General features: G+C 40.7%; 4 protein-coding genes across 7 annotated transcripts; 3 read left to right on the top strand and 1 right to left on the bottom strand.

Moving 5' to 3' along the window:
• The first annotated feature begins 377 nt into the window (after positions 1-377).
• On the top strand, positions 378-11737 carry fosl2 (FOS like 2, AP-1 transcription factor subunit). Of its 2 annotated transcripts, none has more exons than XM_062522811.1 (5): positions 378-540; positions 968-1081; positions 3912-4166; positions 7761-7868; positions 9185-11737. In XM_062522811.1, the coding sequence occupies exons 1-5, from the start codon at positions 514-516 to the stop codon at positions 9752-9754; spliced, it is 1074 nt and encodes a 357-aa protein (XP_062378795.1). In that variant the 5' UTR covers positions 378-513; the 3' UTR covers positions 9755-11737. The 2 variants fall into 2 exon arrangements, with proteins under 2 accessions (XP_062378795.1, XP_062378794.1); XM_062522810.1 differs by having other exon boundaries at positions 3912-4181.
• Positions 11738-13412: 1675 nt separating this feature from the next.
• Positions 13413-28498, bottom strand: mocs1 (molybdenum cofactor synthesis 1). 2 transcript variants are annotated; one of them, XM_062522736.1, is made up of 11 exons: positions 28193-28498; positions 25430-25556; positions 24562-24729; positions 23084-23248; positions 22463-22524; positions 22222-22333; positions 21619-21731; positions 20267-20377; positions 19146-19266; positions 15811-15858; positions 13413-15169 (listed from the first exon to the last, which is right to left on the bottom strand). In XM_062522736.1, exons 1-11 carry the CDS (start codon positions 28403-28405, stop codon positions 14094-14096), a joined length of 2316 nt encoding a protein of 771 aa, XP_062378720.1. In that variant the 5' UTR covers positions 28406-28498; the 3' UTR covers positions 13413-14093. The 2 variants fall into 2 exon arrangements, with proteins under 2 accessions (XP_062378720.1, XP_062378721.1); XM_062522737.1 differs by having other exon boundaries at positions 15033-15169; positions 15792-15858.
• Positions 28499-30124: 1626 nt separating this feature from the next.
• On the top strand, positions 30125-44739 carry kif6 (kinesin family member 6). Of its 2 annotated transcripts, XM_062522756.1 has the most exons (21): positions 30125-30500; positions 31189-31289; positions 31778-31852; positions 32225-32372; positions 32673-32782; positions 33590-33719; positions 34082-34288; positions 34697-34840; positions 36039-36125; positions 36400-36503; positions 37633-37738; positions 38288-38438; positions 38927-39097; positions 39574-39676; positions 39796-39851; positions 40536-40586; positions 40807-40891; positions 41370-41526; positions 41900-41970; positions 42330-42471; positions 44318-44739. In XM_062522756.1, exons 1-20 carry the CDS (start codon positions 30441-30443, stop codon positions 42457-42459), a joined length of 2247 nt encoding a protein of 748 aa, XP_062378740.1. In that variant the 5' UTR covers positions 30125-30440; the 3' UTR covers positions 42460-42471; positions 44318-44739. The 2 variants fall into 2 exon arrangements, with proteins under 2 accessions (XP_062378740.1, XP_062378741.1); XM_062522757.1 differs by lacking the exons at positions 41900-41970; positions 42330-42471; positions 44318-44739 and having other exon boundaries at positions 40791-40891; positions 41370-41483.
• Positions 44740-46773: 2034 nt separating this feature from the next.
• kcnk17 (potassium channel, subfamily K, member 17) lies at positions 46774-52040 on the top strand. The gene is made up of 5 exons (XM_062522707.1): positions 46774-47051; positions 49528-49642; positions 49933-50099; positions 50235-50403; positions 50885-52040. Exons 1-5 carry the CDS (start codon positions 46851-46853, stop codon positions 51097-51099), a joined length of 867 nt encoding a protein of 288 aa, XP_062378691.1. The 5' UTR covers positions 46774-46850; the 3' UTR covers positions 51100-52040.
• Positions 52041-60948: the final 8908 nt, after the last annotated feature.

Below are 60948 nucleotides of genomic sequence, written 5' to 3'. Positions count from 1 at the left end.
GGAGGGAATCCCTCCCTTCGATGACGTGCTTTTTCAACTTGCCTTTACCAAGGAAACCCACACGCGTGTTCTCTGACGCAACTGACCATTTTTGGAAACATGCGTCAATGGACGAAACCAACTATGAAATGTGTTATCACATGAGTTATTTAGTGCCAAATACTGTCTCAAAAAATAGTATGACATGCATATACGATGTTTCCATTAATACATATGTATTTATAAAATAATAAAATGTTTATTAAATATGTTCATCGTATAGCCTTAAGTGTGTAACATCTTAATGCTCTAGTGTACGCCCTCGACGATGACGTACCAAGTGAAGTTGGCGTTGATAAGCAGAGTTGCAGAATATAGTGTCAGTGTGTGAGTCATAGGCTATCTGAGTGCGGCAGTCGAGAAAGAACAGGACAATAATTGCTCCACAGAAGAAAAAAAGAAATAAAGTTTTCACAGCTCAAGAACGACGTTGATTTCGTCGCTGTGATTCATCCGCACAGTAGCCTACATTCCATGCGAACCCTGGACTGGCTGCGGAAAGTAGGTGCCTCGATGACTTTCCTCAAGTTTGGTAGAACACCTGAGACAACAGTATATACAAATAGACAACACTACACCGAAAGAAACAATTAGGCTAGTTTCATCGCAAAGGATATATTTTGAGTTTTTTTCGAGCGAGCACCTGCGTGAAGCAGATGTAAACGGATAGGCCTGTTCTGTATCGTATTAGTAGTAAAGTAATTAACATTTCTAAATTTTAGCTTGGCTGTTCTGAATGTGGGTTGACCTATCTACACTCAGGCTATATTTTAGTTTAGCCTTTAATATTTCTCGAGAGTAAGGGATTTCGGTGTCGGTGTAACCTACTTGGAAAGGCTGTTCCCACCGCGAAGACGCTTTGAGTAGACTATAGCCTACACCGGAGTAATCATCTGAAATCTCCCCTCTCTCCTGGAACATGTACCAGGACTACCCCGGGAATTACGACACATCCTCCCGCAGCAGCGCGTCTCCGGCTCAGCCAGAATCCTTCACAAGCGGCAGCAGTATCGGCAGTCCAATTTCTACCTCAAGCTATCAGGTAGGCCAACTTAAGCAACAGATTGATTGATCATGTGTGGAATTGAAATATGAAAGGTGACCTAGGATAAATGAAAGTTGAATTGGCCTGATAAAAGACTACAACATGAGTGATTGGTTATTTAGGAATTCGGTTCCACTGATTCAGAGCGTGCAGTATGTGATTTCTCTGTTGGCATAATGTACCAAGGTTGTGCTTATCGCGATTTTGTCCACCATTTACGCGAGTGCAAATAGGCGGAGACGTGGCAATTGTGTATCCCTGGGAAATTTCTATAGGTGCCAAATCCAAATTCTATTTTAATATGTGTGATTTATCCGAAGTTCCATTGGAGTCTGTTGTGTTGTTTTCGATGATGCGCTCAAAATCAGTCAACATGGATTCCTGTCACTGTCACTAGTTGAGAGATGTCGCTCAGATTGTGGCATGGATCGGTGAGCGCATCACCTGGTAATATGATGGTAATAAAGGTCGATATTGCCTGACATCTGAACTTGGTGTGATGTATCCTATTGCGCCTCATGAGCCATAGAGTAGACTGCAAAATGTACGGTAGACAGAAACAGTAGTCTAGATTTTTTAACTTTCGTTTGGGTGAGATTCTTGGTAGAATGCTATACATTACACGTTAACGTGGTGCGTTTCCATGTGTTTGTCAGGCTTGTATTGACACATATTTTCCAAAAGGAACTGAAACATAGTCTTGCATTCATTCGAGGTGGAAAGTCTGCTTACAGAAATGTGAAGAGGCTATATTGCCATATAAAACTCATGCAGCATGTTTCTCAAGCCAAGAACAATTTTGAGCTTTTGCGCGTAAGGTTAAACGATGGATTGTTGTTGCAGAATGTATCAAGCATGAAGTCTTTGCCTTCACGGTTATCATAAGTACATCTGTCTGAAATGTTTGTATTTTTCTCCGAATCAACTAGGAATGGTGCGTAACCTTGGCCATATAAAGATGACTGTTTTCATAGTCTAGGCTACTGCAACGACAATGTGGGCAACATTTCTACCTATATCCTAGTAGCCTAGTAGTAGGACCCCGGCCCTGAAAAGAAACGACACCTTAGTCTAGACCAGCCCACACAACTGCGTGAATTCCAGCTTCCCAAATAGGCTTTGTCCACCTAATATGGTAGTTAGCCGAAGGATGGCGGAAGCTATCCTACGTCTAGCTGTGTGCAGCCGTAAGAAAAATATCTGAAATTATAGCACTGATTTAGCCTGTGGATACAGCATACGCATATATAATCTCTATCCCCACACATAAGGGAAACTGCTTAAACAATTAACCCTCTGAGCAACCAAGCATTCAGTTCTTGAACTGGTCTGACGCACCATGAAAAGTTAAACTAGAAGTTATATTCAGTCTCGCAACGGGAAAGAAAGTAATGGCATTATTTTCAGGGTATACCTATCATTGTCAGGGTAGCCGATAATGTGGAAACACTCTGTTTTCTTGAGATAGATCTAGGACAGACACTAGAGCGTTTCAGACGCACGACTATAATACATCTCTTTAACCGTCACTAGGGCATTGAGTTTTACTTAAATCTGGGTCTTTTTAAGGCTTTAATCACAACATGCCCTAATAAAATCCTGACATCTAGGCAATTAGCCTACACGTATAACCATAGGCTATTCGTTTATGAGGTTGCTCTTTTTTAGCAAGGCTGCCAAAGGCATTTAACCACGTCAGTGCTTTGTAGCTTTTCGAGAAATGACTCTCATCCCCATCCTTAGTTTACGGGAATCAGTTCCCGTCAAGTTCAGACAACCTCTTGTTACGGGATTCGTGAACGTCGTGGAATGTTCCTCTTTGTGTGGCACACGGAATGTTTTGCCAAGACTCTGTTTTCCCTGCCTGCACCTTAAATATCGTGCTGTTTCCCGTCTTACTGGAATCGACGGTCTTTGGCATACCTTCGGGATTAGTCATCTCGCGCGCGGCCAAATGCAAGGAAGGCATATTCCCCAGTAGCCTAGATGAGTTTACACGTGGAACCCACTGTTGGCATATATGACACTAATGTAACCTAATCAATCATTTCCAGGGTAGGCTAACTTGTTGTTTCACTTTCAATCACTAATGATGATGAGGCCACACGTCGTTTCGGCACTGGTTAGTGTACTAGGTTATTTGGTCCCAGCCAGCTCGATTTCAGAGGCAAGCGCTGTGAGATGCAACAATCAGTCAGCGGCTACTTCTTACAACATAGGCATATAAAATAATGTTTTAAAACTGTCAATAATGTATTAAATGGTATGAAGTGAGTGTTAGCTTCACAATTGATTAAAATCGTTAAATTGCGCGTTCGTTAAATTACGCGTTCAAACCAGAGTTATACTCTTCCTCCATTTTCTCACACAGGAAATACTGTAGCCAAACAGGTGTGTTATTCAGTAGGCTACATGCTTACAAAAACACACAGATAGATTTCCACATAATTCTAAATCTGCCTGTAAAGTCTCCCATTGCATCATGGACAGGAGGTTATTGTGAAATCAGTGGGATGCAGACTGTGGGCTTTTTGTATGATTCACTAAACTGTGTTACTAGGCTGCAATAGGTCAAGCATACCATGCGACTGCACTATGGTGATGATTCACTGGGTTCAGATTAAGACAGTGCTATGCAATGCTCGAGAGGACACAGAGGTTTCAGGAAATTTTGCTGATGATTAATGCTATGTTTTTGGGGTTATCATAACTCTGAATGGTGATCTATAGGCTACATTTTGTATGGTGACAACACTCAAGATGAGACTAATTCATCATTTTGTTGTTTCTCTTTCTCTCGCTTTCTCTCTCTCTTTCTCATGAACAGAAACACCGGGTCGATATGCCGGGCTCGAGTAGTGCCTTTATTCCCACTATTAACGCCATCACCACCAGCCAGGACCTGCAGTGGATGGTTCAACCCACAGTCATCACCTCAATGTCCAACCCGTACACACACTCACACCCATACAGGCTCCCTGTGTCCAGCGGTAGCGCTCTCCTGGGCCACACAGCGCTGTCCCGGCCCGGAGTGATCCGCTCCATCGGGGACGCTCGTGGTCGACGCAAGAGAGATGAGCAAGTGAGACACTTTTGGGTGACTTATTTTTTATTCAGCTTCTTTCTTGGCAATTTCATTATACACACACACACACACACACACACACACACACACACACACACACACACATACTGTACACAGCAGGGCAATCATGCAGAGCTAAAGGAGCGAAATATGTAGCCTACATGTAATCTACTCGTCAAGTTGTAATAATGTTAGTAATAGAGGGATTGGTTAGGTAAGACGTTTTAAAATCACACAAGCTGGGCAAGGCACTGGCAGTCTAGGGAAGGCTGAGATGCCCTGGAATATTTTCTGTCAGATTCGAATGTGAGGTGGCTGAGAAAGTGTGAGCTAAATTGATCCGTATGTATCATACACATACTGAGGTTTTATTGCAGTACTGTAGGTAAGGTTACATTGGACATGGGTTGTTTTGGTGTGTCTTATGTTCAGTGGAAGTGATTCCAATGAGTTTGGCTCTTTGTGTAAGAAATAGGAGGGAAAAAAAAATCCTCCACGACCAAGGCACTCCAGAAGTTTAAATTGTCTTTATTTAGAACTAGACATGTCCAACAAGGACCTAAAAATGCCCACGCGTAGCGGCTGGAGCCTTCATCAGGGCATAGGAACAAGGGAAAAGTCAATGGCTTTTATGTGCAAGCACAGTTTGGCTCTTTATTGAGTTAATAAACAAACCCTTAATCACTCTTGAGAACCTGAATCCTGGTAGGCTTGATTGTGTTTGGTGATTAGGCCCGGGCTCTTCTAGTACAGTATGTCTAGCTTTGGACTGTTAAACATGCGTGGACTGGACATCCATAGTTATTCCTTACTCTGTACCCTGAGCAGATTAGTGTCCTCAGTGTCACACGCTTGTGTTGTGATAAACATTATCTCCACAATGAGTAAGATATGCCTTGGTCCACAGGATAAGGTATCTAACCATAACTCTATAGGCCTGTAGAATTGATTTGCTGTGTGGCACCACCTAGTGAATGATGTCGATGCAAAAATCTAGCACTTCCATGGCCAATATCTTGTGACAGGACAGTGTGAACTTTGTGACATTTGACACGGATTACAACAACATTCTGTGGATGTACACTGAATTTGATCAAATTCAGTCCATACGGGACGTTGCAACAGACACATTTCAATAATATCTCGCACCTTTTAAAGGTTCATTGGACTTATTCAACAAAATGGCTGCCAACAGCCTATTTGACAGCCAGTACATGCATGTGGCAATATCTTGTTGTGCTGAAGTTCAAAGTTCACCAAATTTGACGTGCTACATCAGTACCACATTGTTTGCAGGCCAAATTTCATACCATTCCATCCATAGGCAGCGCTACTTATTATTAGCGTATTAGCTACGTATTATAAACGTAGGCCTATTGGTAGGAAGGTGTATACCTATGTCCTGTTCTAAATGTCAATTTTCCATGTTCCATATTGTTTCTCAGACATATTCTTGCCTTCAACTAATAGCACATGTTATTTGGATTCTACATGTTCTATCCAATAAGATTTCACTTTGAAAAAAAGCGTCTGTTAAATTGTATAAATATAATCATAAGAACCTTCACCAATTTAAGACAGACAAAATGGACCACAAGGAACACAGTTCTGATTATTTTTTCTAAATAGAAGAGACACACACAACACACACACAAATACACACGCAAACGCACACAAACGTGCAAACGCACACTCCTAAAGGCACACACACGCACACATACTCTCACATACATACAGCCCTCGTAACAAGGAATAACAAGTACTAAATAAACCTATATACATGCTTTCCTTACAGTATTCTCTACACCTAGATAGACACGTTTCTCATTACATATTTATTCAAGCACATATTTCAAAGAAGCCAACCTCAGTCCACACCGTTCGTGGATCAGTTCGCACATTTGTTTGTAGGTGATATCAAGTTTTCACACATTTTTATACATCTGGCCCGTGGAGGTGTAGACTGTGGCTCGACCACAGAAAAGGTGTGGCCACCTTTCACCTCAAACAACTACTCAGGATGTGGCGTAATAGTCTATCTATCAGATGACCTCAGTGGAGGGAGAGTGAGGGTGTGTCAGTCAGATCACAGATATAAGATGGGGCTAGCCCGCCCGTTTACAGCTTAACAAATAAACAATAAAAATATATAATCCACTCAAAGAAAAGGGTAAGGGTAGTCTGGCTGATTACAGCACAAGTTCATTGCAACAGTCTACACATGTGGAGATAAAAGTAGGCTATGGATTATTAACTCAAAAGTACTGAAACAAAACATGTGCTCGAGTTTGTTTAACCCTGAGATGGTAAAAAAGACTTGATTACTGCATTATTATGTTTTAATTGAATTTAAGATTTAAATAAAAAAAATCTTGACATTGGGTTTGATAGACAGCAGGATATGTTTAGGCAAAAAGCACCATGAATTCCAATTTGACTGAACCCATTCATGTCACAAAACCGATTTGTGTCCCCTTCAGCCAGGTAATGTCAACAGTCATTGAGTTCATGTAGAAACAAACATGCCATTCTCATGCTTTACTTTCATAACTCTTTTGTTACATTTTCTTTTTAAATGATGTAATGGAAGATTATAGATTTTGGCAGCCACCTCCTGTGACTGTGAAACAATGTCCAGACTGAAATAGTATGCAAATGTCAATGCAAAACTAGGGTACACAAATACAGAGAACCATCAATCAGCATGCAACGTCATTGATTAACATCATGCTGCACCTAAAAAAGGGTGCGACCATGTGTCGCTGTGACTAGTGGAAAAATTTGTCCGAGAGCCCTGACCAGAGGAGAAGAAACATTGAAATGAGATCTTTTCTTTGTCTCACCTATTTCTCCTAGAAAGAATTGAGCTATGGACATTTTCTTGATTGATTGATTGATTGATTGATTGTTGCGACTCTTAATAGCCCTCCTTGTCTCAGCCAATTTAAGTTCAGTTGAAGGTCACACGTTTTCTGGGAAAATTCTGGGAAAATTCTCGGGAATTCTCCAAAAATGGGTTGGGTTGACACAGCTTTTAGATTGAGACTCTGAACTTATTCCAAGGAAAAGGTGTTTATGTGTGTGTGTGTGTGTGTGTGTGTGTGTGTGTGTGTGTGTGTGTGTTTGCTTGTGTGCGTGCGTTTGCGTGTGTGTGTGTGTGTGTGTGTGTGTGTGTGTGTGTGTGTGTGTGTGTGTGTCTCTCTATTATTTAAAAAAAATATTCAGAACTTTGTTCCACGTGGTCCATTTTGTCCGTCTTAAATGGGTCAGGGGTGATTATATTTATTTTTGTTACTTAACAGAAGCTTTTGTCCAAAGCAGAATCTTATGGGATAGAACATGTAGAATCCAAATAACATGTACTATTAGTCGAAGGCAAGAATATGTTTAAAAAACGAGGACATGGGTATACACTTTCATACCAAAACGTTTGCTAATAATTAGTAGCACTGCTTGTGGATGGAATGTTGTGAAACTTTGCCTGTAAACAATGTGGTACTGATATGTGTGTGAGAGAAAGAGAGAGAGAGAGAGAGAATGAAGGGAGGGAGTGAGAAAGAGAGATATTAAAACATTGTTGTTTGACCGCAGTTGACCCCAGAGGAGGAGGAGAAGAGAAGAGTGAGAAGGGAGAGGAACAAACTGGCTGCGGCCAAGTGCCGCAATCGGAGGAGAGAGCTCACAGAGATGCTTCAAGGAGTAAGTAAACAACAAAAAACAAAAAACAAAAATAATAAAAATAAATGTTTTATTATTGGGTTTTCCCTGCTCGGGGAATCACTTCATAATACATACATTTAAAAAGGAGAAAAAAAACAACAATACTTGAAATAACACTACTGTAAATGTTTTGATGGTTGAAGTAGTGGAATTGGATCTCGTCAGCCATCTCGCAAATAAGTGCAGTAAATAGCTACGTGTATACAAGTACATTCTTACATACTCCCCATACGAAGCCCCACTACTTTACTGGTGCAACATGGCAGAGCAGACATGCTACACCCAAGGACCCATATTCACACACATTTTATCTTTCTTATTTTGCTGTTAGTGTGACTTACAAGTACTCTTTACTTGGTGCTACGAGGTGCTACACGAGGTGCTACACCAGGCGCGTAAGTGAAGCGTTCCGTTCGCCTCATGTCTGCTGCAGCAATTAGCTTCCACTGTAACCAGTGGAAGTAGCTACACCAGACGCGATAGCGGCACGTGCGTTCGTAAAAAAATAGACCAGTCTTCGAAAATGTTTTTTTGCGCTTCGCAAACGGAGTGCTTCAGTTACGCGCCTGGTGTAACTTCTCTGTTAGTGGCAGGATGAAGTGCTTTCAGTCATAGCAGTAAGAAATCTTAAACAAAATACTGTGTAAAAATGTAATCATATCAATAATTCATATTCATATCTGTTGCACTGGCACAGTATATCCTGAACTAGTTACTGAAGAAGGCCATGAACTGTATTGAACCAGGTGCGTGGTTCAAAAGGGTTGTACTTAGCCTGTTATTTAATCATGGGAGAGTTCTGGCTGCATGCAACAGACCAATCCCATAATTATCTCCCGTTCTCTTTAAAAGCCAGGTGTGCCTGCATCTTGCTATTATAACAGAGGGTTTGCCAAGCACTGTGAAGTAATGGATTTCTGCAGATAAAGTGGATCTACTTGTGCACCAAGTGCCAGGATATTTTGATAATGTTTGATTTTAATAGCACAGCTCAACACAGTGAAGGCTGTTAAAGCGGTGCACCACTGTAAAAGTTCTGGACACATTTTAAAGATCCAAATGTCAGAATGTCTCTATTCCGTACAGTATATTGAGTCTTGAAAACAGTTACATTATTATCCATAGTTATTGTATAATAAATATGAGATCAAAATCCAAGTTTCTCTCAGCTGTCTTGTTGCGTATGGGTGCTTGATAACCGGAAATGTATTTTTGTTTTTGTCAAAACTGGTCAGAAAGATGTTTATGAAACATTAAGAAGATGCTCACGTGCCCTTTTATAATGTTGTCACCAGGAGACTGAGAAGCTTGAAGAGGAGAAGGCAGATCTGCAGAAAGAGATCGAGACGCTCCAGAAGGAGAAGGACAAGCTGGAGTTCATGCTGGTGGCCCACAACCCCGTGTGCAAGCTCCCTCCCGAGGACCGGCACGAGGTCGACCCGCGGCAGTGCGCTCCTCTGCCGCTGACCATGCGCGCCCCGGCACATCGCTACCACGTGAGCCACCTCAACCCGGTCGTGGTGAAACAGGAACCTCTGGAGGACGACGACGACGACGACGAAGACGACGACGAAGACGACGACGAGGTCGGCGCGCTCCAGCCGTCCGTCATCAAGCCCATCGCCATGGGAGGCGGCATGTTCTGCTCGGATGGCGAGAGCCTCAACACACCGGTGGTGGGCGCGTCCACCCCAGTGTCCACTCCCAGCGCGGCCAGCCTCATCTTCACCTACCCCAGCATGCTGGAGCCGGAGAGCCCCTCCCCGTCGTCTGAGTCCTGCTCAAAGGCCCACCGCCGTAGCAGCAGCAGCGGAGGGGATCAGTCCTCCGATTCACTCAACTCTCCCACCCTCCTGGCTCTCTAAAGGAGCAGAAATGCCCCAAGCCCTCACAGGAACCCCCCCCCCCCTCCTCAGCCATATGGGTCACAGAACCCGCCCCCCCCTCCCTCCCCAGCCATGTGGGGGCGCTCAAGAGGTCTTTGCCCCTCTGGTGATCAACAGAACCCTCAAGGGCTAAATCACTTTACTTTCTTTGTTTTGTTTGTTTGTTTTTCCATCAGTTTGTGATTTCCCCCCTGAAGTTAATACTCTTGTCTACACTGTATACAGTCACTCAGTCATTCAGCATTTCATCTCAGAACATCTGATAGACTGTCCAAGACAGATAATCAAAGACAATCCTATGGAAGGGCAAGAAGGAAACAACAACAACAACAACAACAACAACAACAACACAATAATGATAACAATAACAATAACTGAAACATAGCCATAGAAATCCAAATATTTTATTATCAGCATCAACAAAAGAAATTGAGGATGAAGTGCTGAATTGTGTCCAAGTTTTTGTGCTAAAGGTCATCACATTCTTACACTGGTATGCATGGATGAGTGGATGGAAAATGCAAGACGCAGACACAAAATAGATTCAGCAGTCTCACATTTCCAGCATAATATATATCCTCACAGAAAAGAACTCTGGACACTACAGAGAGACAGATATCCTTCTACATGTCCTTTCACACCCCATCCTATATATTCCCCATGTTGAGATTTTCAGGTCCTCTGTTGTGACGCTGTGTTCTGTCATAGATGTAGCTTTTTGTCTAAACTCCACTGGTTTAGCCTACCATTCAGTGTCTCAAAGAAAAATTAATTATTATAGCCCTACAAATGCAACACTGTACTTTCGACGGGTTAAAAGGCATAGATAAATACTTTTGCATCAATTTTCTACCTTTGATAAAGAATTTAAAAAGAAAATGACGTCAGGGATTTTTTTTTGATCTATGTGAGTGGACCTGCTCATGCACAAGCATTACCAAGACTCGCGGCACACAGTCATTTTTGATTGGAAAGTTATTTTGTACTGTGAGATGATATGAGATGCTCAGATACAACAGGTCAAATCTTCTACCCTTTACGACATGGCAATATGACCTTTTCTTTGGGAGACACTGTGGTTTACAATATTAACTACATATTTTGTAAATATAATGTTTTGTATATGTATATGCAGATAAGTTAAACATCTCAGACATAGATGTGTACATCTTACTGAATCTTTTTGAACGGAATGGATTTGCACTTTTGACCTGTACATTGTACTGATGGAAGCCATTTTGAAATTTGCTTGATAACGTTTGCTGGGACAGATATTATACACTGTGTGCCATTGAGGAAACAAAAATGTTTTCTCATTTTGCAGAAAGGAATCAAGTGAAATGCATATCAGAGAATTCAAACTTTTGTAACCATTGATCGTTTACTTAAACATTCCGAAGGAACTTAATGAAGAGGGTACAGAGAGAAAAAAAAGAGAAGATCTTTTTGTGGTTGTCACTTGACTGAATGGATCCTAATCAATTTGTTGTGCTGGGTGCAGCAAATAGACAATTTTTAGCGTTAAAGTAGAAAAAAAAAAAACGTATGTTATTGTTGAAATGTTATTTTAAAAGAGTTTGACTCTCGTGACGTGTATTAACAAAGTCCATGGAAGGTTAAAGGAAAAGTCAGTTATAATGCAGTTACATTACATGTTTTTGACAGTTGATGGACTGTGGAGAGGACAAGTCACAAATTAATACCAAAAAAAAGAGAGTGTGGTACAATTTCTCATTTTGTTCATTTGTTTGAATCTGTAGAGACGTGGACAAGCCATGAAGTGTAAACCCTTTGTACATGCACTGCTTCGAGTATTTAGCTTTTTCAAGTGCTTTATAATGGAAAAAAAAGTCTTTGTCATGAAAACAAGAAAAACAGCAATATGTATGGCAGTATTTGTTAATTTCTTTATTTAGAAGTGATGACGGTAATAAAATGGTTTTCTCAGTAGTTATATTTTAATGTAATGTGAGAGTGTATTGATGGACAATGCATTTCCTAATGAACATTTGTGGTGTCCTTTCTTTCCTGCTTCAATGTTGTCCTTACCTTTCTTAACCACTGGAGACTCTGATGAAAATCTTAACTGAGTGTTATAAAGAAGACCAAAGTCACAAGTTACGCCTCTATAAAAAAAACTAAAATGGTCATTTATTTAAATGTAAATGACTACAGGTAGTAGTCAGAAATATTATAGAAACATACGTGGCATCCAGTCTTGATTCACATTTTTGGTCTTTATCTGTACTTCTTCAAGTTCATATCATAAAGGAACACTGGACAGAAGTCTGTCGTGAATGAAGTGATCACCACTTTGAACGCTATGCGTTTTCGAACGAGGACAGCCACCCCTCTACAGAATGTTGGTTCATGTGGAGGCAACTCAGCAGAATCTCTGCATATTCCCTACATACTGCGTTGTAAAATTGCTCCAATACAGGACACTATTGACATTTTCTATTGATGTGTATTGTAGAGTTCCAGACAACACTGATGACAAATAATTCTGGTTTTTGATATGTCTGGAGTTAAGGGCAGGGTGCGTTCCTTTTTTTTTTTTTTTACTGTCGCAACAAGGACAGGCATTGTTGAGCAGTTGTCTAGCCTATTAGTCTCTGTGCTGAATATGCTTGTTTTTCCTGCTGAGCTACGGTGTTTGATTACAGTGTTGACATGATTTATCAGTGAATCCACACCCTTTATGTACATTGTTTTGAGAGCTGTAAATCTGACTCATTTGTCTGTTGTACTCTTTGTTTTTCAATAAATTACTTTGGTGTTTAAAACGTGTCTCGGTGTCTACTGTAAAGCATTTGGAGACCATTATACCATACACCAGTGCTTCTCAAACTTTTTATAATGAGTACCTCCTCAAAATAGATCAAACCTAGTTTAAATGTAATGATTTTTCATTAAATATATTTTTTTATATTATTTGAAGTGATTATTTTGTCTTCATGAAATAAAACATCTTGGGAGTACCACAACAGAGAGTTCGCGTACCACCAGTGGTACCCATACCACAGTTTGAGAACCACGGTCATACACCTTGCTCTCTCTACTCATCAACTGTTCCAAGCTGTTTCTGCATGCAATAGCTGTACCACGCAATGTGACAAAACTTGCAAAATAGCCAATGCATCACTGATGCAGTCTGTTTACTTACATTTATTGTAATACATTTATTGTATTCAAAGTGACTTACTGTACATGTCAGTTACAGTATATCACAAGGGCCATTGTACCTGTAGGGCACAATGGTGGAAGCCAGAAATTGAACCCAACTGTATAACATAATATAATAATGATTCATTGGCTGTGATTGAATTATTTAACTGTTAAGTTTTGATTTGGAGTTACGTAGGAGCTTGAGTTTAATTTGAAGATATACTAATTTGGACCTTCGGGCCCCATTTGTTTTAAATCACAACTTTGATTTCTGTGGATCAATTAAATATGATGTCTCGATAATAGGAGTTTAAAATAATTTCCGGAGTGTCTAGTCTATCTTAGATGAGCAAATGGCGCCACCTTGTGGTGTAGTCAGTAAATAGTAGGCTACTGAAGCTTCACTCCAGGTTTTATTTCCACTATTTTAAGTGACCTAATAAAGAAAATTCAAATGACTCCACTCAAATAGATTTTACAGTCAGTTGACTTTAATACTTTCCCACCAACTTCTACTGCACTGTCAATACAGTGGCTTCAAATCCATCATATATTCACATTTGCAAAAAAAAAAAAAAATGATTCCAATTCATAAGACCAAGAGAGCATTTTAAACCCAGTTATCATTTCATGTCACTAATATAAGACTTCCCAGTCAAGTAACTCACATTTTAACACTGCTGTGGGTTGTAATGTCAAAAGGTACAAAATAAAGATACAGTATAACATAATTTATTTTGTTATTTGTCATATGATTTGATATTACAATTATAATGATCAATAATTACGTACAAACAAATCATCTTGCATAATATCAGGGAGGCTGTAGTGTTGATTTAATGAATCCAATAATGATCAACTATGATGACTATGACAATGAAAACAGACACTCTGTAAAAATTGTGCTCAGTTGTCTGTCTAGTATAACTTGTACTAATTATGGAAAACATACGGGAGGGCAGGGCATTGGTCTCTATGAAAGCCAATCAAACCTATACTCACTTGACAAGAAAACGCTAAATCTGATGCTCATGATACATTACTAACCTTTCCTGCAATATATTGGGTCTATTGTTTTTTTTTTTATGTGCACTTGGGACAAACGGAAGGCAGTGATCTCTAAAGCAGGACGATGCGAAGGGGCAGGAACTCAAGTCTGGTGTCGCTGGTAGTCTCCTCTCTGACCCCCTGTCTTGGCAAGCAGTTTGACATCGGTGATGATGATGTCACGACTGACAGCCTTGCACATGTCATAAAGGGCCAGTGCTGCCACGGTAACAGCCGTCAGCGCCTCCATCTCCACACCGGTCTGGCCTCTGGTGCGGCAGGTAGCCGTGACGACGGCCGTTTGCCCATCCTCCCGTAGCTCGACGGAGACGGCGACGTGGTCAAGCGGCAGAGGGTGGCACAGCGGAATGAGTGACGCCGTCTGCTTGGCGGCCATGATGCCCGCCAGTCGTGCCACGCTCAACGCGTCGCCCTTGGCCAGCTGGTTGTCTCGCACCAAGCCGAAAGCTCGGCGCCCCAGCACCACGTTGGCACTGGCCGTCGCCGAGCGTCGCGTCGTGCCTTTCTCGCTCACGTCCACCATGGAGGCTTGACCCCGCGCGTCGGTGTGAGTCAACACGTCGGATGTCGGGGGGCTCTTCGTCTGTTGATTGGCATCTTTAACAGTCTTCGTCTGTTGAGCGTCATCCTTAGCTTGGCTATGAGTCTGATGGATTCTTTGCAGTAGTGGTGGTGGCTGCTTGATAAAACGGCCCTGAGCATGGGAGGGCGCTACCGGGAGACATGCGGAAATTTGGCGTAAAAAAGCAGTAGTCTTTAGAGCAGCGTGGCCGTCACGGCCAAGAAGAAGTTTGTGCGTGTTTGTTTTTTCATTTGTGTGCGTTTCGGAAGCAAAATCAGAGGCTCCCCCTAACAATGGAGTTCTGGACATAGAAAACCTGAGAGGACCTATGGTCACTTCCCCGTCTCTTGAGCAACTACTGGCCTCAACAAAGGCTCTCTTCTGAGTGACCTCAGCATTTCCATTGGCCAAAACTAATCTATGCGTTTCTGGTGCTTTAGTGCCTGCCCCCAGAGGGCGACCTGCATCTTGAGTGTCTGTGAGGGATAGTCCTGTTGGGGTCGGTGAGAGGACGCTGGACTCTGATAAATGAGGGTGATCTAGAACAGAGTCGATTGTTTCCCTTGGCTCCAGCAACAGCACTCTGGGTAATCCACCTGAGGAGGAGAGTGGGGTCTCAGTTCTGATACTGACACTAGTAACAGTCAAACAAAAATCCCCATCGTGGTAATAATTCATGGTGGTGCTGGTACTACAACACTGCTCTAAGACAGAGGTGGAAAAGTCAAGCTTTGGAAAAGTCCAGCTTGTGAAAAGTCCTACCATGTACTGGTTCTATCAATGCACTTCAAACAGGTGACCTCACTAATTAGCTGATGTACCTTAGCTTTACCCATAAAACACCAGTCTTAGAACTATATGAACATATTCAGGAAAGGCAGAGGTTCTAAAAATAAAAATCTAACTTGATGGAAGACAAAAGTAAAAAAAAAAAACACCCTGCACATACTGATCCAAAGCTTTTGGGCAAGAGCTCTGTAGGTAAGGAACAGTCAAGTTGCAGTACTGTAGCTTTTGTTATGATTGAATATGGACTGAAAACAAAGTATCAAGCACACATGTCTTATTTCAAGCAAAAAAAATTATCTCTAAACTTTGACATTTCCTATTCATTTTCTACCTTATTCCATGGAAAAAAATATGAGTTTCCTTGTGTGACTTCAAACTTTTGAACAGTAGTGTACATGATCAGAAGCAATATCATGGAGGAGGCAGTACCTAAAGCAATGTCACCCACCGATGAGGATCATGGGTCTGTTCTTCATCTTAGAGATATTGAACATGCCTGAGGGAGAGAAAAGAAGATAATAGAAAGATTGATGCAGTTGTTGAGAATGTATGGATTGTATAGTGTACACAACAGGGGTCAACAGGTCATGAAGATGTAAATAATTGTGCTGATGCAATGTCAAAGGCAGCCTCTCTGGGTAATCATATTTGCTGGTAGGAAGAGTCCAGGCGACAAATGTTGCTTGATAAAAAAAAAATAGCACTGTCAACAGATATCACGGTGCCGTTGGCTATAATTTTCTGCCAGTGACAAAATGTCAAATAGAATGGTGGCTGCTTTGATTTTTGTTAGAATTTCAGTAAACTAATATCATTAAGGAAAGAAACCGGTTTGTGTTGTCTCGTTGCTTTGGGGCGACAACACAACACAACACAACACAACAGGAACCCTTTCAGAGGAAGACTTTTCCCCCCACAGGCCCTAGAACACACAAACAACTGTGCCATTGTCCTCAGAGCATGCATGTGTTCAACACAGACACACAGAGGTCAGACTGGCCAAGAATTGAGAAATCAAGCATCCTCTTGCTGAACAGGCAGGATCATTGTAGGTAGAATGACCCTCCGGCTTGCGGTCAACCGTCAGCACATTTAGACTGGTAAAAGGGGTTGGGGGACAACACCATTTTAGAATCTCCTGCTAGCTACAAACTGGTCACAAGCAGGGTTGACAGACAGGGTAGTTAGTTCTCCCACACCCTTAATTGAGGCCAAGTCTATCAGCAAGCCAATCTTGAATGATAACAGCTTCACATCAATCAAGGGAACACTGGTTGTGGAGTCCCAGGGAAACACCAAAACTTCACTTGATCTCAAGCACCTAGCGCCTTTGTAGAAAGCATGTGTGCAACTGCAAGATGCAACCCATTGCTGCAAGTCCCACATTTGCCATCCTTTGGGATGCTGAGACGCAAAAAAAAAAAAAAACATGACGTCTCACACAATAGTGTGCATGAGTTTATGGGTATTTTACTCCCCATAGTAAAATGATTGGTGGAATGCTTTTTTTTTTATCTCCAGGAAATCCCTTTCCTGTTCCTCTGTTCATTGTTGAGGAATATAATTGTTGGCATAACATCTACAAACCAGGTACAGTGGGCTGGCACTGATCAGGGAGACTAACTATATTCTTTGGCTTAACGGCAGTCTACAGAGGCTTCGTCCTGTTACAGTACCTTCGGTTGGCATTCCAACTTGGTGCATTACTGCCACCAACTGTTACATGTGACAAGTACAGGCAAACGACCATTCATTTCAATCAGATCTAGGCTGTTAAAAACTGTTGGGAAAATCTATCAAGAAAGAAAGCATGACATTAAAGCAACACTAAAGCACTTTTCCTAAGGTCTCATTTCATCGAACTACAGGAACGCTATCCGATCTGGTAAAGTTACATAGTGCGGTGCCGTTCAGCCTGTTACGAGTTGATGAACCGCTGAAATGATTCTGCTGAAAACATTATATTAACGTACAAAAAACTCTTTAGTGTTGTTTAAACTTGACATAACCATTTATTATCCATAAACATTGCATTAGGGTCAGTGCTTGAAGTGGGCCAGAACGCAGCGGAACGCAGTTCCGGAACTTTTGTATTTTCGTATTTTGGGTTCCGACACTTTTTTCTGCGTTCCGGTACTTAGACTACTGAAACTGATCCGATGCAGCGACAGTGGCCCGAGATAATAGATAATATCACAAGACCGATGAAAGACTACATTACCCACGAGCCACGACAGTGCCCTATCTACCGGTACCGGGCCGCGAGAAGATTACCATTGGGCCGCCGGCCGACCCTCTCTGCCTTCTTCGAGAGACCCACCATGCGGCCGCGGCCGCACCCTTTCTTCTCGGTCATATTGCTGCGCAATGTTTCGCTCAGAAATAACAGGCATATCATATGAAACTGCAGAACCTGACCTTTCCAATGGCGCTATCCGCTCGTTTCTATGATGAACGGTTCGCGAGATAATTAGCGTTGAAAATTGCAGTTACATACAAATATGAATGTCACATTCAGTTCTGCGTCTTACCCATTCTTCTTTGTGAAATATCTCACGTTTTCGCACCTACCCTATGGCAAACTACATATCAAAATAAACAGAGATCCTACTGATCCATCAAATTTCTGTATTTTGTCATTTGTCATATAGCCATGGCAGATGCTTGATATGCCATTTCAGGACCCAAAATACCAATAGAAATAACACTTACAGTCACATACTCTCTTGTTCTGACTTTTGACCTTGAATCTCTGTTCTTGCATGGCCAGTTGTTAATACTGTTAATTAAATCAATGTAACAAGTAGGCTAGAGCCTATTTCACAGTTTTCTTCGTCTGGGCCTTTAGCACAAAGGTTCAACACTAAAGCACTTTTCCTCTTTTGCACGCACGCTATTTGTTTATCCACCAAATAACGATGTCCACAGACAAGGTAGAGCATGTTGCATGATTTTATGACAGTATGATGTATTGCGACATCAAAGCAAGTCAAATTTGTGGTTTCTGAGATCTCATTTCATCAAACCACAGGTACGCTACAGTTATAGTGCGGTTATAGTCGATAGAGGGCCGCAAAGTGAATGCAGAAGTGCTGTTCACCCTGTTATGAGTTGATGAACTGCTGAAATAATTTTGGAAACATTATATTAAGGTACAAAAAACTCTTTGATGTTGTTTTAAGGTTCTAGGGCCTTCAGCCCAGTCTATTGTTAGGCCTACAAGTAGGCTATCACACTGGTCTGGTTCATGTTGTTTTAATGGTTTTTCAGTATTCCATTTGTGAATTAGAAAAAAGTAGCCTAGGCCTATAGGTTATTGCTTGAAAGCACTGATTAGGGTGGACCTATGAAGTATTGAATGGAGTTGATATTGTGAAAGCTAATGCAGGTGTGTAACAAAGGCAACTTTATAACTTGTTATAACTTTGATAAGAAAAATATAAATAGTTACATGATACATATGTTTCTCAACACTGTAATTCATCAGTATGATCCATATTAAACAAATGGGTGAACTGAGTGGACATATTTGTGAAGACAAATCCAGTCTATTATTATTGTTGGTCTCCAATAAGGGCAGATTCTCAGCCATTAGAGCTGGTAAATGGTTTGCTAATTGTAGAATCGGGGACATTGACAATAGAAATGAGTCTCGAAAAGGATTACTTGGCACTGACTGACTATACTACTGCATCATGGGAAATCCGTAATACAATGCAGCGAGCCACAAATCGCATCTGAGCATGAACTAGGAGCATTAGAGATTGAGGACAGAAAAAGTACCTGCGTGTTGCTTCTTCTTGCGGCCCACAGCGGCAGAGATGATGTGCAGCAGCTCGGCATCGCTGGCTCCAGAGCGGAGCACGTCTCTCAGAGACACCTCCGAGTTCCCAAACAGACACACCTGCACACAACACAACACACACGGGTGGAGTTTACAGCTCCTGTTAGCCTTTTAGTACACAGTGACAATCATAAGGATTCACAATGATTTGAAGATCTGAACTATCTACTACTGTAGCCTGTGGATTTTTATGAATGGAGGGATGATTTTTAAATCACCTTTTAAATGCAAAGGGACATAACTGGGACGTAGACATAATAAGACATTATAGACATAAGGCATAATAATAACACATAACTGTGGAAGTGTTGGAGAGAAATTGTGTCCCTAGCCAAGCACTGTGCACTGTGCACTGTTCACAGTGCATTCCAATACTCTGCCAGACTAAATCTCTATGTCACATAATTCACTAATGTTGAAAATAAAAATGTTATCGGTGGCTGTAAAGGCAGAGGAGTAATTTTAAACAACATTATTTGCCTTGCATATATATCATATTGATCATAATAAGATCAATCTTTGTCTCACAAACCAGCGGTACAGCTTGCTGTTGTACCGGCAAAAGGCAAATGTTTTGAAGTACACCTGCACTTGATGGAATTGATCTAGCAATAACCTAGGACAGTTTCTCATGCCAACTTGTAAAACATGTTTCCTTGTAACTCATTGAGTTCACTTTTATTCATACTCATACAGTACATCTTGTGGCATTTTATGTGACCTGATGCAGTTCAGTGTACAACTGACAGAGGAACTACTTTTTCCACACATACACAGAAATGAGTCACCCTCTTGCATCTTGCCTGGCCTCATCTACAGCATCACATGCATTTGACTCACAGAAGGATGTGAAACCATCAAAGATGATGGCATAAGGTTTTTGTGCAAGCATACCATAGAATGCAGATTGGCAGCCAGCTCAGCTAAACTACCCAGTACAACCCTCAACCCACACCTACTGTAGCTTCTGATTGTGAAAGGCACTGACAAAACAACAACAAAAAATCATATGACTACATCTTAAATGAGTGTTAAAGCATGGCTATCTGTGAATCTGTACCTTAAGGTTGCCATCTGCTGTGATACGTAGGCGGTTGCAGGAGCCACAGAAGTGGTCTGACATGGAAGTAATGAAACCAATCTGGCCTTGGAAGCCTGGGACTTTGTAAATCTGTAAAGGAAGAAACACAACTGAAGACATCCAACAGAAAACATACCGTAATTTCCCAACTATCAGCTGCGGCTTATACATTGATCTTGCAAAATGTCCTCAGCTAATACACAGGGGGCAGTGAATTTGGCATTAATATGTTTTTTTCTTTTAACTTGCATAAAATTCATCCACTCAAGATAGGCATAACCTGATGACTCACCATTCACAATTCTTCCTTTGGCTGCTTCAAATTAACTTGGGGCAAAACGATTTGCATCAGATTTGGTGCCTAATTGAAATTCTGGTCAATCCATTCAAATGATCTGGATGGCTTCCATATTACCATCCCTCTGTTCTGTTTGAAACCGAAGCTAGGCTAGGCATTACTGCCAGAGCAGTGTCAGGAAGCTTTCGTGGAAAGGTTTGTTAATTTCGGACTGTTTTAGGCCTATCCTCTCCACTTTGCCTGTGCAAGCCTGAATACACCTCCATGAAGCGTTAAATGCCTGAATTAATTTCATGGTTACTTTTTTATTATTCTCAAATGTTAGTGAGGTCTACCCTCTACGGTCCACAGTATAAGCGTCACAGGATTTTTACCTGTCTGGGGCCCGGTCTTCAGACTGCAATACCCAGGCTGACCACTGCTGTAGGCATGCAGTTATTGGGTTCGAGTAAACACTGCTCTCATTCAGTATATAAAAGTATTCAATTTGTGAGGGGAAACATAACCTTGAGGCGCAACATTAGCTAGTTAGTTATCCAAGGTAAGGTTTCCAGGTTTTCAACCTTTTAGGTTAAAGACAAAATCTGGGCACACCAACTCTTGAGGCTATAATATACTGTTGGAAGCGGTATGCCCTGTGCTTGCCCCAAAATAGTAGTCGCTATCATGTGGTATGGTCAAAGTTCAACATGGTTAAACTTTGACCGTGGCGTGCACAAGGGCTAGTTGAGTGGCAAGCGGCAGCATGTGCTCGCCTTTTCTCGGTGTAACAGCAATGTGTTCTTGCGCTGCGCAAGCCACTGAAAATAATGGCTTTCGAAGAATAGTTTTATCTTACTTTACATACTTTATCCTATAGGGCAAAAATGACTGCAATACTCTGTGCTTCATATTCATGACAGAATTCTGCCTTCATACATCTGTTTTCAAACGGCATTCTATTGTGGCTGTGGGAAAAAAAAGTCTTAAGACAAAGTGTTTCAATATTCCGCAAGCATTTACAAGCCACAATAATGTGTGGCAGTTGACTGACCTTGGCAGTGTCGGACTCTGCACCACGAAGAAGCTCCAGGTTTGGCCATTCCTGCTTGATGTGATCCAACATCTCTTGATAGCTCACCATCTTCTTAAAATTCCACCTGTTTCCTGGGAAAGGATTAGAAAGCCTATTACCAGAAATCAAGGCAATTTAAAGACTTGAGAAGAAGTTTTGGTCTGGCAAGCTTGCAACCTCAGAACCATTACAAAAAAGAAATCATAATCAATATCAAGTCAGCATCTGACAAAACTTGCAAAGAGGATAACTGCAGTTCTAGGCTTCATCTCTTGTTTTGATCTTAGCTTTATGCTATTATTTAGCATTAAATTCTGGCAGCAGAAAAGGGTTGGCAGAGATGCAGTTGCCGTTTTTAAAACTTTGGTGATGCCTTCGGCTCAATGTCACAAGACTAGACTTCCAAATTCTAGCACTTACTACCTGACTAGAAATGACACTTGATTGTATGGAAGTAACACTCACTGCTAACTCGTCCTTATCGCACTACCTAGATTATTTCCCGGTGGGAGTCATTTTGGGGTTAAAAAGTGTCAGCCAATTGTAATTCAATGTAATGTAATCATCATACCTCGTACTCACCATCAAAGGGCATGTACTCAATGAACCTAACTTCCAAGGGCTTTTTTTCTGTCAGAGCTACAAAGTCAAGAAGCTCGTCTTCATTCAGCCCACGCATCACCACACAGTTCACCTGCAACAGGAAACAGCACACACGAACAGCACATGATTAAAAAATGAACAAAAGCCAAATAAACCGTTCAAAGACCATGACAAATTAAGACAAAGTTATTCAGTCTCAATATGTTGGATTCAACATTACCTTGACTATGTTGTATCCCATATCAATGGCTTTGTTGATGCCCTCCATGACTTTATGAAACCCTGGAGAGCAGAATTATGCAGATTTTAAATCATATGCTAAAGCAAGTACATATGGGCAGACTGCAGTCTTATCCAGAATATTCAGTAACATACACACACACACACACACACACACTTTGCAATGCCAAGCTATCTAATGACCCTCTGAACTATGACATTATGAACTTCTGTAAAGTTTTTTTTACACAGAACAGCACAGACAGATCACATGCCATTCTCGCTCTCCTACATCTTCCTCAACCATGTTATTCTATTTCTCACACACCAGCCACGCTTGTCTGTGACTGAATCAAGCATAAAAACGATTCTAGCTGCCTATAGCGTGCACATTGTGGGCTGGTGCTGAAGCAAATGGCAGGAAACATCAGACACAAACGTTTTTTTTTTTTAAACATGTCACAGATTATCTGAAAAGAACTCACAATGACAATTGAAAACCTTAATTTTTGTTAACTTCATGAGTATTAACATATTGAGTTCAATACGATTTTTTTGCAGCACTAATAGCTGACAACAGGATGCCCAATGTGAACAGGTGAATAGGTGCGTAAGCCTTTACCTTTTCGCCTGGCGATGAACTCAAATTTGGCTGGCACCAAAGAGTCTAGGCTTATGTTGAGTAGATCCACCCCAGCGTCCTTTAACCCGGGGAGGAGGCGACTCAAATTCACACCATTAGTCGTTATGGCTATGGTTTTCAAACCTTCCAATTTCCGCATTTCACCTTAAAATAATAATAATAAGAAAAAAAGCATAATAAAGCATCAAAAAAAGATCAGGGGCCTCTATGAATGACGGACATGACACAGAATTCTCCTATGTGGACTACTGCTAAAAATGCACCGTTCAAATTGGCCTTTATGCCATGTCTAATTATGGTCGACCGATGGCATCATGTGGTACTCAAAAGACATGTCCAGTGATTAGCAATGGTCAGACACAGCTTGACCATACTGCATGGTAAATCTGCAATAAGCACAGTCAAAACATTTCCCACTTGGACTTAGTCATTCATTTAGCTAACACTATTATCCTAAATGACTTACAGGACATTCAAGCCATGGTGCAAAGGAAGGCCTTAGAAAGATTAACAATAAATACTACCATACAGATGCAAGGTACATGGAGAGTGACAGATGTTTGAGTGACAACTGAGGTGCAGCAATGAGTCAGTTGGCAAACTGTGCTTCCAACTGTTTACTGACAAGACCTTCTCTATCTTTTCAAAAGATTGTCAGTCCAGTTGAAGGATGTTTTAATTTGCATTTACATCGATTCATTCAGCAGACACTTTTTATCCAAATATCATATTTATACATGTCAATTATGTTACACGGGCCATTGTCCCCCAGAGCTCAATAGCATAACGGAGTAACCCTTTGCTTAAAATAGGGGATAGTTGGGAGGAGAGACTTTAATCTAATTTAATATAATTACAAAAAAGTATAATCAAGATTGAAAGCCATCATTCTGTGTATCGGTGTTGCGTTAATCCCACACATTTCGTTTGCCCATCCTTTTTCGATTTACATCACTATATAATCCTATAAAACCGGAAAAAAATCATGGCTCCCAACGCATTTCTATGAAGCCATAACGTGAAACTGTCGGACTCTATCTTCATGTGCGGAGCTACTGCACTGCCATTGGCTCATCCGCGTTCGATAGGCGGGACTTAGCCAAAGGTGAATTGAACTGACAACTTTTTAGGTCACCACATGCTAGCCCAACTCTTTATCCACTACCCCACCACTTTTATCCAAAACTACGCAATACTTATGAAAATATTCCAAAGGAAATGCTTGGGTCGAAATAATAATTTCAGGATGTTGGGGGATGACATTAGTACCAGAAAAGGACAAGGCACTGACAAGGATGTGTCTAGAGAGCTTCAGTCCCCAACATTTAACAGGTGGACAACGTTCAGCCATGATGAACATTTCCAAAGGTTCAGAAGCTGTTCAAGTGCCATGAGGCACCATTTTTGTTATCAATCTGACATGACACCCACCCAGCCTGCCACAGCCTATTTCTCACCGATAATATGCACCACATCCGGTCTGATAAGAGGCTCGCCCCCTGTCAGGCGGATCTTGTCCACGCCCTCCTGAACGAAGAGTCTGGCCAGGGTCAGTACTTCTTCAGTACTCAGTAGCTGGGAACGAGGCGTCAGCTTAATCCCTTCCTCTGGCATACAGTACTGGCCTGCAGAAAGCAATAAAGAGTGAATAGTGAATAGATATCATCCATGATGGGAATAAACAAAATTTACAACTGTTGCTATCTCTATTGTGATCGAATATGATGAATGCGAAGAGCTCTCTTGTTGTAGCTGCAACGGAATGTAGCAATTGACTACATTCAGGTTGGTTCAGGTGTTGATCGTGATAATCATAGCTTGCAATTGTCTATATCTTATGGGGTATTTCCACCAACTGCACAGTACATTCCACATTCTGTGGGCTACTCTGCCGTACTAAGGCAAAGAACAATATCTGCATGAACAGTGAAACTGAGAAAAATGCCAGTTACAGTTTTTTTACAATGTGCATGCAATAGACTTCTGAAGTTTGCCTACATATATTTCTTTATCTATTACAAGCTTTAATCAGCTTTTGAATTTCACTTGATATAAACATCATGAAGTGATTGATAGAAACTTGATAGAAACTTTTTATGAATAAAGTGAATGTTTTATGAAGTCTTTGTGCTTTCCCTTATTAATATTTTCATTATTTATATTGATGCTCAGGAGGATTTAGCACCGAGCTGAGATTAGACTAAGGTGTTTGTGCCTTTAGTCCAGTTATTTGAATTTCGTTTGAACAATTAAATACAATGAGAGCATTTAATCTTAACTAGCTCATTTTAACATACTGATCAGTAGGGCACACAAGAAACTCACAGCGAAGATTACACCTCTCAGTCAGTGAGATGCGCAGGTAATTGTGCCTCCGACCAAAGGAGTCCGTCAAGAATGCTGAGAAAGGCAAGACCTCAGCCTTTAACACTCGTCTAATGCCCCCAGGGACCTATGTGGAAAAATCAGTTAGAAAAGTGATCAGGTGATTTTCACCCTGTACTGACACATCTCTCTTTAAAGAAAGTAGGGACACATTCAGTTTAACAGACCAAAAAACACATTATCTGGGAAGCATTAATATCTCGAAAAGTAGCATTCGTTGCCAGCCCAAACTTTGCAGAAAAACATCTCAGTATGACTGAATCATTATTAATGAATGAAGTTTGTTCAGCATGCTCACTGATGTTACTATATAACCACAGATTTGGGAAAAATGTGCTGGGAGTATTATAAACTTGTTTATTGCACCCATTTCAATCATTACTTTTTTCTTTCAGATATAATGGGAAGGAAGATCAAGGATAAAACAAGGGGAAGTTGCGCAAAGAACTAAAATGGTATAGGGTAGCTGGTAGGAACATGAAAATCTATATGGAAGTAGCTCAGTGTGTGGCCTTTACTGTACAAAGTACACCACAGAAAAAATAGTGTTGTACATATTTCTATATGTTTATATATGCTTATATTTATTGTAAATATCAGTATGTGTACTTGATGAATGGAGCACAATACTTTGTACAGGGGTGTCAAAGCTACAGACTGGGGGACAGATCCAACCCACTAACTGGTTCCATACAGTCATACTCATACAGTCAATATTTTGGGTAGGAATGGATTCTTTTCAGCGTATCATATTGACATCCAGTTGTCATTAACTATGTGCAATAAGCAACATCTCTATGATATAATACATTTGTTAAATTTAGCACCACCACTATTCTCACGGAGGGAGATTCAGAAAAGGAAAACTGTACTTAGCTGCACCCAGGGATGGGCAAAAATATATCAAAATGTATGTTTTTTAATAAAATATCAAATAATCTTATTTTAAGTGTATCAAAACAAAATACAACATTTTTGTATTTTGAAAATAGAGCATGAAATCACTTCCCAAACCCTTCCATACAGTATGTGTCTATTTAATCTATTCCTTCATCAGTACACTGACTCTGTTGATTAAGTGAACAGTGTTTGAGAGGAACAGCTTTTCTCTGTCGAGACATGCCAAAAGATCTGGTAGAATTGAATCACTCCTCTTCAGGTGCTTGTTGACAGTGATCTAACTGGAAACTAGTTTGCCAACTTGAAGCAGAGAGGGTTAAAGCGGGTTAAAGGATCTTTGCTTGAAGCAAACTAGTGCACAGAGCCCATTGGATGATCATGTCCTGATAATTTGATGATAATTTCCTGACAGATGATTTCAAGAAAACTCAGTTGCCAAAAATCAAAGGGATTGTGCGAGAACAACAATACTCAGGAACATTGGCCAACAACATTGAGAGAGATGCCTTGTGTGTCATCAGCTTTGGAGGACACATACACATCACAGTCAGTTGTTCCAAAATTCTACCAAAAACAGGCAAACTTCGAGGGCTGAGAACCAAAGGGGCGTAAGTGACATTTTGGTCAAAATTGAGTTATATATATCACCTGAAAGCTCTTACTGAGCTCTTTCTAGCTGACAATAAAATATTTATAAATATAAAGTTATTGAACAAAAACCAAAAGGTCTTTAACTGTGAACATATAGAAGCAGTTAGATTTGCTTTGGCTCCCCTGTAAAGTTGGTGAAATGTCACTTACTGTACGCCCCTTTGGTTCTCAGCCCTCGACTTATAAGTGTGGGTGAGCAAATAACCAAGTGGTTGAGTACAGTAAGTGGGTTGGCGTGAGAAAATATTATTTTGCATTAGAATACACATTTTAAATGCATGTATCATAACTACTGCCCATCCCTGGCTGCATCAACAGCAACACTACATGTATGTTGCCTTAGCCATATACTCCCCACGATGCTGTACAAGAGAAAGACTCACATCAGGTTGGGTATTTCAAAAAAGAAAGAGCAATATATGACAGCAGTACATGAAAAATTGGCTTGTTTGCTCAGTGGGTGTAGTAGTAGAGCACAATCAAACTATCCCCATGTTACTTCACTCTAACCCATGCAGAAAAATGAGAAGAATGACCATGAGAATGAGAATGACCATGACGACCCTTCGAGGTCTCATTCCAACAATTACGGCCCACTGCATAATATGAGTCTGACACCCCTGTAAAACACTAATTGACCATACACCCAGCTTTTAAAATAAAGTGGAATTCCACTTCCATGCTTATATTCCCACTACCTACCCCCATACCACTGTAGCCCACAGAAAATGTAACCATTTTCCTGGCTGATTTGACGTGGCGTGACATTTATCATTCAAAAAACTTTTTCTGCTTAAAAAACTTGGGCCTAAACCCATGTGTGCATAGCCTGCATACAGCATATGTGTCTGTGCATACAGCCAACCTTACAACTATGTTGCAAAGCAATACGCTAGGGTGCGTCTAGATTTCTAGGCTACCCAACTGACACATTCTAACAGATTCCCTCTCTGGAGCATAACCATGGCAAGATAAGAAGACCATGTAGGTCATGAAAAAGAAGTACAGTAGGCCTACATTACTGGTCTGCGCGTAAAACTTCACTAGCCTACACTGATAGAAAAAGCGACGGAGCTCAAAAAAACTGCTGTTTAACAACATACCAAAGTTATTAGCAGATCAACAGAATAGTTTATTTGTTTTTGGACCTACCTGTGCAGAGTTAGTTTTCGGTGACATCGCACTTGAGCATGCTGGGTCACTTGGTGACAGTTTGTTTTCTTCTTGAGTAGCACTTGAAAACCACCGCCGCTGAACCATTGGGATATTGCTTTGAGTCGCCAGCTCAGAAGCCCGCTTATAAAATCCCAGTGTCTTTGCATGTTTACCTAAACTAAGACAGAACTCCCTGCTGCTCAAAGCCATGATACAAACGTCTCTCAACCAAAAATCCAAAGTGCTAGGATTATGTACACCATCTCAACTTGATGGTCAATTCCGTTCCAAACGCACACCACTTGTCGCAAGACCTTCGTCAGAGTAGGAGTAGCCCAGATTGTGACCAATAAGCTACTTGTAAAGTCCCACTGTATTCTGGGAGGTGTAGTTTATCAGTTATTATACCAACGAGGCGTGCTTATGAGTCGTGGTTGTACTTTAACCACAAAACAGTTTGCTTATACCTGTATGTCACGTTTGAGACGAATGTAAACGCATGTCTGTGCTCATGCATTGCTCATGCATGAGCCTGGAACTGTTCCCTTCGCAAGTGTCATTGCAACTGTTGTCTACAGGCTAATGTTGTTGGGACTGAGTAGGATAGCCTACCTAAATGGTAATGACGCACATAAAGTCGAATTGGATTTGACTTTTAAAAATCCACTTTTGCTAGGCTACTGGTTTTTATTTCATTCTCAGACGTAGCAAAGCACTGGTTTTGACACACTGCACATTCTTTCTCTCGACTTCTATTTATTACTTGCATAATGCAGCCTACCCTGTTGTTGACACAATTGATTATTGGTGCGTTCATGTATAATGGGGAAAACATTTTCTCTACTGGCATAAGTTCAACTTCCACGTGAAAGCGTCATTTGGTTGGCTTGGGGAGCCTCTCACACCGTAAACGTGGCTGTAGCACGGCTTGACTGCGGTAAGTTATGGAGCAAATACTGCATACAGTAGCCTAGGCCTACAGTGTTAGCCTGATGCATTATGAATGTCGAAAACTGCATTCTTGCATGATCTCAAGGAACTCCTGAACAACTGCACACTTGAATTAAATGGGAAAGAATGCAGCCTTTTTGTAAAGGAACAAGTGGGATTTATTAATAGGTTTGTGGTCTTTTGTCATTTGTTGTGGACTTTATGTTTTAAAGTTATTTAATTTTCAATTGACATATTTATTGTTTATTGATACACACATTGACATACAGTATGTCAATTATTTCAAGGGCCCGGCTTCCCAGAGCTACTAAGGGTAAGTCCCCTCAAGGTAACAGCAGTGGCAGAAAATGCTGGGTAGCCTACATAGGCTACTGGCCCAGACCCTTACGGTCCTCACTAGCTACCACCACCACTTATTTTGGATATTTCATAAAGCTCCCCAAGCCAACCAAATGATTCCAAGAAAGAGACAACATGATATGGGGGTCATTCCAGGGGTAATCTATTTCAAGTATGTCAAGCACATGTCTTAGTGGTCAACTTGTGAGGCAGCTAGAAGTAGGCCAAGTGGAAAACCTCCAATAGCTTAATTTGCCTAACAAAGTAAAGCCATTTTTTTTAGCCTAGCCTACTGTGAGTTGCCTCACCCAGGTTCATCACTAAACCACATACTGTAGCCTACCTGGATTCTGTCCCCCAATGCAGAGCAATATAACTCCGGACGGCAGTGGCGAGGAAAAACTCTCACATGAGCAGAAGGTGTGTGTGTGTGTGTGTGTGTGTGTGTGTGTGTGTGTGTGTGTGTGTGTGTGTGTGTGTGTGTGTGTGTGTGTGTGTGTGTGTGTGTGTGTGTGTGTGTAGTGTGTGCGTGTGCGTGTGCGTGTGCGTGTGCGTGTGTGTGTGTGTGTTGGAGTGTTAACAGTTTGGAGGTTTTTGTGCTTTCTGTTGCAAAAAATTGTTAGGCCTATAAATAAAAGATTCGACACTAAGGTCATTATCATTATTTAACTCTCTATATAAGCCTATTGAAATATAAAACAATATAACTGGCCTTCTTCCCCTCTTATTACAGTGATTCCTTCAATGCAGTCCAACCAGTGGTACCAACCATGTTTCATAGGTTTCAGGGACTCCATCTCCCCCTGCTGGCCGGTTTTACAATTCCCGCCTTGCGCGTACGTCGTAACCTAGCAACAGATGTAACAAATCCAAAAAGTGAACAAGAAGACGCTCGGGGCTTCCGGGATACATTAGGGGTGATCAACAGAACCATACGGTGACTTATTTTGTGAAAATGGTCAAACACGCCATTCAGATATTTGCACGCGTTAAACCAAACAAGAAGTCAGTGTCGGTGAGTGATTAAAACTGTTTAAGTTAGTTTAGGAAGGTGTAATGTTACACCATACACCACGTTAACATCAGTAAACATCGGAAGCTGTCCAAGGTACCATGTGGCAAGGTTAAGTTAGCTCTGTGATCCGCAAATGTGTGAGTCTCAAAGTCAGTGTTAGATGAAGATTGAAGAACTTTTGGATAAAGTGTCCAGAGTGGTACTTAGGTTATCTTCAGTTATCTGATGCCAAGTAAAAGTGGCATTGGCTGGTATTGGTGGAGGTCGTACAGTCACAGGCTAATAAAATGCTATGGCTGTATGTAAACAATGCACATTAGCTCACTTATTGCAGTGCACAAATCTAAATCTAAAAACAAGTGAAGTTAACCAACGTGTTATTCTTGGGATCGAGAATATTGGGCATAGGCTACTGCCTGGAGGAAACAGTCTCCTCCTCCGAGGTAGATCCATGTCTTCATATTTAAGGTTGCTAGTAGCCTATCTATTTGGCTTTGACTGTTGACTATGGTGTGGTGTGTAGCAAAATGCATCGGTGGTTTGTACTTTGTAGCCTACATTTGGTTATGGTATTTGGCAAACGCTTTTGTGCAAAGCGACTTACACAAAGTAGACTAGAGCCATAATGAATAAAGTAGCACTGAGTAAGTTATTTGTTTATCCATTGTGGGTACATGAATATTTGTAGGCTTATTCTGTGGATGAAGATGGCCACTCTCTGGAGTTTGAGGTACCGAAGGATCTTGCTGATGGCTTCATCAACAACAAGAAGGACAAGTACAGATTCAGGTAAGGTGGTAGTTCAAGGCGAAAGGGTTTTAAACTGTTGCCACAGTCAGTTCCCAAAAAACAGAGTACTGGCTAAAGGAATGTCCCTTTTCTCCATTAGAACAACATCTGACAATATTTTGTATAATTGTAGTCTAATAGTGTGAACAGTATTATAACATAGAATATTGTATTACAATGATTTGACCAAGAATTTTGAACCTGAACCTGTTTAGTTGTCTGTACTTGGAATGTACATAGCTAATGCCTCATTTACATATTAAAAATAACATTTCAGAGAAAAAGCAATGCCAAACATATTTAATCAACTGGCCTGCTAAGCATTCCATCTCTCTTCATGCTCATCTATAGTTGTACTGTAATAGCCAATTCAAGTAAGTAGAACATACTGCAGCATTCTGAAGAGCTGTATAATAATAATAAAAAAAAATGAAATGAGATTAAAGAAGTAATGCAACCTTTGTTTGTTTGTTTAATTTCCCTGATAGATTCCAGAAGATTTTTGATCAAGCATGCAAGCAGGAAGAGCTTTTTGAGACGATCGCAAAGCCTGTAGCTGACAGGTAGGATGGATCAATTTCTACTGTGTGTGAAGGAATATTTGTTTTTATGAGAGTAAAGTTAGTGTGAGCGAAATAAATGGACTGCATTTCTCGCTTTTTTACTCCTCCAAAGCACTCAACACTTTACAGAGTAATGCATCACATTCACCCATTCATACACCGAGGCCAGATTGAGGGAACGAGCCCCTAATCCAAAACACTACCACACTACCACAAACTGAGTAATTATTGTTTTACATAGAGAACAGTGGGGGCAATCAAATGTGGTTCAGATATGTTGCTGGATATGCTTAAAGAATGGTACGTATTATAGCCTTTTCAGTGATAACAGTAAGTCAGACTAATTGAATTAGTTGGTATTTCTGTCAACAGAGTGTTGTCTGGGTACAACGGAACCATCTTTGCCTATGGCCAGACCGGGAGCGGGAAGACGTTTACCATCACGGGAGGAGCAGAGCGCTATTCGGACCGCGGAATCATTCCCCGCACTCTTTCATACCTATACCAGCACTTCAGCCAGGTGTGTTTACTGTATGTGTGTCAAAACTTTGTCAGGAAAGAGGCTGCTGAGCTTGTACTGAAATGTTTAATAGAATAGTATATTTTATTTTTGTATTGCTGTGCTCAAAGCAGTAGTAAGTTGCTTTAGTTGGTTCTGTTGGTTCTGGCTTTGGTAGCAGGTTGACACTTCTTTTGGCAATCGCTTGTTTTCATCTGTGTTCTCTGTTTTACCTCAATTCAACATTGTATGTGTGCAAGCGTATAGAATCACATGTCAGGTATCAGTGTTTTTTTTTGTTGTTGGTCATTTTATCCACAGGACAAAAGCATGGTGTACACGACTCATATATCCTACCTTGAAATCTACAATGAAATGGGCTTTGATCTACTCGACCCACGTCAGGAGGCATCTTCACTAGAGGACTTACCGTAAGTAATTTAATATTACTATGATATACAGTATGTATATATATATAGTAATTATATAAATAATCATGCAAGTGCTCTATGCTTTAGTACAATTTGCGGTGCACAGAACTGAATGGTATCTTTAATGTCCAGCGCAGTTAAAAGTAATCAGGAAATAATACATTACTTGCTAAGAAGATGTCATCAAACAGAGACAATGCTGGGCAATAATTCTACTCTACTTGTAAAATACTCAAGCTATTTGTGCAGTTAACAAACACATTCAAAAGTCTAACAGGCATCTATGTTGGGCTGTGGATAAGGTAAAAAAAAGTGAGACATTAAATAATAAAGTAAATAACAAAACTGGGGCTCTGAATACTGATTCCTCTGTTTATGAAAGTTGACACACTCAACCACAGTCTGAATTGCACCTGCTTTTAAAAGGATGAACTTTCACTGCTAAACAGACATGCACCATCATCACCCATAGTTTTCATGAGCAGGAAAACCTAATCCCTCTCTTATCTCAACATTTCTCTTCCCATGTATGTGTATATGAAACTCAAACTTTTCTCTCGACTTCCCTGTGAGTGCATGAGTAACAAAAAACACCTCTTGCCATTCTGCACTCGTGCGGTTTCAGTTGTGTGTGGTCAGTTTGTGCGTACGCTGTCATATATTTAGGTACACATAGCGAAGTAATCATGTCTAAAACGGGCACTAACATGTTAGTGCATCTGTGAACATTACGGGCAGCACTACAGAGTGTAATTTTGGCTCAAGTGACTCATGAGCACTCATGTGCATTGCTAACTCTGGTTCTAGAAAGGTAACCATCTTAGAGGACACAGATCAGAACATCCATTTGAAGAACCTGTCATTGTTGCAGTCTGACAATGAGGAGGAGGCTTTGAATTTGCTCTTCCTTGGTGATACCAATCGCATGATTGCAGAGGTCAGTGGATACAGTTGGGGTTTTTTTGTTGTTGCTGTACCTTTGCTGAAAATTTAACTTGAAATTGACTGAAATATAGTATATTTTTAGTTATAATTGATGATTCTACATGATGCTAAAAACTGTTTACAAACAATGCATTTTGTTACATTATGATTGCAGTTTTTTATTCTTACCAACATTATGAGTTGGAGGGCTGCAAACACATTATCTGATTTAAATAGGGACAAGAAATCTGTGCTAAATGAGAATAGTCTATCTGAATATTCAGATTCATATCATATTAGTATAATATTAGACAATTATCCATTCTAATCTGCTGTTCATGTGACTGCCCTGTCATGTGTTTCTCCCTGCTGCAGACCCCAATGAATCAAGCCTCTACCCGCTCCCACTGTATCTTCACTATCCATCTCTGCAGCCGTGAGCCGGGTTCAGCCACAGTGCGGCGCTCCAAGCTGCACCTGGTTGACCTGGCTGGTTCTGAACGAGTGGGCAAAACCGGTGTAGGGGGACAGCAACTCACGGAAGCAAAATACATCAACCTGTCTTTGCACTACCTGGAGCAGGTGAAAGCAGACTTTCACAACAATTCATTTAAATACAGTTCCATCTTGTATGCTTGAGTATGTGCCCATACAATGCTTCACAAAAGTATTCAATCTAAGCTATTTGTCTACTATCATTGGACATAGTATACGTACAGTACATACACACATACAGACAGGCATACCCTAAACTGGTGGTTGAAAGCTTCAGTTTTGGATGTATTTATTTGGAATATTAGTGGAAAAACAATCTATAATGCATTTGTATACACTACAACATAAATATGAACGAAATGGAAAACTGAAATGTGAAGTACACTTTCAGGGGTGTTGCAAGGCACTGTATGGACCATAGTTGTTGAAAGTATTATGTCCAGTATGAATGTATCTGAGTGTCATTTGCTACAGTATGTTTATTATTTCCTCTAGGTCATCATTGCCCTTTCAGAGAGGAATCGTTCCCATATTCCATACCGCAACTCAATGATGACATCAGTGTTGAGGGACAGCCTGGGTGGCAATTGCATGACCACTATGATTGCCACTGTGTCTGTCGACACAAGAAACTTGGATGTAAGCTTCATGCTCTTCAGTCTCACCTGTTAAGCCCACAGCCCATAGAATAAACTGACCCTTTAAATGTGATATACATTCAGAATGCATGTGGCAGATTCTGCAACAGCTCTTATGTAGCGTGAGACAGTTTCTAGCTGACCCACCGATGTTTGTGCTGAGGATCTTTCTCATGGTACTAAATTTGCAAATAGATTTTGATTTTGCAAAGTTATTAAAGGGATAGTTCGGGTTTTAAGACATGAAGTTATATGGGTTCCCTGTCAGCAACGTTGTGCATCAGCACTGACTTACCCCCCGACAGCGTCCTGTGAGCCGAGATCCAGCCGGTTTTTGATCGTTTTTGATGCTGAAGAAAGTAGTCCGGCAAGTTTCTGGGGTCACGAAAGTAAAGTGTTTTTCTTCTCAAAACCATATGCGTTCAACAGAGTGATATATTTGCACCACAAAAACGTTGTCCAGCTGTCAGTAGCGCGCAGTGATAGGAATCGCGAAAAATAAGTAAGTGATAACGAGGTTTGAATTTTTCCTGGACAACGTTTTTGTGGTGCAAATATATCACTCTGTTGAACGCATATGGTTTTGAGAAGAAAAACACTTTACTTTCGTGACCCCAGAAACTTGCCGGACTACTTTCTTCAGCATCAAAAACCGGCTGGATCTCGGCTCACAGGACGCTGTTGCGGGGTAAGTCAGTGCTGATGCACAACGTTGCTGACAGGGAACCCATATAACTTCGTGTCTTAAAACCCGAACTATCCCTTTAAGCAAGCTTTTGTTAGACTTTAGACTTTGAACTTTGTCTAGCATTTAAAATAGGGCAAAATTCTGTGTTTAAATACACAATTGAGTATGCAACACAGACTAACTAGAATAAGAAGGCAAGAGAATATGAGGAGAGACAGATGGAACTGATGATGCGATAGAGTAAGAAACCAAACAGTTATTAAAACGGTGTAGAGAGACACAGGAAATAACATACTGTTCAGACCACAAATAAACAAAGAGGTACACGGTAAACAGGAACAGAACAGGAACAGGAAGTAAACAAAGAAAGAAAGAGTCCAAAACTGTAACCAAGAACACAGGAACCCAGGACTATGATTGAGTAAAACATATCATCAACACAAATTCATTTGAATTTGAAATATCAGTCCTTTGCTTCATTGCCGGTGTCTCCTGCTGTGTTATCCCACAGGAGTCCATTTCCACCTGCCGTTTTGCCCAACGGGTTGCCCAGATAAAAAATGAAGCTCTTCTTAATGAAGAACTGGATCCAACATTGGTAAGAGGTTACTTTGAATTAAATTCATTTGAAGATATCTACAGTACGACTAAAATGATAACACTTATTTACACATGTGTTCATTATGTCTGGGTGCATATTATTATTTGTACATGCAAAAATATTTCTATAGGTCCAACATTTCTTTGCACATGAGCAAATTATTTTACACAACTTTAGAAACGTTATTAAACGTGAAGATCATCTCACAAACTGAAAATATTAGTGTCCTGCTCCATATGTCATTTCACTGACTTTTTTTGTAATTTCTCAGCTAATTACGCGTTTGAAGAAGGAGGTGCAGACCCTAAAGGATGAGCTTGCCATGATAACTGGGGAGCAGAGGAGTGATGGTCTCACTCCGCAGGAGATCCAGAGGTGCTCATTTAGAGATTGCTGTCGAACAATGCCCCTGTACTTCCTTTAGTAGGGTTCAGACCAAAGATTCCCAACGAGACGAGCCGCGACGTTCTAAAACCTTGCGACTGCGACTCAACGTGTTTAATGCTCTGCGACGGCTTGCGACTGCTTGCAACTACGTGCAACTTCTAATTCACACCGCTGCAACTCAGCCTTGTCGCGTCGGGAATCTTTGGTGTGAATTGGGCTTTAGAAACTAACAGTATCTTCACATAAGTGTCATTCTAGATAAGGTCCATTGCACGTCAATTTATCCATTTTATTGGGACCCCATGCACTTTTGTCTGACACAGTTATGATGAAATATTGTGAGATTTGTTGAATTGACGTGGCTCATCGTTGATGATTCAGTTTGGTGTGTTCATGCCATCCCATGTCTCTTCTTTGCTGTAATTCTCGTTTGGTCATCAAGATACTGTTGAAGTTCGATTAGAAGTACTTTGAGAACCACTTAAATATAACCCTTTTCCTTTCAAATGTATGTCAAACAACCACTATGGTGCAAGTAACAAGAGGAGACTGTATAAAGTAGTGTGTGATGGCGATTATTGAAAGTGAACTGGAATAATTTATCATAATGGGCTCTGATTTGTACTATGTGCAACATGGCAGGCAATACACCAAGACCGTTGGCACAGTAGCAATAGCTAACTTAAAAGAAAGGGCACAGACAGCAAAATGAAAGCTGAAACTCCTCATTTTGAGAATGATGTTTTGCATTTTGTTGTCCTGTGTGTAATGATTGATTGAACACAGCACACAGTGATTTGACTACAAGATGTGTTGTTTGAAGGCAAAATTTGCTTTTACTGCATGTTTTAAAACATTTTTGAGAGAGTAAGAGCCAGTTTCGCAAACAAAATGTGTCATTTTGGCCAGAGTACTTTTGCTTAGACTTGCCTGAAAATGTGATGTCTGTTAACTGTAAATTGATAAGTTCTCTGGAACACCTTCTTTGTTATTGTGTGTGTGTGTGTGTGTGTGTGTGTGTGTGTGTGTGTGTGTGTGTGTGTGTGTTTGTGTGTGTTTGTGTGTGTTTGTGTGTGTTTGTGTGTGTGTGCGCGCGTACGTGCCTGTACACATGCAGACTACAGGAGCAAGTGAAAGTTTTTCTACATGATGCAGACCCTGAGGGGAAACTCGAGTTGGGCCCTGACATGAGAAAAAATCATTACTGTTTCTTCTTGCTTAAAGTAAGTATGGTTTTCTATCTTGAATGTATGCATTGTTCTGCATATTTATCTCCTGGATAGGAAAGTATCTAATTGTTCACATTTATTTTCATGGTATATGGTAATGTGAAGGGCTGATGATTGCAACATTTAACATTATTTGTGCAAAAAATGTCATCACTCTCTTAGTGTTTTCCCTACCACGAGTCCTAAACGATCCCAATATTTAGTGGATGATTTTTCTGCTCTAAATTACTTTAGTCACAGGGGAGCAGTTTTGGTAGAATGACCTGTCTTAAAACCAGACAGTTGCAGATCTAGAGAATTATTAATTATGACAGGAACTCATAAAAAGACTTTGCTGATTAGTAGAGCAGATACAGTACATTCATATTATGGAAGGTATCGTGTATTTCATGACTAAAATATTTTCTCTTGTGAGTTTAAAACAATCTTCCCTAGATTCTGTCCCTCTCTGTTCTCAAAAAGGTATTTTTAAAACGGTGATTTGCTTTGAATTACCAGCAAACCAGCATAAATAATGCTAGTGATTGTGCAATGTTTCCTTAGGCCAAGATCTGTGAACGTCCATCATCTTACCACAGCAGTGGAGACAGTGCTGGGCCTCCCGGCCCCACTGCTACTGATCACATGCAGAGTTCATCTCCAACAGAACTGAAGAAACTGAAAGATATGCTTACTCAGCGAGACAATGAGATCAGTATCCTTTACCTTTCATGGTTTATGCGTTCACTCACTTCCATCCTCTGTTTAATTAATGTGTTGGATTCTGTGCAGTTAATTATGTTTATGTTTATGTAATTTAGCAGATGATCTTGTCCAAAATGACAAATAATGATACTGCTGGTCATGCAATGTGAATGTGAAATGTGCATACCAATATCATATTTTTACCTCCGCCAAGGAGGTTATGTTTTCATTGGAGTTTGTCTGTCTGTCTCACTGTCTGTTTGTTGGTTTGTTTGTTTGTTTGTTTGTTCGCAAGATAACTCAAAACGTTTTTGGATGGATTTTGAGGGACATTTTCAGGGAAGGTCTGAAAAGACTCAAGGAAGACACGATTACATTTCGGAGCGATCTGTATCACCGTCTTGATTGAGGAGGCGGTTAGGTTTTTCGTTTGTCAGAGGTCTGCGCTCTCTGAGTGCTTTTCTAGTATATTATTTTATCCTTGACTCAGTTCTCAAGGTATATTGGTGAGTATGTTGAAGAAGGAGAAAAAACGAGCCCAGGATGCGTTAGCTCAGCTTTCCCAGCGGTCCCCGGCATCCTCTACAGCCACACTCCCCAACGACTTAGCCAGACCAAGGAGCACAGAAGAACTACCCCCTCCCCAGAAATCACTATACAGGAAGCAAGGCAAGTGAGCTCACAGACTGAATGGTGCAGTTCATGTTGTAAGAAGGTGGACAAAAGCTGGTGCTCTCAGTGGCGGGTGCTGTGGCGCAACTTACAAAAATTAAATGTTTGCGGCAGATTTGCCGCAAACTTGTGGGTGATTTATGGGAAACAAATGAGTTCACTATAAAATATTACAAGAAGTTTGCCAATGTTGGCCGCTAGAGGCAAACTTTCAGCAAAGTTCTGGCAAAAATGAGATGTTTGCTTCTAGTGGCAAATGTGTTTGTCAGTGATTTGGCACCACACTTAGCCAATAATGTCAAACTTCCTGTAAACCTGTGGTAATAATAAACCTAATTTGCATATGATAGTGCCACAAATTTGCTGCAGCATTGCCAGAAGTTGACCACAACTGTTTGCCAGAAGCTTAATTTGCATGTGAAAATACGACCTTGCCGCAAATTTGCCGCTACTGTATTTTTTCACTTCCTTAGATCCAGAGTTTTCAATAGGAAGGCAAGAGGCTTTTGATATCTTCAAGAGAGACCACGGTGACCAACTGATCATTGATGAAAACAAGGTTTTACTGAAACAAAGGTGCGTGACGGTCTGAATTGGTTTCTCAATCTTGTATGTAAGTTTTATGTATGTATTGTCTGTGTGATTGTAAGTTTGTATATGTACTATAGATCCAATGTCTCTGTCCTTTGTTGCAGGTATTCTGAAGCCAAGGCATTGGGAGAAAAGGTCAACAATGTAAGAAGCAAAGTCAGTAAGTAGTTCCACTTAAAAATGGACCGTATGTGGGCATGCAAACTATAGCATTTTTCAGAGATAGCAAAAGATGCTTAAGGTCAAGCTATCAGCAGTCAGCACTACTCAGTTTTGGTCTAAAATGAGTACGCTAGCTCCCTAAAAGATGTGCAAACCATGCAACAAACACCACACCTACCTTATTGACACTGCTAGAAGCTTGCTAACATGCCAACTGGTTTGGCGATATAGTGTTTTAGCAATAAAGTCAGCAGTGTTGTGCTGTAAAAGTTTGTCTTTCTCACTTTTGCCGTGTGTTCCAACCCGGAACAAAGAACCCTTTAGTGCTAAACACTAAAAAGGTATATGAAGGAAAAGCCCCACTGATGTTTTACTGTGAGGAGCACAAACACATTCTTTTAAAACTGTTCAGACATGTGACTACAGATAAGAACACAAAAATAAACACATACAGTATTTATCATGTCTTATTATCCAGCAAAATTTACTGTGAACAAGTAACATTTGTTCTAATTAAACATTTTACATAAAGATTATTAGATTTGTACTCTATCAACATGAATGTTCAAGCCTCTCCCGGCTCCAGTAGTACCAGGCTTGTGATATAACACTATTACTTTTATGCTCCTCATGCCCAGTGTATCTTCTCCATGCACCTTAATTTCTTGTATCAATTTGTCAGATGACTTGAAGAGACAGCTGGAGCTCAGAAGAAGGCAGATCGCTGTGCAAGGTAGGTTATATTTATTAACTTGAGATCGGGGGATCTGTGGTTTACACAGTTGTCATTGAATAGACAATGAGTTGTCGTTGGTGCATATGCATATGTGCATCAGCAAGTGTGCCAGGGACATATTTTTATGCGTGCTCCTTTAATAATGTATTTAATAGAGTACTCTCCTATGCTTGCTGGCTACTGTAGGTGTTTTGTTATCAGTTTATCTTTTCTGTAGGGGTGACAACAGGATCTCCAGTCTCAGAGCAAGCTGACCCAGTGGAGGAGAGGCTACTTGCTCAAATTGAAGAAGAAAAAAATAAGTATGTGTATGTGTGTGCATGTGAGCCACCTGGTTCCGTTGTAACTCAGGGAAAATGTGTTTTTTAGGCAGGGATCACACTGACGGGCACCGTTGCACTGCCTTCAAACAATTTGAGCGCTGAACTTGGTTCAACTTTCAGAGTGTAGCGCAAATTTAACCATTAATGGCCGGGTTTCCCAAAATCGTTAAGAAGCTCTTAAGTCCTGAGAACTTCTTAGGAGCGTTCTTAAAACATTCTTACAACGCTCCTAAGAAGTTCTTAACACTTAAGAGCTTCTTAACAATTTTGGGAAACCCGGCCAATATAATGTAACTTAGGAACGAGATAGAACTTCTTTTTTTTTTGAATTATTATTATGGTCTGAGTGTTGTGTTACATTTTACCGCTGCCATTTCATTATTTCCTATATGATCTCCGGTTTAGGGTTAGATGCAGGCCAGGCCAGTACTTTGTTAAGATCTGCTGTTAATTACAGTTATAAGAGCACCTTTGGCCGACTGAAAGGCCTGAAGACAGAAATCGAGCATTTGCAGCTGCTGCTGGAGAGGGCAAAGGTCAAGCTACACAGGGACTTCCAGGAGTGGTGGAAACATGAGGCCAATAAAGCACATGTGTCACAGCCTGAGCCACAGGTGTGTATATCCTTTAGGATTTGACATATCATATTAACGTGTTAATTTTATTTCCACATGCTAGGGAATGGGTCCCCAATAGAGACCTGACACCAGGGCATTCTTTTACCCATCAGGGCACAAAAGGTGCAATCTGCTAGTGGTTATTGCTATCAAACTAGGACTGTTATTGTAAGTACCAGTTAGGACATTGAAAAAGTTCTAAAAGACGTAAGACTTTATGATGTTGCTCTCTGTCACATTCCTTAAAGCCTCCATCAGCAGAGGCAGAATTGCAAACTTCAACTCTCATTTAGGCTTGATCTCTTTCACTTATAAAAGTTGTGACACACCAGCATAGCTCTGATGATCTAATGTACTAATCTGTCCACAGAAACCATCGTTGGAGGTTACCTCTACTGTCCCTAAATCCTCTACGCCTGTCTCAAGCAATCCAGTAACCAGGTAATTCTTAACAGTGCCACACATGTACGATAGGGTTTTTGCAAGGATTATTAGGGGTCCAAGCAGGAGAGCTGTTGGAGACCTAATATACAGTACCCTATTTTTCCCTATCTTCGATTAAATCTTTAAAATGTTTATGCGGATTTACAACAAAAAAAGCTTGGATAGGCTATAACTGATTGTGCTTTTGTTGCCAACTAAACTGATTTGGTTGCTCTGCTATCCCAGAAACTGGAATATTATTTTAAGATGGTTTCTCTTGTATGTTAAGTGTCTGTCTTCTGACATCTCTTCATTTGATTAATGTATTTTGTACACAGCCCCTGAAAGAAATAAACAAGCTAACATATCTCTTTCAGATCCCTGACCTCCTCCAGCTTCTCGGACTCCTCTATCCCCCTCACTGGAGACAAAGACACAGACGAGGACATCCTGGCCTTCATCAGAGCCAGACAGAGCCTGCTCAACAGAGCTGGTGCAGTAAAGTAACGCCCGTGTCAGGTATGTTTGCACTAAAAAAAACTTACATACCGGTACATTTGAAAAAAAAAAAAAAAAATAGACACAAAAATTGCTGTTTGTCAGAGGCCGAAATATACTGTTGTAGATTTATTTGGTGATTTATTGAGAAAACGCTGTAAATACAACAAAATCCAAGTTGAAACATAATTCACTCATTTCAATAATGTTACAAACTCAAGAATTTGGATGATGGACAAGAGGTTGACCAGGAAGATTGAATGACACTTGAATGCTGGACATGATAATTAACTACAAAGCCGGGTGGACGCTCGATACCAAGCCTCCCCAAGCATGAGTTGCTAGTTTCAAACTCATTCAGTTGTCATGGTACATTTATAAACGTGCGGTGTATGAAAGCACTAACTTTGGTCTTTTGTGGAAACAAGCAATACATTTGCCCTGTGATCATGTGTAGAAAAGTACGACACTTCCAGAAATCCACAGTCGTCATAGTCCTGGTTGTTTATCATTCCCATTCTGTTCAAAGGTAACTTAATTTGCTTATCCCTCTACGTTAGCCCAAGTATGTCAGCAGGAGGCATGAATGGTGTGTTGCTATAGCAACAGTTAATGACAGTCCAGCAGAGGGGCGTTTGTGATTTGTTTGTGGTTTAACTGAAGGAAACTTTGATTTTTAATCAGTGTTGTGCTCCTTAAAAGCCTTCATGTCACATTATTTTTAATTGACATCATATCATATGTGTTATTGTACTTTGATGCACAGTATATTTCCAGTATAATTAATGTGCCTAGGTTATATTTACTTGTATATTCCATATACAGTACACACACACACACGCACACACGCACACGCACACACACACACACACACACACACACACACACACACACACACACACACAGGCACACACACACACACACACACACACACACACACACACACACATGCCAAGGTCTTGCTCCTCCCATCTAAAATCATCTAACCACTCTAATCACACACCACACATCAAGTTTAATTTCCTTCGACTGTACATGCAGTGAAGCCACTAAATAGCTGCTACATGCACTACTGATACACACTGAGCTTCTGTGTCTGTTGTGTTTATCTACTGTATTAGGACACATTCAATGGGTTTACTGTACTGTACTGTCTTTATTTTACAGTACTTTATTGTATTTTTTAAAACTGTAGCCTATTGAATGGATTGAATGGGTTGTGTCTCTCAGGGTTGGTTCTTGTGAGAGTATGTCTTTTAAGTTTTATATATAGAGAGAAAGCATAAGAGGTTCATTGTATTCTGAATGCACATGACAAACGTAAAACTTTAAAACTGAACTTGAAACAGAGAAGAAAATACAGTATTGATCAGAGGGTGCCGTGAGGAGACCTCAAGCCCATGCAAAATAATGATGTCCAGCATGTGTCTGTGGTTGTGGGTAGGGCCGGTGTCTGGTTATGTAAATGTCACAGAGCTTAGCACATTTAAAAACTCACTGGCTCTGGCACGACCACATCATGTCAATACACAGATTAGAAAAATCTAAAACTAAAATGATAGAGTTGGAGCTCCACTTGCCCCCCATACTGTAGGTCCTCTCATCACTTATAAAAGCTTGAGGAAGAAAGTTATTAAAGAACTGAGACCGGCCCAATTATATGTTTATCTCCAAGCAATGAATGAAGCACAAGGTGATAGTAAAGACATTTCAACGCAGCCAATGGCTATGCTTACGGTGACAGGGCTACATAGATATGATCATGCATTTTCTATACAGTAACTGTAATAAAGTTGTGCATTGTACACATTATATACATCAGTTATGCGTAATGTCTACAGTAACAACCTGTGTTTTTGAATTGCAGGCCCAGGCATCACTGGATGTTTGGAACCCCTATCAACCAATATCTTCCAAGAGTAAGCCTGTAAACGATACACAACAGGTGCTAGGCTCTACGACCCAATGGACTTAAAAAAGGTCAGCCACACATTACTGATGGACTGCTGTCTGTATGTCACCACTGTGTCCAGTGGATGGACAACAGGATCAGCTGTTCTTCATTCTGCACTATCACAGCGCTTGAAAGTAATCACTAAAGGATCATTCTTGGCCTGATCGTGTTCTCACAGCACAGAAGACTTAGCATGAACCACATTTTCTTGTGCAGTTTTTGTTTGTTTGTTTGTTTGTTTGTTTGTTTGTTTGTTTAGAGGCTTGTCCAATCATGTTTATCTACATTTGTCATTTTTACTATAGTACTTGTCCTATTAAATGTGCCTGTCAGGGGCTCCATGTTTTTCTTCGTCTGAAGTCATTTAATGACATCTTCCAAACATTCTGTCCAAGTTATTCTGTACATGCAGTTTAACTGTTGTCCAGACTTGTCTTAGAGGAAGTGTGTGTCTGAAGTCAAGCAATGTTATTCATGGGTCTACACATCACAACTACTTGCACTTGCTTGGGAAAAGACCTTGAATTGACTTGACTTTGCATAGCTTGAATACATTTGTTTGCGAGTTGTGACTTAGAACAGTGATTTGCATTGAGCAAATGACAGCAGGAAACTTGTAAAACGTATTCTGGCTGCAGATCTTGATTTTGTATTTAGTATGGCTGACAGTGACAAATCCAGATCTTCTCTGGTTCTCTGTTTTTTTGGGGGGGCCAAGGACCCCTTATACAGAGAAGAAAAAATCAGATGATTTATGCATATTTCCTACAATTTCAGGCTGTTGAAACTAGTCTAAAACGTTTTAAATCCTAAATACTTCAGACCTGCCTCATATGGATAAATGAAGATACTGTATAACGTAATATAAAATAAATTACATCTATATTTGAATCACATTGAATCACCATATACAAATAAACATTTTATTGCATTTAGGAGCCATCTTTACAGAATCACTTTTTGAACGATTGATCATAAAACGAGTGAAGATTATCTTATCAGGGATCTCCAAGTATGCCCATACATTTACAAATGTTTGTAGTAAGGATTGGATTTCTACTAAAACAAATGTGCTCATTCAAATCACTGTAAGAAAGCTCTGAGCAAAACACCCACAATGTCCCTGCATCTGACTGCCAAGCCAACCTGAGCAATTGGGAAGGAAAGGCTTCACTGAGACAGGTAATCCAGAACCAAATAGTCCTGAATGAAAGTTCAGAGTTCCTTGGAGATGAAAGAACCTTACAGAAGAATGGTTGATTAGTACAGCACCACTCATTCTTGAAATTGAACTGACACAAAGTGTTCACACAAACCTGGACAGAATTTTCCTTTAACCTTCATGACTTGTCTTATGTAGCCTTTATAGTGAGCTAGGCTTGATGAAGCCACCGATTCTTAATCTGCTTGGAAGATATTATATCACGCAAACTCTGTATTTCTCTGTATGACCACATGAAATCTTGACCTTTGATTCCACAATTTTAAGTGCCCAATCAGGCCATTATTAAGTATACCAAATTTGATGAAGATCTTTCATCCAGCTCTGGAGGTATCAAATAATATCATGATGTGGTAACAGATGATTTTGGCCAATATTGATTTTAATTTGGTTCATTAAAACTGTATTTTTACATACACAAGGGAGTTGAAAAGATACAGCATGCACATCCAAAGACGATGAACACTAGGTGCTAGACAGAAAAGCAGATGCAAAGATGAGAATGATGAGTCTACACACCAGAATCTTCTGAATTCTGCAGAATTCTGGTGTGCGGACTCATCGTTCTTATCTAGCCTATGTCTCTCCATAGTTGCTAAATATTTGGGATGTGATTTATCTCTAACATGAGCCATAGCACCCAGTTATCTGGAAGTGGCTCTCCAGCTAGATTTCTTTGTAACTGGGGAGGTTCATATTCTGCTCCTCCATTGGCCACAGCTGGGAGGTTGTTATTGGTGTTTGTGGGTAGTTTGAGCATATTTTCCACTACATGACACCACATAACCAAATAATGTGATTGATGGTGTTTCAAAGGGACGTTCATTTAAATGCAACCAGTTCACACGTTTTAGTGATACAGAATGTGGCAATGATGAGAAGTTTTGAGGGGGCTGCCATTATGAACTTTACTGGAAGCATAATCCTCATGGTTTTGGTACACAATCTTCCCTTTGTTTACAGGTGGAATTGCCAGCAGTGTCATGCACATTACCTTTTCAACACTGAGAATTTGCATTCATGGCCACGGAAGGCTGGCATCAGACTTGTGCAGACTGAAGATGATTTGCCTGTGGCCCATTCTCCAGTCTACCAGCTCTTCTGTGGCTCATTACAGCACACTCAGTGCATGGGAAAAAGTCCTTGGGTCTGCTCCGTCAGAAAACGTCTTTATATAAATGTATACATATCTCCTTTACCAGAACATTGGAAGGTTCCGTTAGAATGCAGTTTGTTCCGAGGCTACCCTCCATCCTTCTGCTGGGTGTGGTGTATGTGGCCTATGTGTTGATTGGTGGTGCCGTGTTCTGGAGACTGGAGGGGGAACTGGTGGAACAGAACCAAGCTCTGCTCAGAGAACAGAAGAGCAGATTGCTGCAGAGACTCACCTGCTTGGACATCCAGGGCCTTGAGGAAGTGGGTCAGGTGAGGACACAGACATTGAGAGGCTCTTAAAGGACAATTCTGGACATTTTTCACTACGATCTCACGTAGTGAAAAATCAGTATGGTTGATATGAAAAAAACAAAAACAAATTGGTGCTCCCTAGCTCAAGTTGCTGAAGCCAACAGCTAGAGCAGCCAGACAGCTACAGATCTACACTTTTTAAAATCATCAGAGAATCCCAGAGTGTACCTGTAGTGTAGCACTGTAGCTGCCTGGCTGTTGGGACCAGTAGATAGCTGGGAGAAGTAGAAATGGACATGACAAGAGATGCCAAGACAGACACAGATTGAAAATAAGAGATACAGAGGTTAAATATGCAAGTTTAACCAATGAAGATGGGGCAAAAACTTTCAGCATCGTTGAGTTGAAGCGGTGGACGACAAATTTAGAATGAGGACCAACTTCTTATCAATATAGAAGTCTAATATTACATATTATAATATTGTACATTTTGTCAATATTAGGGACCTCTTGTAAATCTTCATGCTTTCTATACTTAGATGCGTACCAAGTAAAAGTTTTGACTTCGCAGGGGTGGATTAGGTTCATTTGTGGAGACATAACATCAGTCTGGTAAAAATGCTCTCAATCCGGTCTGAATATGATGTATGTGAAAAAATTCTTTGATGACATAATTCTCTTCGGCGTCGAGGAATATGTTCCAGAATATGGGCTGATCAAAACAAAGTTACGTAACTGTTGTAAGGAATGAGAGCAAACCAATTCTCGTCATATGTATGCACAACTCTGCTGACCTTGGACACAGCTATGAACAAGCCGCTATGAAATGGACTGTGTCAATATTTCCATTCCATTCTAACACGTTTATGAGACATTTCAAATTGTAGAACAGCTTGAAACCTTCCAAAAAGTTTTGCGTGTGCATGAGAGTGTGTATGTTTGTGAAGGATCTTCCACAAAGGAATAACTCCAGTTGGTGTACTGAAAAGTTAAAGGCAAAATTATTTGATTGTATTGGTTTTCTATAGGCCTACATGTTGGTTGTAATTCGGTCAGAGACATACATTTTATGTATCATCCTTCTTCAAGCCTGGCGAAGCTGTATGAAATACATTGCACACAGTGAAAATGGCAGGCAAAACCTGCAGTGCATGCACACTGTTGCACATAGCTTAAGATAAATGCATCAGGAGGGTAGAGCCAGACTGAAGTTAATTAATGAACGGTTTGGTTAGAGGTGAGGTGACCAATAGTATTGTGTTTATGTATTATCAGGCCTAGCAGGTTTTTGTTTTATCTATAGGCATGTTCTAGACAAAACATCAATAGAAATCGAAAAGTGGCTGTGGTAAATTAGTACACTCTTTAAAAAAAAAAAAAGGTGTTCTGCTCGACAGTCTTCAAAATTAGATTTTTCATTCCATGCTGCACCTAGTGGGACAGAGCTGAATCGCAGGCAGGCAATTTTAGCATGGAGCCATTTTGGCTTTCAAAATGTTCCCAGAAAAGGATGTTTTTGAATGACAGCATTTGTTTTTAAAAAAATTTAATTGTTCCTTTCAGCTGCCATCGCCATTGAAATCGATATAATCATATAACTCGATATAATCGTAAATGCTGACTTTCGAATTGTGCACTGATAACAAGTTGGATGGTACATCTCCTCTTTAGCCTGGAGGATGCAGAGTCCTAGCCTGGAGACCATGACTGTCTGACTTCGCAGAGAGTCTGGCCTAGATCCATTGGCAAACGTGTATCTGCTGGTGGGTGGACGCTTGTCTGAACATCATTGTTCAATCACTAATGTTTGGTGATGATGGTGATGGTATAACCATGAGGGACACAATGATAACGGCTTGCAACTTAAATGTTATCGCTCACAGGAATGCCCTCTGTTCGCTGGTTGGTCGGAGGTGCTCTTGCCAGAGTAAACAAGGGCGGATCAAACTATTCCAGATGGAGTTTTGTAGGGAAAAGAAATTGAGCGGAAGTACGACAGGCGGAGTCAGGCTAGCAGAGTCCATGATTTCCAAAAATAATAAAAAAATGTATTTGTCTACCAGACAGTGTTCACCTTGCCTCAGTCCATCTGTGTAACTCCAGTGAAAATTGACCCCAGGTTCTTTTTCTGCATGAAAATACATCAAATAAGCCGTGGAGAAAGTATTTTCCATTGATCAGGCACAGAGCTTGCACCGGTACACGCTAGCCCAAAATCACTGTGAGCCATATGTTTTCCAAATAGCAGTTTTTTAACCAGTAGGCTAATAACCTCGTCAGTAGCTTGCTCACGGTCTCTACAAAGACTGTTACCAACTGTCAAACTGCCAACTGTCCCCCCACCAGCTCTTCTCGAAGGAAAGTCCAGCAGGTTATAGAAGGCATGCAAGTTTATACGTGGCATCGTGGGCGCAGCAGTGTTCAGGACAATGCTTTAAAAATCACAGGACAGTAAAATATTGCTATGTCTTCTTTTTTTATGTTGTGGGCTTAGTTAATCCAATCAGCATCTAAGTATGGCCTTAGTCTGAAGAGCAACTCCACCGCTGATGGCTTCTGGAAGTTTACAAGTTCCTCGGTCTTCGCTGCCACTGTTGTCACCACAATCGGTAAAATATCTGAAGTCCTTCTGATGGATTACTTTTGTACACACAAACTTGAACTATAAGCCACAGTGCCCAATATGAATCAGAATCAGATTGTGCTTTAATCATAAAGAATAATGAAGAAAACAAATGAATTCCTGTATATATCCCGTTAACCTGAAGCTGAAACTGAAGCTGAAGAAATTTTACCAAATCGGTGAATAACACCCCAGTTAGTAGTTGGGAAATTATGGGTACAGTACTTACAGTTCATTCTCATAATCACCATTGTTTTCATTATGCTCATATTATAGGTTATGGAAATATCAGTCCCAACACAATGTATGGACAGATCTTCTGTGTTTTCTTTGCTTTGTTTGGGATACCTCTTAATGTGGTGGTCCTCAACAAAATTGGCAAATACATGCTGTCCATTGAGAGAAGACTCTGTGACTTCATTGCGAAGAAGACCGAACGCAAAGTGAGCATACTCTCATTTTGTTTATTCATAACTACATTGATATTTTTTTTTCTTTTTAATACATTTTATCAGGCAGCCATTTGCCAAAATACAGTTTTGCTTGAATCATAAGAAAGTGTCCTTAACTTCCCACAGAGGTGTGTGGAGGTACTAATCCACAGTCTCTCGTTCGCCACTATGGCAATGCTGTATTTTGTGGCCCCTGTGCTGGTTGTCCAGAGGTATGAAGGCTGGTCCTATGCCGAAGCAGTCTACTACTGTTTCATCACTCTCAGCACCATTGGCTTTGGAGACTATGTTGCTGGTGAGTTGAACTCATTTCATCTCCTTTCACAGTCTATTAGTTAAATGATGAACAGACTATTAACAGACTGAGATGGGCATAATCAGTGTCTTAAGGCGATTATACTCTAGCCTGACTACGTCATCCTCACAAAATGATGTAGGCGGGGCTAAAGTTCGGCTGCACCTAGGCTAATGATACAACAACTTGATACATACAACTTTTTGAGCAATGTTACTGGGCAACCACATAACCAGTTCCATTTATTCTGATTGGATGACCATGACGATTTGCATATGATTAAAGTTCTCCAGAAAATAACTTGTTGCCCAATATGGGTATTGCTCAATACGTTGCTCCATGCATCTTCAGGTTTACAGTTTGTTCCTGGTCCAGAATGAAGATACAGTCTACATGCCAACATGAAGTTACAAGCAGTAGCTGAAAGTTAAGTCAATTAAGCAAATCTATTACAGTATAACAACCACTTCTTTTCTTTCAGATGACGATCCTGACCGCTATTACCCAGAGTGGTATGGACCCATCATGGGAGCCTGGATATTCTTTGGCCTCGCTTGGCTTGCCCTTCTCGTCAATCACAGCATTGACCTCCTTGAACGATTTAATGGCTACATGAAAGAGAGGCGAGAGGGTATAGCTTCATCGTCAGAGGGCAGCCAGCAAGAACAGACCCAGGCACCAGAAGAAAAGTCCTAAGTGAGAGTATAAATCTAAACTAATGGGAAATGTGGTGACGATCTCCTTTGGGATGAACAAGTTTATTTGAGAGTGGTTTTGTAGTTTGTAGAGCAACAAATAGAATGGCCACAAGTGCAGTTTGCTAATTGCTTTAAAGGAACGTGCCAACTTTTCTGGAATAATTAGCTTGCTGTTCACCCTAGTTAAAACACTACATACCATTCACTTCATTATTCCAGTTAGCCTATAGCTAGCCTATAGCTCAAAGGGAGCTAAAGACTAACTGGTCTAATCCACACTTCCAGTGAATTATGCTAAACTAGGCTAACGGTGTCAGATTGGTTGTTGCATGTACAGAGAAGAGAAGGGTATCTACAGTAACTCTGGAGTAGACGTGGGCTGGTAGTAAACCAGACCCTGGAATCTTTCAGATTAAGGGTCTGGCCACGAATGATGAAAATGGCCCAATTCGAGGGGCGGCACCAAGCATGCATTTGAAAATCTCAATTGGACGCAATTGGATAACACTACGACCAATGTTTACTCTGACTGATTCTGGACTTCGACGCAATTTGTTATGACCAAAACTGAAAGTTGTAGCGCTGTGTTCATCAGTTCAGCTCACCTTTGTCCTGCCATGCCGGTTTGATTGGTTGCGCCAATATTGGTGCAAAACGTAATGTGTATCATTGCTCGAGGCCAGAGTATCTTGCGGGCACAAATTGTGCTCTCGCGAGAACTCTGGATTTCCAGGGTAGGGTAGACGGCCAATAAGTTAATTTCTCCAAATGTTGGAGCGTTCCTTAAAATGAAGAGAATATAGGATGGATTCCCAAACAGTATGGAGAATGACACTGCTGGGCGAAAATAGTTTAGCATTTTTAAGACTAAATAGATACTATTGTCATAATGTTTATATATCAAGATATACAAGAAGAGGTCATTTAGTCTTTTATATAGCTTACCATGCTGTACTTGCATATCATGTGATTTAGCCAGTAAAGGTGTCAAATTAAACATCTTCAGAGGGACATGTCAAGTAAACATTCATTTTGTTTTTCAGTGACTGACGGATGGAAAACTATTGTTGAGACAAAAAATAAATCTGTTACAGTAACATGTTACAGTACATGTAACGTGCAACAGACTAAAGACACAGCAATTAAAAACTTACTGATGTTATGAAAATCACAAATGGAAATGTCATGATATAAATATAAGAGCCATTAAACTACATGCTGTGTAAGTGTGAATATCTGATACGACACTAGTAAAATGTAGAAATGTTGAATTTAGTTTGTATATCCAAAATGTTTCAATGCCATTAAAGTGTGTGTGGAGGCTATTTTCAAAAGACAAAAAAGGTTAGTTAATCTTACATTGTGTGGACAACAACATAGCTGAATACATGAAAAAAAAAAAAAAACATTTCCACAGCAACGTTTTTGTGTGAAATAAATACCACATTTCACAGTGATCCTGTTTTTCGTTCAGTTGGTAGCAACTATTCTTGAATCAGAATTCTTGATTTATTGATTTTTGGGTATAGGTGTGGTCCATTTGTATTATTTTATACGTAGAACAATTCTATAGTTAGTTGAAGAAATAAAATGCTGTTGAAAAAAGTATCAGTATTATGTGTCAATGGATCACTAGACAGCACTAGTTATGTCATTCCACCACAGCAGAATCGGGAATGAAAAGCATCAGTTTCTTGTTGTAGAGAAAATCTCTCGTCTCAAAAAGAGACACAGGAGAATAAATTGTTACTAACCTGACAGTGGCAGTGCTGTCAGTAGGGGGCAATGATACTCTCAAATATGTTTAAATGGAGTAAAATATAAATGTAAAACATTTTGTTCACATTTATGGATTCAGTGTCCTACACTGCCACATTGTGTGTGTTAAATACAAATTGGATCAGCAAATTGCACAATGTGGCCTATAAGCTTCATAATTCAGCTGACCTTATAGATAAAGTAAAAAAAAAAGATGGGATCAGTTGTTAAAACTGAAGGAATCTTTTTACAACGATTACTTGGGACAGTTTCTTCAGACAGTTTGCCTTGTTCCAGCCATCGGTTGGCACGGTTTGGGTGTAAAGAGAGGGAGAGGGAGAACTGTGCCTCTGCACTGGCTGCATGATACTGATGGTGTGGTGGGGCGTGTGTTTACATTTATAAGTGTAGTATGTCTCAGTCAACTGTAACTTAGTGGTATGCCTTGGATGCCTCTTGTGTAGGTGTGTGTGTGTGTGTGTGTACACAATGTCTGCTAGTAATGCCAATACTTTGTTCTCAAACTGTTAAAGGTGCAGCCGGCGATCGTACACAATTTCAAGCCATAACAGTTTTTTTTTTACATTCAGCAATCATCTCCTCACAATTTACTAGCAGCCCGTTCCATCAGTACACTGTAAAAAAAAAAAAAAAAACTGCCTCTGTAGGCAGCCCAGGCTCCGAAAACTGGGAACCAAGAAAGTGGGTTTAGTCTGTACCCAAAACAAAAACAGAAACTGTGTGTGTAGTTGAAATACTGGGAATACTGAAGGGAGGGCTGAGCTACCTCTCTGGTGTGTCTCGTTTTGTCCTTTCGTAAAATATAATGTACATTGTTTTGGACAGAGCTTCTGCTGCATGATCAATTTACGTAAATATAAACTTAAACACAAGCAAACGCAACATCCGGTGTAATCGCTGACTGTGCCTTTAAATCTCTCCATGCTCATTCAAAGATTCCAGTGCTCTCTTGACAGAAAAATCATGACGAGTGGAATCAGGTAAATCCTGTGACACACACATGAAACAATCCACCGATTCAAATGCATGTACCAACGTACCTTTAAAAGGGTGGGTTTTGAACATTCTAACCCAAGATTCCATTCCGCAACAATTCAACGTTCTAAAATTCTATGTAGAATTCAATGAACCCAGACATTCTTTAGAATGTTCATTTCCCAACATTCCCAACATACCGGTGTGACGGTACACTCTTAAGGGTTAATAAGAATTGATAAGAATATATGGAACAAATTAAGAAATTTTGTGCACATGAACAACCTACCATATCACATCATAATAGTGAACCAGTGATCCAAAAAGCCACAAAGTAACATGCAATTACAAGGGCTTATGAAAGTAAGACCCACTACTTCAGTCAGGCCCTATACTTTGTCAAATAAAGAGCTTTTATTTTCTATTCGCATAATATTACATTTGGCGGTAGCCTATGCTCTGTTTTGGGAGCCCCCTGCCCTTCATGTGGAAACATGGAAAGCCTAAGGCAGGGAAAGCAGCAAAGATAAACCCCAGGATACAGAACAGAACAGACATCAATAACAAACATTAGGGGAGGAGATGGGGTGGAGACGGGTTGCAGAAGGGGCTTGAGGAGAAGCGGCAGGCAGAAGGTAGAATAGAATAGAATAGAATAGAATAGAATATATACTTTTTTGATCCCGTGAGGGAAATTCAGTTCTCTGCATTTAACCCAATTTAACCGAATTAGTGAACACACAGCACACAGTGAACACACAGTGAGGTGAATCACACAACCCAGAGCAGTGAGCTGCCTGCCCAACCAGCGGCGCTCGGGGAGCAGTGAGGGGTTAGGTGCCTTGCTCAAGGGCACTTCAGCCGTGGTGAACTGGTCGGGGATCGAACCGGCAACCCTCCGGTTACAAGCCCGATGCGCTAACCAGTACACCACGGCTGCCCCAGGTACAGTATGCTAAAGGCCTCTTTACACCAAACAACTTTGACAAGATTTGGGAAAGATTATAGTCTTTTGAGTAAAGCTTGAATGTGTGAATGGGGCATTAGTTAAACGACTCCAATCTGTCAAGGATCTTTCCCAAATCTTGTCAAAGTTGTTTGGTGTAAGGAGGCCCTTAGATAACGATCTCCACCAGTGAAAGAAAGAGCAGAAGATGATCAGCTGAGCAATCAGCTGGGCAGACAGCTGAGCCACTTAGTGAAACTGGACAAGACTTTGTGGTCTGCCTGAACTAACGCTATGCTCCATTTGTATTAGAATATCGAAATAAGACATTGCAAGTGAGTACAACAACAGTGTCCGAAAGATAAAGGACCGAAAGGGTTATCTCTTATTAGCCGAAGATGTGTTGTAGCTTATAAATTGTGCATGTCATTTTATATTTATGACGTTGACATTGTTGACAATGAAGAGTAACAGGATGGAATATTTTCCCCAGTACTGCAGAATATCTTAATTTACAGATAATTCATTTGAATGTGATGTGTTATATTCCAGCTATTTTCTATTCAATTTTAGTCAACATGCATGTACTGTACTGTATTTAATTTATGTTGACATCAAAAATGACATTAAGCAACGAACATTGGGAACAAACCTACTGTATGCCAAAACCTATGCACTCCGGACTGAATGCTAAAAATGAATTTCATAGGATCCTTTTCTGAGTTGTTTGTCACTAATTCGAACGCCCCTGATAGGAATCCTTTGTGAATTACATGCAACATCTCTGTCATTCACACAGGCTCCATCACTTGGTAGGATTATCAGTGATGGCGTTTGATGCTGTTTCTCTATAGCAGCCTCAAAAAACGCACTAGGTCACATATTTATTCTGTTACTAAGAAACAACCCTGGTGAGTTCAGTCCAATCAGGTGTTCCTTGGTAGCATGATATCATATGATTCTTTTGATTATTTTTTTTATCTTTGACCTTCAAAATATTTCAAGGGCATAATAAAGAGAGAAAGTTGGTACTTAACATTGTTTAGATTGGCAACCAGAACGCAACATTTATCGTAAGAGCTGGTTCTAAGGAACCAGAACAACATATAAAACAGGTCATTTGTAACCTTATCATATCAGTTGCTAAACGTTTATGACACAATTAAGTCATGACCTTATCAGCAAAGAGTTTTTCTGACTAAAGGTGAAATGGCTCAGCTGAGATCCTTATCTGACAAAGCACCTGATGACCGAACTGAAAGAAGAACAGGACGGATGCTTAGCGTTCTTCTCCTTCCATCTTCACTGTGCGTCCTACTTTCACCACAACAGTCAGAGACATACAGTAGTCCACTCCCCCTTTTCTACCCCCCCCCTCTCTTTTTCTTCCCTCCACAAGATTTCTGTATCCAGGAAGTTGTGGGCCTTTCATATTTGTCTTTCACATACTTTCACCCTCCTCTTCTAGAATCAGACAGATACCTGAACTCCTGGGTATATTTACTCTCTCTCTCTCTCTCTCTCTCTCTCTCTCTCTCTCTCTCTCTCTCTCTCTCTCCCCCTCCCTCTCTCTGTTGACTTATTAAACTTTGCATTTCACAAACTTGGTAACTTGTTTGGTTATCCTGATGAAATGACTATGGTAATATACAGTAGGCCAGAGATGACAGTAATCATCAGTTTACATGGCAAACAGTGTTGGTAATATGTCTAGCTCAATCTCTCCCCAAACCAACTGACTATCTCTGTCAACTATTTTAGTTGTCATTTGGGTGTTTTTGGCAAAGACGTAGTCTACAAATATGCAGTAAATATTGTCCAAAGGACCGCCAGTAATATCCTGAAAGATAAACAATCTTGAAAAGTTGAAAGTTGAAAGAAAGTTACAGTAAAACTTTTACTGTAAGAAAAGTGGAGACATGCAGAACATAAACGTGCCATTACCTCTGTATCTGTTACTTCCCAGCCTGATAAAAAATTGACCAGAGCTCTTTAATGATTAAGCCACCAAATGGATTCAGTGACAAACCACCAAAAACATTAGTGCACTGCACATATTACTTGTTAGTCACAAGACAGTAGTTGCAGCCCCCTGGCAGGTAGCCATGTGTGTGTGTGTGTGTGTGTGTGTGTGTGTGTGTGTGTGCGTGTGTGTGTGTGTGTCTGTGTGTGTGTCTGTGTGTGTGTATGTGTGTGTGTGTCTATGTGAGTGAAAGAGACAACAGAGGGGTGAGAGAGAGCGGGGGTGTGTGTGTGTGTTTGCCTATGAGCATGTAAGAGACAAGGGGGTGTGTGAGAGGGAGTGTGTGTGTGTGTGTGTGTGTGTGTGTGTGCGCAGGACCACTAATCAAATAAGGGGCTGAATAAAGCCCGATGCTGTTACTCCATTGCGGTCTTGTTTCTGGCGTGCTGACTGTTCTGTCACATGACACGTTTTCTGGAACTTCCAGTTACTCCGAAAGGCAATGGCATTCATCGCATTACTTCTTCCCTGGGATATTTTCTACTGTATTCTGTAAGCATGGTACTCAACAGGCACATCTACAGAATAGCTGGGAAATGCTTTAGAACATTGTTGAACTTGAAAGCATAGTAGTTGGAGGAGGAAGAGGAGGAAGAGGAGGAGGGGGAGGAGAGGGTAAGAGTGACAACATCATAAGCACTCGTCATTATAAGTGTGGAGGAGAAAGTGGTAGGAGAAGGAGATAGAGGAGGAAAGTGTGTGTTAGGTCTGCCGGTATAGGTGTGTTAGCAGTGTTGAAAGAGGAGGTATACTGGGAAAAGTTGGGTCTTCCAGAGCTTTTTGAAGACAGGGAGGGACTCCCCTGCTCTGGTATTAATTTTATATTAATATTTTGCACCCTTTCGCTCAAGTTTAGCCATGTGGCTACTTCTTTTTTTTAGGGGGGGGGGGGGGGGGGGGTTAAGTGAGGCAATAGCAAGTGTGCGTCACAACACACACACCTTTTCCTATAAGACCAGATGACCGCTATGTCACTGACCTCAAAGTGGAGAACTTTACGAGTCCAAACACACGGTTACCAGCTATAGCTTTATGCAGCGCAGTTATCCCAATGACGGCATCCATATAAGGGAGTACGGAGTGCTTTATTCATCCCAATGAAAATGGAGTGTCACAACAACACCGTCCTCACACACACACACACACACACACACACACACACACACACACACACACACACACACACACACACTCAGGCACACACACACACACACACACAGGAAAGGAGAAGATGAAGAAAAAATTCTGTTTCTGTGATCTTATGAAGAAAGTTATTGTGAAAAATATATGTATGAATGACACATGCACAGCTAACATGTGGTACAGAATAATATTGACTAGGGGCTTATGCTCACGTGCAATGCGTTTATCTCCGGCTAACAGACGCCCCAATGGATCTATACGACGAGTGCATGCTCTCTCCTCCTCCTCTTTCCTCCCCACACCATGTACACACGTGCCGAGTGGTGTGAAGTACTTCTGTGTTTTTAGGCATTAAGCCAAAGTAGACAAACAGTTCAAAAATGATCGTGACGTTGCATACGTAGTACTGATGACATTGCTGCTGAACTCCCATCTACAAAGACAAAGAAAGTTTGACAGGCATGGCAACTGTGACCAGTGAGGTGGGACATAGTGACCTGCACGGGTCACGCGTGTTTATGAAAACAGATTGTTAGCAGCACAAACAAAATGAAAAGTAAAAAAAGAAAGAAAAACCTGTGCGCTAAGAGGCACCTGCTGAAGCTCAAACTGTGCCAAGTTTAGGAGTAGGAATGACTGAGGAGGAAGGCATGCCATGCGAAGCTAGCTAGCAGAAACATAAACACATCAACTGACCCCTCTCCCATTAGAGCAGTAAGATTTGTGTTTCCTGAAGGAAATACCAGCACTGGCAAAGTAAATAGTACAAAATAAATAAATAGAACATTTAATGCAATCCAGTACATCGGCAATCACATAGATAAGAGCAAAGGAAGACAAAAAGGATAAGGATAAAACATAGACAACAGTAGGCCTGTTAAAGATTGGTTTCTGCACATCTTTTAATTACAGCAGTATCAGTTTAACAAGATGCACACAATGTTGCATATACTTCAACAATCAATTTCATTTTACGTTACACTATTTCATAGTCATATGATTGAATAAGTCAAGTGTTCCTGTGGTGTATGTGTTTGCATCAGAAATAAAATTCCACTTTCAGGTTATACTTTAGAAAGCATCAAGGATGGAAACTTGTGATATATTTTAAGGACTAAAATGGAACTATGCCCTGCGGCTTTATTCTGTTCATCCTTTTGGCCATAAATGTACGAGGACATTTTAATTATTTAGCTAGTTTAATAAGAAATATTCTTTGTACAATAACATAAAAACATTTTCAACATTCAAAATCAATCAATCAAAATTCTTTTACAAAGTAGTTCAGCCAATAAATATTGATGGCGGAGAATGAGTCTAAAGGCACTCTTCAGAGCCCAGCTTGAACTTGATCATTGATTCCTACGTGCAAGCACTCAGAGAGAAGAGAGAAAAAGAAACTTTTCCTGTAGAAGGAAACCTTGAGCAACCAAATGGAACATTAAAAATTGTCTTTGAGACCTGGTTTATCCGCTGCTATGATATAGTGCAGTCATAGTGGTATCTAATTGGTGTAGCATGTTGGAATGCATCAGTTGTGTGCCTGGTGCACAACTCCAAAAAAAAAAAAGCCTCAAAATCGGACTGAAATTGCGCAATACAAGCTTGGCCTTTAGCTTCAATAATTCAGCACAGATGTGTTGCATGGAACCGCACAGATCAACCTTGCACTTGCCCAGACTCCAACCCACAAACTGCAGCACCTCGGATCGGGAGTCGAACGAACGTGGTAGCAATCGAGCTACAAGCCAGGCTGCTAGCTCTTTCACTAGCAGAACTCTTACTGTAAGATGTCGGGCGAGAGGCTTACACAATGCACATACTGGCTGCACAGCTAAGTACCACCTGGCTACCGTTCCTCTCACTCCTCTAAACCTCACTCCCGATTCGGGTCATGGCACAAATTGATGCGGTTTGTGCTAAAAACCATGTGTCTCTGCCCTGCGCTCGCCAGGATTCAAACCTGCAATCTGCAGCACCTCGGATAGAGAGTCAGGTGGGAGGTTTGCACAAGGTGAATATTGCACAGCTACCAGCTGGCTCACATTACACTGACAGGGTATCTGTTCGGAGGTGCTGTTGGCCTAATTCAACGAAACACTTACGAAGGTATAACCTGCTTGATAACCTGATTGAAGTGATTCTGTCTTTGATAATGTGCTTTGATCCTGCTTTGGTTATTTTGTTTGGTCTCCCCTTCCAGTGAACTTCTAGTGACAAACCCAATTTGCATATGACATTGCCAAAAAAATACCGCAACTGTTTTCCAGAAATCTAATTTGCATGTGAAAATATGACTTTCCTGTAAATTTGCAGCAATCGTTCGCCAGACACCTGACATTTCTGTAAGGGGGAGCCTTTACCGGTCGTGAGTACAACTTGGAAAGCATTTGAGACAGCCACCAGCCAATTGTGTAGAATTGTTGTATCTTGCATCCCGTTGTGCAATTTTAGATAAGCTTGGTGGTTGATTGGCCTCTGTGCCAGCACATGTTGTACCATAAAACAACACATTTACATCTGCCACAAACCAATCATATATTGTTGTTGAATCTTGCGTCATTCTGTATATAGGTTTGGTTGTTGTTTGGCAATTTAAAACCATGTGCCATTCTATTTGAATTCATTCATTTAGGTTGAAAGTATTTTCTATTTTGGTAAATCTTCATTGCTTTAAGAACAATGAATTAAACGTCGGCTGGATTTTGTCCAGGCAGGTCTTTGTGATTCATCTATAATGTTTGTGTAAAATCAGAAGTTAAACAGGAAATTACTTATCATGATGATGCCCTGGATTGGTAGACATAACAGAGACCACCAGGCCTCTCAATTTGTAGGCTGAATTGGTCACTTCCTAGATAGCAAGAGGCTGGCGGACCTTTGTTGGCCCCCTTGGGGCCGGATCTGGTGGTCCGCTGGCGTTTTGCTCTTTGATTTTCCTACTGTCCACTGACAGGTTACTGTCAAATGCCCCAATATTT

The sequence above is a fragment of the Sardina pilchardus genome, chromosome 20 (genome assembly GCF_963854185.1).
Source record: "Sardina pilchardus chromosome 20, fSarPil1.1, whole genome shotgun sequence".
NCBI lineage: Eukaryota > Metazoa > Chordata > Actinopteri > Clupeiformes > Clupeidae > Sardina > Sardina pilchardus.
This window is presented reverse-complemented; position numbering and strand designations above follow the sequence as displayed.

What these genes read in the sequence shown, in the direction of transcription:
- fosl2 (XM_062522810.1), top strand. Translation starts at nt 514, where the DNA reads ATGCGAACCCTGGACTGGCTGCGGAAA. An exon ending in TTTCTACCTCAAGCTATCAG is followed by an intron (nt 1,082 to 3,911) that starts GTAGGCCAACTT and finishes TCTCATGAACAG; the next exon opens with AAACACCGGGTCGATATGCC. An exon ending in TCACAGAGATGCTTCAAGGA is followed by an intron (nt 7,869 to 9,184) that starts GTAAGTAAACAA and finishes TGTTGTCACCAG; the next exon opens with GAGACTGAGAAGCTTGAAGA.
- mocs1 (XM_062522736.1), bottom strand. Translation starts at nt 28,405, where the DNA reads ATGGCTTTGAGCAGCAGGGAGTTCTGTCTTAGTTTAGGTAAACATGCA. An exon ending in TGAGTACATGCCCTTTGATG is followed by an intron (nt 21,732 to 22,221) that starts GTGAGTACGAGG and finishes ATCCTTTCCCAG; the next exon opens with GAAACAGGTGGAATTTTAAG. An exon ending in CAAGAAGAAGCAACACGCAG is followed by an intron (nt 15,859 to 19,145) that starts GTACTTTTTCTG and finishes TCTCTCCCTCAG; the next exon opens with GCATGTTCAATATCTCTAAG.
- kif6 (XM_062522756.1), top strand. Translation starts at nt 30,441, where the DNA reads ATGGTCAAACACGCCATTCAGATATTTGCACGCGTTAAACCAAACAAG. An exon ending in AAGGTTTTACTGAAACAAAG is followed by an intron (nt 39,677 to 39,795) that starts GTGCGTGACGGT and finishes CCTTTGTTGCAG; the next exon opens with GTATTCTGAAGCCAAGGCAT. An exon ending in CAATGTAAGAAGCAAAGTCA is followed by an intron (nt 39,852 to 40,535) that starts GTAAGTAGTTCC and finishes TCAATTTGTCAG; the next exon opens with ATGACTTGAAGAGACAGCTG.
- kcnk17 (XM_062522707.1), top strand. Translation starts at nt 46,851, where the DNA reads ATGCAGTTTGTTCCGAGGCTACCCTCCATCCTTCTGCTGGGTGTGGTG. An exon ending in CACTGTTGTCACCACAATCG is followed by an intron (nt 49,643 to 49,932) that starts GTAAAATATCTG and finishes CTCATATTATAG; the next exon opens with GTTATGGAAATATCAGTCCC. An exon ending in CTTTGGAGACTATGTTGCTG is followed by an intron (nt 50,404 to 50,884) that starts GTGAGTTGAACT and finishes CTTTTCTTTCAG; the next exon opens with ATGACGATCCTGACCGCTAT.